Source organism: Dasypus novemcinctus, chromosome 6 (genome assembly GCF_030445035.2).
Source record: "Dasypus novemcinctus isolate mDasNov1 chromosome 6, mDasNov1.1.hap2, whole genome shotgun sequence".
Taxonomy (NCBI): Eukaryota; Metazoa; Chordata; class Mammalia; order Cingulata; family Dasypodidae; genus Dasypus; species Dasypus novemcinctus.
Genome location: NC_080678.1, coordinates 89,583,235 through 89,644,182, shown reverse-complemented (window position 1 = coordinate 89,644,182; position 60,948 = coordinate 89,583,235). Strand labels below are relative to the sequence as shown.

At 46.1% G+C, this 60,948-nt stretch overlaps 2 long non-coding RNA genes across 2 annotated transcripts; one reads left to right on the top strand and one right to left on the bottom strand.

The window, feature by feature from the left end:
• The first annotated feature begins 303 nt into the window (after positions 1-303).
• LOC131278985 (uncharacterized) lies at positions 304-1,123 on the top strand. Its single transcript, XR_009186333.1, has 3 exons — positions 304-469; positions 569-629; positions 955-1,123. It is a non-coding gene; the product is annotated as an uncharacterized lncRNA (long non-coding RNA).
• A 13,607-nt stretch (positions 1,124-14,730) lies between these two features.
• On the bottom strand, positions 14,731-15,442 carry LOC131278984 (uncharacterized). The gene is made up of 3 exons (XR_009186332.1): positions 15,372-15,442; positions 14,958-15,035; positions 14,731-14,858 (listed from the first exon to the last, which is right to left on the bottom strand). It is a non-coding gene; the product is annotated as an uncharacterized lncRNA (long non-coding RNA).
• Positions 15,443-60,948: the final 45,506 nt, after the last annotated feature.

Genomic DNA, 60,948 nt, shown 5'->3' with positions numbered 1-60,948 from the left:
AAGATGGGAGCGATCATTTTCACCATTGGTGCAAATGAGTTTGAGCAAAAACAGGTAAGTGAGAGCAGGTAACACAGGGGCCACCCTTGAGCCTGGTTGGGGGCAGGTGTCAGAGGCTGTTTTTCCTGGGTAGCCCAGGGAAGCCATCCTAACCCCCCCCAATTACTTGGGTCTACCCCATCCACTTTAAAGGATGGAGTTGGTGGGCTCGGTTGCACCCCAGCTGAGAGTGGAGGCTGCCCCCCATGAGTTCTGCTGCAGATGAAGGATCTAGTTCCAGGGAAACACTGCCCAGACCCTGAGTTGTTAGCCAGGCACTGTCCCATTTGTGGAAGCAGCTGCCCCTTCCATGCCCTGGCTGTGTGTCCTAACCACCTCCTCTCCCTCGTAGCTGGAAGGAATTGCAGACTCCAAGGACCATGTGTTTGGGGTCCCTGATCTGAACTCCCTGTCAAGCATCAGTTCCCAGGTGAGTGAGAACTGGCGTGAGAAGCTGCAAGTGAGGAGGGGCTTGTCGAGAATCTCCCCACAGCTCACGCCCTGCCCTTCTGCCCACTGTGGATTCTAGGTAATTGAGAGGAGCTGTATTGAAATTAAATCTCTGGAGCCTACCAATGTCTGCATGGGAGGTAAGGGCTGAGGTGTCACTGTGTAGACAGAGGTATGTGTGTGCATGTGTATGTGCATCCATGTGTGTATGTGGATATGCCTGTGTGTATGGGTGTGAATATATATGGGTGTGAATGTGTGTATGTGTGTGCCTTTTCATGAGTGTATATGTGTGCATGTGGGTGTTGGCATGTGTTTGTGTGTGTGTGTGTATGTACATGTGTTGTTGTGGTGGTTGAGGCTTTATAGACCCCAGAAAAGCATGTTCTTAAAGCTATTCCATTCTTGTGGGTGTGAACCTAATGTATGTAGGGCCTTTCCCTTTTGATGTGGTTACTTCAACAGAAGCAAGATGCTGGAAATAAGGACACCCAGAAGAGAAGGGAGAGATCAGCAGGTGCACCGTGTGCCATGCGACGTACATTGGAGTCCAGGACCATCAGCAGGTGGTCTTCAGGAAGAAGACCTCAGAACTGCAATCTGAAAGCAAATAAATCCCCACTCTAAAAGCCAACCCATTTCTGGTATGTTGCTTTTGGCAACCTAGCAAACTGGAACAGATTTTGGTAATAAGAAAGTGGGTAGCTGCTATTGCAAATACCGAAAATGTTTTAAAAGCTGTTAGATGGGACAACCAGCAAAATGGCAACAGAATAAGGAGCTCCTGGAGTCGGTTTGTGCTACAGGGCAGTTAGTAATCCCCCAGAGCTGTCTAAAGCACCTGTTTGGGGCTTCCAGGAGACCAGACCTGCAACATCAGGAGCTATTCAGTGTCTAGAACTGGAAGTTCCACTTCCAAGAACCAGGAAGAGACATTTGGGCACCAAATTCAACTACTAATTTGAAAATTCAGCAGGTTCAAATATAATCCTAAGAACTGCTAAAGTTTGAGCCAGTCCAAGTTCGAAAGAGGCCAGTAGCCACCATTTTGACTCCACCCCCCAGGATGAGGGTAAGCCAGGTTGACTGAAAATTACAGTGAAGGTAGGGACCAGCTTCTTTCACCAAGATCATCCTGCAGTCCTAGCCTATGCTTCAGCCCCTCCTCTAGCAGAGAGGAAGCTGGCAGGCCCTGCACCAGCCTCTCCGGGTAACTGTGGGTCCATTTGGCTGGCACGGACCAAATAGTCAGAAGTCTACCAGGTCACCTGTCATCAGTTTGGACCTGCATGGCATAGATTGCTGCCCACACCTGCCCAGGTGACTGACACTTCCTCCCAAGCACCCCACTCGACCCCCGCTCCCAGGTCCGATGCCTGGCTTGGTTTTCAGGTTGCAGCTTCAGTGGTCTGGAAGCACCAAAAGGGTCCTGGGCCCGTCCCCAGCTGTTCCTCGTGGGCTCTTTCCAGCACGTGGCCTCCCCTCAGCCTGGGCTGGAGCCACCACGCAGCCCCGGCCCCCAGCATGGCACTGCTTCCACCAGAGAGAATGCCAGGCGAGGCAGCCACTGCGCCCTCCCCGCCTTGACTCCTGGGGGTGTATTTTTGGGTCTGTGAGGGTGAGTGCTGCCGGGAGGGGGCTGATAAAATTGCCTAGGACGGCCTGTGAAAACCTTCTCGTTAAAACTAACAACTCGAAGGACTTCTTAGGGACGCCATGATTTAATTTTCATTTCTTAATGACCCTACCCAGAAGTAGGGGAAACAGCAGGAAAAAGAATGCGATCAAGTGGGATGAACTCCCCAGGCTCCAGCAGCTGCCCTTAATTGACATAGGAAGATGACACTAGATTATGCTCACGCATGAGTTTCCAAAGACCATCATGAAAAAATCTTCTCAAATGCAACATGGAAAGGCAGTGGAGGTGTGCGTGGCCCTCCCACAGTGACTCTGAATGGACGTGCAAGGATGCGGGTGCATCTCACATGCAGACAGGGCTCTGCTGTCCCCATGGGCTCGGCCTGGCTTGCTGGGTGCATCCCTGACCCACAGCACCCAGCACCCAGCCCCAGGGGCCCTGCCTCTGACCGTCCACTCCACAGTGGGGGCATCCCTGCACGTGCAGCTGCGAGGCAGCACTCACGAGGGACCAGTGTTTCCGTGGAACTCCTGGGGGACCCCCGGCAGGCCGCCCATGGGAGGCTGAGTTTGGGAAAGCTCATCCTGCTTCTCCACTGCCCACCTCCTCCTCTGTTCAGCAGCCCCCTGTGCGGGGGGTGGGTGGGCTCAGTGCCACTAGATGCTTGTGTCAGTGCTAGAGGAAGCAGCAAATAGGCCTAAGAGGGTTCCTGGGCTGCTTTGGGAGAAAGGTCAAAAGCTGGGAGGAGCATGGGCTGTGAGCAGAGGGCGGGGCAGTGGGGGTGGCCTCACAGGCCCGCCCAGCCCAGGAGGTGGGGCTGGGACTCCTGGAGGCTGGTGTGCAGGCTCCGCCTCCCTGGGCAAGACCCTCCTCCTGCAGGTGCCTCTTCCCCTCGGAACCCCCCTCCCAGGTCTCACTCTCCTGACAGCCCAGCTGGGGCCACCCAGTCCCTGTGCTCTGGCCTCTGCCCCCACAGCAGACCCTCCATGACCCTGCCCCCACCACCCACGGCCACACGCTCTCCACACCCCCCCAGGGGGTCAGGCTCCCTCTGCTCCCAGGCCCAGGGCCCCTTCAGGCCCCACCCCGCCCCTCTGCTCCACCCCTCCTCAGTTCGGGCAGGGAGCACCTGTGGGAGCACCAGTCCCAGGCCACCCCAGCTCTGCTGCAGGCCACGCGCCCCCAGGGCTGCTGCTTGAGGACTCGGGGCTCCCTGGACATGTCCCTCCTGCACGGCTCCTGCAGCTGCCATGCCTGGGGGGGCCCTTCCTGCTCCAAGCCAGCTCCCCCTGGACACCATGGCCCCACCCAGGGGCCTTCCAAGACTTGCTTCCTCCCACCTCCAAACCCACATGACACCCACTCCCCATCCATGCTCTCACTCCTGCCCAGAGCATCAGCCCTTGCAGCTCCTCCTGGAGCACCATGGGGAGGCCTAGCTTCCCCCAGGACCCCACCTCGGGTGCTGCCTCCTGCTTCCCCTGCTGCCCTGGCTTCCCTCCAATGTGTGGGCAGCATGCTCTGCTCCACCCCCAGGTGCCACCCCCAGGCTGACATGTCCCCAAGGCTCCTTTGGGCTCCCTACTAGGGATGGGACCCCGGCACTGGTGTCCCCAAGTGCCTGGACCGTGTGGCCACCAGGCACTTCGCCAGCCCCACCCCCAGACTTTGTGACCCTGTTCAGGCCACGGTGTGCCCCCAGCTGTGCCCGCCCCATACCTGTGGGACACTGTAGTTGGGCTCCTCTTTTTGACCCACTCTGGCTTCCCCGGACCCTTCGCTCCAGCACCCTGACTTCCCCCATCGTCCTGCCTGGTTCGGACCCTGCTCCCTCCAAATCTAGAAGGGGACGAGCAGGCACAGAGCTGGGCTCACAGCACAGGCAGGGCTGAGACAGGACACACATGAGTCTCCACCAGCCCCCCTGGGTCCCTGGACTCTTCAGAGACTCTGATGAAGGGAGGTGCTGCCATGGGTGCTCGGGACAGAAGGGAGACAGGGGATGGGGTGAGAAGAGAACACTGGGGGAGACAGTGCCAGCTGCCAGGCATCCCCAAGGAACCCGGGTCCTGGGTGAGGGCCAGCCTGATGCTGGGGCTCGCTCCTTGCTGCCCTGTGGGGCCTCCGGGTCCGCCGAGGGCGTCTGGGGGTCTTACTCGTCTGACGTGAGGTCTATGGACACGTAGCCCCGAGAGCCAAAGGTGATAAAGGAGATCCGCATTTTTGGGCTGTGAGGAAGTGCCCACTTGTGAGAGGCCACTCACAGCTGGAAGCCGCATGCCCAGGCAGCCAGGCCAGGCCACAGCCCAGCTGCCCCCTCCCCAACGCATCTCACATCGGGGCCCACTCCCCACCAGGCAGTGCCGACAACTTGAGTGAAGGACTTGGAGGCTTCACGCAAGAGAGGGTGCCAGGATGGCATTCTGCCCACCCCTAGAGGCCAACACCCCAGAAGACATATGTGCACACCTGCACACCCCTGCACACATCTGCAGTGACATCAAGACCTGCACTCGCATCTCTGAGGTATCTCCCTTCTACTGTGATATTCTTGCAGCTCTGTCCCTCCTTCTCCTCCCCCATCTCCCCTCCCCCATCACCCCTCCTCCATCAATTCGCCCCCTCGGGGAGCTGGTCACCACCTCCCTGTCCTGGCCATGGATGGGCTTTACTGAGCTCCCCCCCACCCTTGGCACCACCCCTCGGCCACCACAGGGGGCATCCACTGGCATCTGTTCATGTGTCATCTGCTCTGGCTCAGAGCCCTGGGCTCGGGGCTCCCACCCGAGGGACGTGCAGGCCCCTGGAGGCTCCAAGGGATGTGTGCTCTGGCCAGGGTCGAACTCCCACAGCCCAAGGGGCCCGCAGCTCAGAGAAGCCTTACTTCTTTAATTTATTTGTGATGTTGGCAACAAAGTTGTAAATGCTCTTCCAGCTTTTCCCCACAAAGGTTGACCTGAGGACAAGAGGGCATGGGTCAGGGGGACGAGGTGCCCTGTCGGGCAAGCAGAGTTTCTACCTGTCCCCCAATTCCAGCAGCCTCTCTAACAGGTGCCTCCCTCCTGGACACAGCCTTGGAGAGCAGTAGCCCTCAGGCTCCACGGCACATCTGGTGAGCAGGGCAGGGGGGCACCCCCAGCCCATTTGCCCAGCTCAGAGGAGCTTCCTGGACCGGGACCTTCCAGTGCTGAAGCCAAGTCAGCCCCAGGCAGATGGAGGTGTGCACCCTGGACGGGGCCGAGAGGGCCAGGAATGGGGGCGATGGATTGGCTGCAAAGCCCCAGTGGGTTCTGAAGGTCTTCCTCCCCTGGGTCCACCGCCCCTTGGCAATGGCCATTCCCGTTGTCTGCTCCTCTCTGATTGAGTGGGGGAGGGGGTTTTTTTGCATTACTCCCATCCAAAGCCCCTTGGGGGCCATAGCACAGCTCTAAAGTTCACATGGGCCTAATGAGGACATGCTAGACCCCCGCATTCTTGGGGTTCAGACTCTGCCCGACTTCCTTCTTATGGAAGAATTCCCTACAGAACCCTCATCTCAGAAGAAGGAGGGCAGATTGGACCTTCCTGTCTCCCTTCTTTCTTAACCACCTGAAGATTGGAGCCAGGCCTGGCATGGCAGTCCTCCTCCAGCTGTCACTACCAGGGGGACGAGCAGGGGGAGGCCCCCACTTTCAAACCCTTTCTCCCACTGAGCAAATGGAGAAGCTTCTCCAGGTTGTATTCAGTGCCTGGAAGGAGAGTGAGGAGGTTGAAGGAGGCTGAGACTCAGGGCCCTTACTGGCCAGTTGGGAAGCCGCTCACATCTGCTGACTTACCAGGGTTCAAGGTCTCTGCAAGCCCACAGATCCGTTGACCTGCACAGCATCATGTAGATGGGCATAGGTTCAGGTTATGGAGGATAATGGGAGGTGCACAGGTCACATGATTAAGGGCCTGCACAAGGTATGTCATGGGGGCAAGGCTGGTCCCAGGCCTCCTCATTCCCTGCTGGGCTCTCTCCTTGGATCTGTGACCACTCAAGTCTCTCCTAAGCCATGCATCAGAAAGACCAATACACTGCAAGGCCCTTCTTCTCCATACCCACAAACGTGCACACTTCCGGAGGTTTGGAGCTATGTATCCCACAAAACGTGTTCTTAAACTTAATCCAGTCCTCTGAGTGAGAGAACCTTGCAAATAGGACCTTTCAATGAAGTTGCTTCCAATAAGGCATTGCCCAGGATGGGTCTTAATCCTATGACTGAAGACCTTATAGTAAGGTCACAGACAAAAACACACACAAAAGAAGCAGCCAGAAGCTAGAAATCAACAGAACCCAGAAGAGAATGAAAGACCAGGAGAGGCTGTTATGTACATTGCCACGGGTGAGAGAAGCCCAGAACCTATGATCATAAGCAGCCAGCCCCAAAATGCCAGATTTTGGGAAGTAAGCATCACCTTGATGAGGCCTTGATTTCTCTCAGCCCCCAAACCATAAGCCAATAAATATTCATTGTTTAAGCCAACCCATTGCATGGTATTTGCTCTAGCAATGAGGAAACTATAACCATCACAATGTCCTGTTTATATGTGTTGCCATACACCCAACAGCAGCTTCTCTTCCCCAGCCTCCTTACTGCCTCTTCTAGGCTGCATCTAAAACTGTCAGCAAACAAGGAGGAAACTAAGGTCAGATGTTTCTCATGACATCAGAACTATCATTTTTGGGGAGCTTATGTCCCAGGCACTGTACATGCATGATTTCCAATTCCAGGACAACCCCATGACCCCAGCATTCCTCTCATTTTGCAGATGAGATAACTGTAGCTCAGGCAGGTCAAGTCATCTGCCACACTTTCCATAGCTAACATGGATATGAACCCAATATGTACCTGTTCTGCCCATGGTAGGAGGCACAAACTGCCTCAGTCTTACCCCAGCATCTAAAAACTGCTAGATAGAAAAGCACTAGGTTCTGAAAATCCACCCACAATACAGATTATACAATTGGCAGCTCCTGGGATAAAGTGCAGTTCTGCTCATTTTCCTAGCTAACGCTAACACTCTCAACTTCCCTTTTCTCTACTCCTATCTTTTTGCCCTGAGTGAAAAGGAACTAAGAATTACAATGATAAGATTTATGGGAACTAAGAGTCATCAACGCACACACACCATCTAGGGAAGTTTCCAGTTTGAAGTGATTTGGAAGGAGGGTCTAGACTCCAGAACAAAGAAGAGAGCAAGGGCTTATGGCCAATGAAATAGATCACAGGATACCGAAAGTCTTGAGAAAGACACAGTGTGGAAGAGCAAAAAATGCAAAGGCCTTCTAGCATGAAGAGTTGCAATTGTGTTTTGTGCCCCACTCTTAGATGAGAATGGATAAACAAAAATCATCAGACACTTGAGGAACACCTCCACTCTTACAATTTTTGACCAAAATATCAGCAACTACAGCAACAACCAGAAAAATTCAGAAGAAACAGGGAATGCAGAGAGCATACGGGGAGTGGGATAAGATACAAAGAGAATATCTATGAAAAACTTAAGAAGCTAGCTTTATAAATGGGAAGCTTCTACATAAGCAGAAAACATGGGAAACTAAGAGACCCCCTGAAGTAAAAAGATAAATAAACATTAGTAATAATTAAGAAATTAAATAACACTAGAATACATATCTCAGCTGTAAAGAATATTTGTTTTGCAAGGGCAATGTATGCAGTAAATATGTAACAGAAAATGGTTGAACTCTTTTGAGAGAATGGAAGTATTGGGGGCAAAATTGTGAAGGGGAACAAAGGTATAAGAAAATAAATGTATTTCTCCATACTAAGTCAAGAGGTAATATATAAACTTTAACAAGGAACTGCAGTCAGTACAACCATGTTATTAGAAAAATGTGCAAAAAGGCTCATAAGAAAAAGATGATTTTAAAGCGGTTGCCTCTGGGGAGTGGGATTGGAGGGCAAGAGATGGGAACTTCCTATCCAGTCTAGATGGGGCCATTACTTCAGGGTATAAAAAGGTGGCTGACTGCAAGAAAGCATTCCCTAAAATTCAGAGGTTTCTCCACAGTGTCTTGGTAAGGAGCATGCTCCTGGAAGCCGGACATATGTGAGGGGAGGTAGACCACCAGTGCCATTCCATCCACTAGGTGGAGATTGAGCCTGATGACCTGTGAGGTCCTTAACCATTATATGGGGTGTGAATCCTGAAACCCAAGCAGCAAACAAGACAGGGTGGAGAAAATATCTTCTGGTGGGAAACCCGCAGCTTCCCCACCTGATCATTCCATTACCTGAGTTTACTGAGGGCAGACCACAAAATCATCTGGGGCCAGCTGCCAGCAAAGGCATCGAGTGAGCCACTAGGTCTCAAGCATCTTGGGGAGAGACCCCAACATTTGGCTACGAGGACCATCTGGAACAGTCAGATGCTTCTTGGGCAGTGAGATGACAACTCCCAGCAGGAAGTGGTGGACAGCATGAGTGCCAGAGGAAACGACGGGAGGCTGCAGGTGGGACCAAGCATCCCATCCACCCAATACCCTGGAATGCCCTTTATTCCACACCTGCACATCAGCCACAGGTGCCTCCTTGTGGACTTGTAAGGGGTCCTGAGAAGATGAAAATAGAAGAACCTGGATGGCCCTCTGAAAGGGAGAGCACAGATTAAATGCCGCCTTGCCTGGCTCTGATCATCCTTGTGCATCCACTAAGTAACAATTTCTCCTTTTCTTTATATCAGAGGCATATAAAACTTTTAATCAGAGCCTTTTTTAATTGTTGAAACCATCCACAATAACAAGTGTTTTTTTTTCCTCCCCTCTAATTTCAAAGAAGTTTAATATATTAAGTAAAAATTTTCTTTGAAAAATTAAGATGCAAAAAAGCACAGCCTTGTTGAAGGGGAATTCAGTTTTATGGATCAAAACTTTAAACTGTGTACCATCCAACCCAGCAAATTTACACATCTAGGTATATATTCTAAAGGAATATCCACTTGCAGACTAAAGAATCTTACATCATTTTTATGACACTTTATGGCAAACAGGCCCATCATCAGTACGGGAATAAAAACTAGATTGAGACACATCCAAACGATTGGACTACCAGGCAGCAATGGACAAGCAAAAACCTCTGCACCCAGATGCTACACCCACACCAAGGGCAAGTGTGCTGCGATTGCAAGAGAGCGGGAAATTCTTTACCAACCATGACCAACCACAGACACAAGGCAAAGTTTGGGGGGAAATCCCCTCCCCAAGACATGCGCACGCACACACACACGGGACCTGCCTAAGACTGAGCAGGAAAGTAGGAAACCCCCACCACTTCCAACACAAGCCTAGCGACAAGTGACAGACAACAGCGGTCTGTTGCTGAGAGGCAAGAACATGGAGAAGACAGGCATGCAAGGACTGCTAAAAGCTGAGGATGCAACATGGACAGAGAAAAACCTGTGGCCCTTCAGGCCCCTCTAACATCCCAGACCCCACTCTAAGCACATGGTAACAGCAGCCCAGTGTGAGCAGAATTCATTAAAGCCAGTGGAGCACTGAAGGTAATGGCAGCACCAAAGGAACCAAAACCCAGCTCAACTCAGGACACTATTGCTCAGTCCTCCATACTAACAGCCTGACAGAAGAGGCATGACATTTTGTGAGCATAAATACTGGTTGCCTCAGTCTTATCTGTTCTTCTACAATGATGTCCAGAATGAAATTTAAAAATTACTAGATTTATTAAAAAGCAACCTAAAACAACCCACTGTCAAAAGCAATCAACCTCGTTGCTGCAGAGGCTGTGGCTCAAGCGGTTGAGCTCCTGCTTCCCCCAAGGGAATGTCCTGTGTTTGGTTCCCAGTGCCTTCGAAAAACAAGAAAACAATCTAATGGAAAAATCAGCCCAGGGAAGCCGATGTGGTTCAGTGGTTAAGCACTGGCTTCCTACAATGTCCTGGGTTCAATCCCTGCTGGTCTTGGTACCTCAAGAAAAAAAAAGAAAAAAATAGCAATCAATAGAACCAGACTCAAGAGACCACCCAGGTCTTGGAACTATCAGTGGGGACTTTTAAAATAAAAGTGATTATTTGTTAAATGATCCCATGGAAAAGGTAGACAACATAGATAAGCACATGGGGAATTTCACCAGGTACAGGGAAATTATAAAATAGTCAAATGGAAATGCTAGAAATAGCAAACATGCTGTCAGAGTTAAAGAATAACTTTGACAGGTTCATCAGCTAATTGTACTCAGGAAAGAATCAGTGAACTTGAAAAACCAATCAATAGAAACAATCTAAATCGAAACACAGAGAAAAAAAGTGGGGAAAAAACTAAATAAATCCCAGAACAGAACATTCAAGAGCTACGGGATAATGTCAAACAAACATACTTGGAGTTGCAAAAGGAAAAGAGAACAGAAGGAATATTAGAGTAGATAAGGGCTGAGAATTTTCCAAAATTACAGACAACAAAGCATAGATCCAAGAAATCCAGACACCTCAAAAGATTATGGAACAGCATCTATCAAGTCCTGAAAGAAAGAAAGAACCCTGTAAACCCAGAATTCTGTAACAATGAAAACACTTTCCCAAAATTAAGGTGAAGTTCCTCGAAAGTTCAAACATAGAATTACCATATGGCCCAGCAACTCTGCTCTTAGGTGTATACCCTCCAAGTATTGAAAACAAGTACCATCCATGCCTACATATAAACATTAAAACAGCACTGTTCACAACAGCCAAAAGAGGGAAACAACCCAAAGATCCAGCAATAGGATGAATGGATAGAGCAAAGGTGGTATTATAAAATGGAATATTATTCAGCTATAAATAGGAATGAAGTACTGATACATGCTACAGCATGGATGAACTGCAAAAACACTTAGTTTAGTGAAATAATGGCTGCCAGGAGCTGTGGCATGGCAAGATGGGAAGTGATCACTGAATGGGTGTGGGCTCTCCTTTGGGGGGTAATAAAGGCTAGATAGAAAGGATGATTGTACAACATTCTGAATATACTAAATTCCACTGATTTGTACACTTTAAAATGGTTAATTGTATGTTGCATAAAATTCACCTGCATTTTTTTTAAAAGGACATAACAAAATCTCAGGGAGGAAAAAAAAGTTTCTGCTTTAAAGTAACTGTGTCCAGATACTTAAACCATATGGTGTATAACACTGTAAAAAGGTATAGCTGTGCTATCAACAGATAAGGTACCCTCAGAGGTGGCTTAAGAAATGGTACTTGACTTTAAAATGTCTACAAAGAAAGCCTGACAATAAAATAAACTTTTTTTTAAAAAAGGTGAAATTAATCCCTTTTCATACTACCAAAAGCTGAGGAAATTTATTTCCTGCAGACCTGCATTACAGAAAATTCCTCAAGCAGAGGAATATGATACCAGGTAGAAATTTGGATCTATACAAAGAAATGAAAAGTTCCAGAAATGGTGGGATTTCTAGTGTCATGTATCCAAGTCAGTAGCCTGCTGACCCGAGCAAACAATTTACTTCCCAAGACCCTTCTCCTTGCTGTTTACCAATCCTCAAGGATTGTATTTTGAACTTTTCCCAACCCAAACCATTCCCATCTGTCTTGTACCACTGGAACTCAGTTCCTAAAGCTTTACAAATATCCAGCTTCTGACTTTCCCTTTCTGGAATACTGCTAAGATTCTTTCAAAGGCATGTTGTCTCTTACTGCAGTGAGTTCACATAAACTGAGTTTTTGCTTTATTTTTTAAAAAGGAGCAAGTTAAACAGCATATACAGTATGACCCCATATTTTTGTTAAAAGACTAAATGCATGTAAATGCATAGAAAATGATTTGGGAGGTACCCCCCCCAAACCCCTATAGCCACCACACTGGGAAAGAAGTGCAATGAAAGGTTCTGGAGACAGAGGGTCATTCCTTTTTCACTCTCTATTCTCATATGTTGACTGAACCCTCCACAGCAAGCATATTTCCAAAAAGAACTTAAAACCAAAGTTCAGACCATACTAAAAGCTCTGACTTCAGAGAAATATGATTTGATCCAAAACGGATCATGGGTCAGGAATAAATTTCTTGCTGGCCAATATAACTTGGGCAGAGAAATGCTTTAATGTTGACAAAAGTGATCTTAGGCACAAGAGTCGATATTAGGCCCCCATTCTGCCTACTGGGTCTTAGGTGAAAACTCGTTGCATGGGATGGAAGCCCCAACCTTAAGTGAAAAGGCCCTGGGGATGGGAACAGTGGAAGGCCAGTCCTGCTTTAATGCTCTGGAGCCGAGGACAGGGGCCACTGGAGGAACCCCATCCCCAGTCGGGCGCAGCTGCTGCAGGCAGACCACACTCGGACACCCCCCAGCCTCCCAACAAATTTCCCGATGACCCAACCCAGCCACCCCAGGCCAGGCCCAGAGGCATGGCTGCCATCCCATGGAGGGCTCCCCCCATCCCCAAGGCAAGCAGCCCCTGCCCGAGTGGGCATTCTGGCTCGGCTGTCACGTGCTTGTCCACAAACCCCATGCGGCTGTGGCTGTCACAGGGACTCCATAGTCCATAGGGACTGAGATTTGGATTGGGGGTGGGGATGTCCTCCCATGTCCCTTTTTCCGATCCTCAGAACAGAAAGGGTCTCAAACCCGTCTTTACAGATGGGAAAACTGAGACCCAAAGAACTTGCGTGATTCTGTCAAGGGCACGGCGATTCACAGGCAGAACCCTGTTAGCACTGTAAAAAGAATGAATTCTTGCCTCTAGAAGGGATTTCCATACGCAGAAAAAAACGGGAACATTTCATCAAGAAGGGAAAAATTCGAAATGGTTTCCTTAATACCCAGCCCCTCAGCTGGGTCATAATGACCACAAATGGCACCCAAGCTGCTTCGGGAAGGTTGTTAGGTCAGGCAGGGCAGCATCTGTCGTCCTGTGAGTATCTCAAGAAGGTAGCCTCGGGTAGAAACCCACCACAATTCTTTTTCCTGCTGTTTCCCCTACTTCTGGGTAGGGTCATTAAGAAATGAAAATTAAATCATGGCGTCCCTAAGAAGTCCTTCGAGTTATTAGTTTTAATGAGAAGTTTTTCACAGGCTGTCCTAGGCGATTTTATCAGCCCCCTCCCGGCAGCATTCACTCTCACAGACCCAAAAATACACCCCCAGGAGTCAAGGCAGGGAGGGCACGGTGGCTGCCTCACCCGGCGTTGTCTCTGGTGGAAGTGGTGCTGTGGCAGGGGCCAGGGCTGCACGGTGGCTCCAGCCCAGGCTGAGGGGCGGCCACCTGCTGGAAAGAGCCCACGAGGAACAGCTGGGGATGGGCCCGGGACCCTTTTGGTGCTCCCAGACCACTGAGGCTGCAACCTGAAAACCAAGCCAGGCATTGGACCCGGGAGCGGGGGTCGAGTGGGGTGCTTGGGAGGAAGTGTCAGTCGCCTGGGCAGGTGTGGGCAGCAATCTATGCCATGCAGGTCCAAAATGATGACAGATGACCTGGTAGACTTCTGACTATTTGGTCCGTGCCAGCCAAATGGACCCACAGTTACCCGGAGAGGCTGGTGCAGGGCCTGCCAGCTTCCTCTCTGCTAGAGGTGGGGCTGAAGCACAGGCTAGGACTGCAGGATGATCTTGGTGAAAGAAGCTGGTCCCTACCTTCACTGTAATTTTCAGTCAACCTGGCTTACCCTCATCCTGGGGGATGGAGTCAAAATGGTGGCTACTGGCCTCTTTCGAACTTGGACTGGCTCAAACTTTAGCAGTTCTTAGGATTATATTTGAACCTGCTGAATTTTCTAATTAGTAGTTGAATTTGGTGCCCAAATGTCTCTTCCTGGTTCTTGGAAGTGGAACTTCCAGTTCTAGACACGGAATAGCTCCTGATGTTGCAGGATATTGGTCTGGTCTCCTGGAAGCCCCAAACAGGTGTTTTAGACAGCTCTGGGGGATTACTAACTGCCCTGTAGCACAAACTGACTCCAGGAGCTCCTTATTCTGTTGCCATTTTGCTGGTTGTCCCATCTAACAGCTTTTAAAACATTTTCGGCATTTGCAATAGCAGCTATCCACTTTCTTATTACCAAAATCTGTTCCAGTTTGCTAGGCTGCCAAAAGCAACATACCAGAAATGGGTTGGCTTTTAGAGTCGGGATTTATTTGCTTTCAGATTACAGTTCTGAGGTCTTCTTCCTGAAGACCACCTGCTGATGGTCCTGGACTCGAATGTACGTCGCATGACACACGGTGCACCTGCTGATCTCTCCCTTCTCTTCTGGGTGTCCTTATTTCCAGCATCTTGCTTCTGTTGCTGTCTCTCCCTTCTTTTGAATTTCATTCACTTTAAACAACTCCAGTAATAGGACAGAGAACAACCCTGGGCTATGACTTAATTGAAGTAACCTCATCAAAAGGGAAAGGCCCTACATACATTAGGTTCACACCCATAAGAATGGAATAGCTTTAAGAACATGCTTTTCTGGGGTCTATACAGCCTCAACCACCACAACAACACATGTACATACACACACACACATGCCAACACCCACATGTACACATATACACTCATGAAAAGGCACACACATACACACATTCACACCCATATATATTCAGACACATACACACAGGCATATCCACATACACACATGGATGCACATACACATGCGCACACATACCTTGTCTACACCAGTGACACCTCAGCCCTTACCTCCCATGCAGACATTGGTAGGCTCCAGAAATTTAATTTCAATACAGCTCCTCTCAATTACCTAGATTCCACAGTGGGCAGAAGGGCAGGGCATGAGCTGTGGGGAGATTCTCGACAAGCCCCTCCTCACTTGCAGCATCTCACACCAGTTCTCACTCACCTGGGAACTGATGCTTGACAGGGAGTTCAGATCAGGGACCCCAAACACATGGTCCTTGGAGTCTGCAATTCCTTCCAGCTACGAGGGAGAGGAGGTGGTTGGGACACACAGCCAGGGCATGGAAGGGGCAGCTGCTTCCACAAACGGGACAGTGCCTGGCCAACACATCAGAGTCTGGGCAGTGTTTCCCTGGAACTAGATCCTTCATCTGCAGCAGAACTCATGGGGGGCAGCCTCCACCCTCAGCTGGGGTGCAACTGAGCCCACCAACTCCATCCTTAAAAGTGGACGGGGTAGACCCAAGTAATTGGGGGGGTTAGGATGGCATCCCTGGGCTACCCAGGGAAAGCAGCCTCTGACACTTGCCCCCAACCAGGCTCAAGGGCGGCCCCTGCGTTACCTGCTCTCACTTACCTGTTTTTGCTCAAACTCATTTGCACCAATGGCAAAAATGATCGCTCCCATCTTCCGAGCCTTTTGAGCCTAAGAGAAAGAAGGCGTTGAGTAGAATTCCCCAGAATCAGTGCAGCATAATGGCTGTAACGATGGATTGGACTCACTTCCTCCCCAGCCACCCGGTCTGCCCCTTCAGGTATTTTTTCAGCCATCATAGCATAGACCATGTTGGTGACCTTCTTACCTGGGGGACAAGCAAAGAGGGGCCAGGTGGGTATGGGACCTGGGGTGCACCAGGGAGCCGTGGCGGAAGAACCTCAGGGCTGCCCATGCGGGCAAGGTCTGAGCAGCTCACTGGGAGGCGCATGTGCCGGCCACCCTACTCTGCAGGCTTTCAGCAGAGAAGGGCCTGAGCCCAGGACCCACCTAGCAGACAGGAATCCAAGCCCACCTCAGGGCCCCTCCTGCCTGGCTGCCCCACCCTCCCCCACCAGATGGTACCACCTGTGCCCGGAAGGGAAACCCAGCTCATGCACCTGACAGGTGCAAGACTCCAGAACAGCAGGGAGACCACAGGCTGACCTGCCGTAATGGGTGGGCTGCAGGTTCAGGGTAAGGGATCCCTGAGCCAGGCTGGCCTGGGGGTTCCTGCCAGTGTCCTGGGCCCCAGGGCCCCTGGCCAAGGCCATTGATGGGGGACCATGCACCCAGCTAAGGGCTCTGCAAAACCCAGTGCAGGCCCCTGGGAAGCCTGGAAGGATGTCAGTCCTGGTCTGAGGACAGCACACAACACCATCAGGGAGGGAGGCACAGGGTGAAAGGAAGAAGAGCTGAAAGCCACAGTGCAGCTCAGAGGGCACAGCGGGTAGCAAAGGGCGGCAATCGAGAAGATCCATAAACCAAATCCTACGTCTGTGCGGGAACATTGGCTGCTTCCTTTTCTTTTCCCAAGTGCAGGCCAGAGAGGGAAATGGCCTCACCTGGACACACCTGCAGCCTCTCAAGACCAAAGGTGCAGGCAGGTACCTTAGTTCTCATAAAGGCGAGGTGGGTATTATCTTAGCCTCCTTGTCCAGGGGAGGAATCTGTAACTCGGAGACCGTAAGGAACTTTCTCCAACTCAGAGATAGAACGTGGGGGAGGGATCGGGACCCGAACGTGCTGATGCCCAAGCCCGGCTTTGCCCTCAGCCCCTGAGACCACGGCGGGTAGGAGGGGCTTACCTCCAGTGGCGGCTTTTCGAAGCATCATATTTGCCCGCAAAAAAGGAAGGAAATGTTGGGACAACGGGGTTAGATGAACAAGGAGCTCTCCAAGAACGTGGTCAGGCGGGATGAACGCCCCAGGCTCCAGCAGCTGTACCTTCTCTAGTCCTTCATTGACGTAGGAAAATGTCACGAGAATGGCTCAAGTGAGAGTCTCCAAAGGCCTTGTTGAAGATATTCTCTGAAATGCAACATGGAAAAGGCAGTGGAGGTGGGCGTGGCCCTCCCACCGTCACTCTGTGTGGACGTGCAAGGATGCGGGTGCATCTCACACGCAGACAGGGCTCCGCTGTCCCCATGGGCTCGGCCTGGCTTGCTGGGTGCATCCCTGACCCACAGCACCCAGCACCCAGCCCCAGGGGCCCTGCCTCTGACCATCCACTCCACAGTGAGGGCATCCCTGCATGTGCAGCTGCGAGGCAGCACTCACGAGGGACCAGTGTTTCCATGGAACTCCTGGGGGACCCCCGGCAGGCCGCCCATGGGAGGCTGAGTTTGGGAAAGCTCATCCAGCTTCTCCACTGCCCACTCCCTCCTCTGTTCAGCAGCCACGGGTGGGGTGGGGGTGGGCTCAGTGCCACTAGATGCTTGTGTCAGTGCTAGAGGAAGCAGCAAATAGGCCTGAGAGGGTTCCTGGGCTGCTGCGGGAGAAAGGCCAAAAGCTGGGAGTAGCGTGGGCTGTGAGCAGAGGGCGGGGCAGTGGGTGTGGCCTCACAGGCCCGCCCAGCCCAGGAGGTGGGGCTGGGATCCCTGGAGGCTGGTGTGCAGCTCCGCCTCCCTAGGCAAGACCCTCCTCTTGCAGGTGCCTCTTCCCCTCGGAACCCCCCTCCCAGGTCTCACTCTCCTGACAGCCCAGCTGGGGCCACCCAGTCCCTGTGCTCTGGCTTCTGCCCCCACAGCAGACCCTCCATGACCCTGCACCCACCACCCATGGCCACACACTCTCCACACCCCCCCAGGGGGTCAGGCTCCCTCTGCTCCCAGGCCCAGGGCCCCTTCAGGCCCCACCCCGCCCCTCTGCTCCACCCCTCCTCAGCTCGGGCAGGGAGCACCTGTGGGAGCACCAGTCCCAGGCCGCCCCAGCTCTGCTGCAGGCCATGCGCCCCCAGGGCTGCTGCTTGAGGACTTGGGGCTCCCTGGACTTGTCCCTCCTGCACGGTTCCCGCAGCCTCCCTGCCGGGGGGGGGGCCTTCCTGCTGCAAGCCAGCTCCTCCTGGACACTACGGCCCCACCCAGGGGCCTTCCAAGACTTGCTTCCTCCCACCTCCAAACCCACATGACACCCACTCCCCCTCCATGCTCTCACCCCTGCCCAGAGCATCAGCCCTTGCAGCTCCTCCTGAAGCACCATGGGGAGGCCTGCCTCCCCCCAGCACCCCACCTTGGGTGCTGCCTCCTGCTTCCCCTGCTGCCCTGGCTTCCCTCCAAGGTGCAGGCAGCCTGCTCTGCTCCACCCCCAGGCACCACCCCCAGGCTGACATGTCCCCAAGGCTCCTTTGGGCTCCCCACTCAGCATGGGGCCCCGGCACTGGCATCCCCAAGTGCCTGGACCTTGTGGCCACCAGGCACTTTGCCAGCCCCACCCCCAGGCTTTGTGACCCCGTTCAGGCCATGGCGTGCCTCCAGCTGTGCCCGTCCCATGCCTGTGGGACCCTGCCCTTCGGCTCCTCTTTGTAATGTGGCTAGTTACCATATTCTCCACCAACCTATATCCTCACCATCATCTTCTCCAACCCCCACGTGAATGAGCACTGGACTCAGAAAATAGGGCACATTAGTTCCCTGGGGTTAAGAAGTCCACTGTGGTCCTGATAAGACTTCTACACTCACCTCTGGCCACATGCCAGCTTGAGGACATGCAATGTGTATAGAAGGGTGATTTCTTTGGCAAGCTCAGCATACACTCCATTTTCATAATCCAGTAGCATCGTGTACTGGCAAATGTACAGACTGAGTGTAAGGAAGGGACCGTGTAGAGCATCATCAATCCTAGGGTCTGATCTGGGCCATAGGCAGCTTGAGTTGCTCACCGCCCCCCCTGCCCTCCAAGAATACCTAGAGGTACCTGTGCTTCCTCCCCTCTTTTAAGAAGCCAAATGAGAGCTATTAGGGGCAAAATGGTAAAATAGGAAGTATTAAAGAGTCTTCCCTCCACATAAAGAAAAATGAGCTGGAAAAAGAGAGTGTAATAAACTGGGTGGTAACCCCAAAACCAGACCAGACATTCAGAACAACCATGGGAGTTCAGGATGAAATGAAAGACTGCCAAGAATTCAGTTTTTGTAATGAAGACTAGAAACCATGAGACACTGCAGTGCTGGCAGTGGAGGTGGCACAGCTGTGGAAACATGTCATGGTTTCTAGGAGTAGCTGGCTGTAGTCAGTGTGAGCAGAGGAAACATCAACCTCCAAAAGTCTGGGTGGAGGTCAAGGTCAGTTTGGAAATCCTGAGACACCAGCACACATGCTAAGATCAGTTTGGGCCCACTCAGCAGAAGGGAGTTCTGGTCTCAAACATCATCTGCCTGGAGGTAAATTTCCAAGCATCTTTATATTTGGTAGGTATCTGTGATGGTTAGGCTAATGTGTCAGTTCAGCCAGGTAATTGTGTTTGATCAAGCAAGCACTGGGCTAATTGTAATAAAAGGGCATTTATGGACTTTAGTCACCACTGACTTTACTGCATAGATAGTTGATTACATCTACATCAGTCAGGGAGATTTCTGTCAGCAATGAGTGACACTTTATCCAATCAGTTGAATGCCTTAAAAGGGGAAGTGATTCAGCATTCAGAGAGAATTTCCCAGCTCATCTTTGGACAGCCAGCATCTTCCAGAAACTCATCAAGGACCTTCACTGGACTTTCATCAGAGCCATGCTTCGCAGCCTGCCTGTGGAACCTGGACTTGTGCAACCCCACGGTGATATAAGAGAATCTTATAAAATCGCATACTATTGACATATCTATTATTGATCTTGTTTCTCTAGAGAACCCTGACTAACACAGTTTCATTTCTCTTTTTGTGTGTATTTTCTGGTGGATGGGTCATGAAGGACCTGCAGAGACACAAACCTTGATTTTGGCTCTCCTGACAACAATAGCTTCCAGCTTTCCACTGGCATCTACTTAGAGAATTAAGGGGTGGCAGACATTTTTGGAAGGGGTGGGGGTATGTTTTTTTCCTTATTATTCTACCCCCTCACTTTTTTGTCTTTTACTTGATCTGGCAAACTGAGGAAGGCAATAGCTAGCCTGCAGAGTGACCACAATACTCAAAACTCAAAATGTCCAATTCTCAACCAAAAATTACAAAAATGCAAGGAGAGGGGAAAGTATGACTCATTTGCAGGAAAAATGAATTCAAAAGAATCTTTAACAGAGGAAGCCCAGTCACTTGGATTACTAATCAAAGATCGTAGATCAACTCTCTTAACAGGACAAATGAGCTAAAGGAAAACAGGAAAAGAATATATTAACAAAATTATTATTTCAATTAAGAGACAGAAATTATAAAGAGGAATCAAATAGAAATTCTTGAACTAAAATTACTCTAACATAAGGAAAATTCAATAGCATGAACAGACTGAAACAAGAAGAAAGGATCAGCAAGCTAGAAGATAAGACCATTGAAATTCTACAGGTTGAGAAGCAGAAAGAAAAAAGAATGAAAAAGTGAAGAGAGTATAAGGAAATGGTGGGAAAAAATGAAGTGTACCAATTCATATGTCATAGGAATCCCAGAGGTGGAAGAGAAAAAGGGAAAGAAAGAATACTAAAAGAGATAATTGCCAAAAATGTCACAAATATGAAGAAAGATGGAAATAAACTAATCCAAAAAGCTCAATCAACTTCATGCAAGATAAATTCAAAGAGATCTACATTAAGACACATTTTAGTTGAAATGGCAAAGCCCAGAGATAAAAGAGAATCTTGAAAGCAGCAGGAAAGAAGTGATACATCTTGTAAAAGGGATGCTTAGTAAGATTAGCATGTGGTTGTTAATTCAAATATATGGAAGACAGAAGGCAATGGCATGAAATATTTAAAGAGTTGAAAGGAAAAAAAGACTGTCAATGGAAAATAATATATCTATAAAAGTGCTCCTCAAATATGAGGGAGAAACTGTGACATTTCCAAATAAACACAAACTGAGGGAGTTCATTACAAATAGACATGCCTTATAAAAAATGCTAAGGGAACTCCTTCACATTGAAAGGAAAGAACACTAGACATCAACTCCAAGTTGTTTAAAAATTAAAGACCTGTGGTATAGGTACATAAATGGCTAAACGTAAATGTCAATATTACTGCATGTGTCATTTGTAAAACCATCTTTTATTTATTATATGGCTTAAAGTTCAAATGCATAAAGCCAACCATAATGATACATTATAGAGCACACATGTAAAGAAGTACCTTTCAATAAAAGTAACATAGGGAAGGAGAGAAATAGGAAAATATTATGTGTAAACTATTGAAAGTAAACTATAATAGATCTACTATGTCAAATGTGATCCATATGTTAATCACAAAAATGTCCAAAGTATCTACACAAATGGAAATGAGAAGTGCTTCAAAATGGGTCATGGTAAAAGATCATCTTAGCAAAGGAGGGATAAAAAATATATGAGACATACAAAAAGCAAGTAACAAAATGTTAGAAGTCTTGTCTTTTAAATAAATACCTCAGTGTAAATGAATTAAACACTCAAATAAAAAGGTAGAGATTGGCAGAAAGAATAAAGAAGCATGATCCAACTATATGCACTTATAAGAGACTCATTTTTATTCCAAAGACACGAATAGGTTGAAAGTGAAAAGATGAAAAAGAATGCCCCAAGCAAATTACAACCCAAAGAGAGCTAAGATGAATATCTGATAGTTTTCATATCAGAAAAAAATATATGGTAAGCAAACACTCTTACAAGAAACAAAGATGGCTATTATATATTGATAAAGGAGTCAACTAAAAAAGAAGATATAACAATTATAAAACATATATACACATAACAACAGGGCCCCAGATACATGAAGAAAAGCTAGAAAGAGCTGAAAGGAGAAATAGACAGTTCTATAATAATAGTTTCAACACTCCATTTTCCATAGTAAATAAAACATCGAGACAGAAATAGAAAATTGAAACAGCACCATACACCACCTAGATCTAAGAGACATATATAGGACAATTTACCCAACAACACAGAACACATATATCCTTCAAGTGCACATGGATCATTCCATAAGAAGACCATATGTTAGGGCATAAGACATGTAAATTTTAAAAAATGAAAATCATACAAAGTAACTTCTTGGAACACAGTGGAATGAAGCTAGAAATCAATAATAGAAAGATCACTGGAAAAATTACAAATATGTGGAAATTAAAGTACAAACTCTCCAAAACCAATGAGTTGAAGAAGAAACCACAGAGGATATTAAGAAGAGATATGATGTGGGGGCATTTTTAGGACTTGGAGTTGCCCTGGGTGGAACTGCAGGGACAGATGCTGGACATTGTATGTCCTGCCATGGCCCATGGTTTATACTGGGGGAGAGTGTAAACTACAGTGTAAACCATTATCCATGTGGTGCAGCAGTGCTCCAAAATGTATTCACCAAATGCAATGAATGTGCTACAATGATGAAAGAGGTTGTTGATCTGGGAGGAATGGGGTGAGGGGGGTAGGGAATATATGGGGACCTCATATTCTTTTAATGTAACATTTTTTTAAAAAATAAAGAAGAAAAAAGAGAAAATACTTAGAAAGTTTTTTTTAAAAGCCAACATACCAAAATTCATGGATAGAATGAATGTAGTGTCAAAAGGGAAATTTATAGCTATGAATTCCTATATGAAAAAGAAGAGAAAAATCTCAAATCAATAAATTGACTTCACATCCTTATGAACTGGGTGAGAGCAAAATAAACTCAAAGTTAGCAGAAGGAAGGAAATAATTTCTAGATTAAACCAGAGATTAATGAAATGGAGAATGGAAAACCATTTGAGGCAATCAACACAAAGAAACTTGGGTTTATGATAATTTGACAAAATGGACTGTACTTTAGCTACAGTATCAAAGAAAAATATACAAATAACTAAAATCAAAATAAAATAGTGATGTCATTACTGACTTTATAGAAATAAAAAGGATTATAAAAGAATACTCTAAACAATTTTATACCAACAAATTAGAGGGCCAAGGTCAATTAGAAAAAGTCTTAAAAACACATCAACTACCTAAACTGACTCAAGAAGAAAGAGAAAATCTCTACAAATCTATAACAAATTAAGACACTGAATAAACAGAACCGTCCACCAAAAGTCCAGGAATAGGTGGTTTCAATAGTGAATTCTACCAACATTTCAAGTACAAAATAACACCAATCCTTCTCTGATCCTTCCAAAGCATTCAAAAAGAAGAAACACTTCATAATTCATTGTATGAGGCTAGCATTACTAGGATATGAAAGGCTGATAAGGAAAGAAAATTATAGAGCAAGTTCCCTTGTGAATACTGATGCCAAAAACCTTTACAAAATGCTAGCAAACTGAATCCAAAAGCATGTGACAAAAGATTGTACCCATGACCAAGCAGTATATATCCCAAAATTCAAGTCTGGTTCAACATATAAAAATCAATCCACAAATAGAATGAAGGAAACAAAAATACATGATCATCTCAATGGATGCAGAGAACACACTTGAAAAAAACCCAGCACCTTTTCTTGATAAAAACTTAGAATTCTAGGATTAGAAGGGAACTTTTTCTTTATGATAAAGGTCGATTACTAGAAAATGACCTTGAATAAAAGGGTCAACTCGAACCAGCAGAATATCTCAGACTACATATAATAACAGGAGTTAAAAATGCTTTTTGACTTGAATAAAAGGGAGAAATGGAAAGGCAAATGAGTTTATATGGCTATGAGTCTCCAAAAAGAGCTGGGAGGTTATCAGATGGGTTGCCCTTATGCACACCTCAGCAGAGTCCCAGAGACAGACAAAGTAGATACAACCCCAGGTACTGGTTCTTCTGAGGGCTACAGAGACCCACAGATTCAATGGTCATGGCAGATGGAGTTCAGTGCCATGCAGTTGGCCCTACTTTGGAGTTTGTGTTTCTGTGTGATGCAGCTGGACTCAGATGTGATCTTTGTCCACAAGTCTCTCCTGTTACTTTTACTGGAACTGTAGTTGGTGCTGGGGTTTAATGTATACCCAGGGGACCTGAATCTCTGGACTGACCATGTGATAGCCAGGCCCTGAGCCTCAACAGACTTGCAACTCCTACACTCTGGTTTATTGGACTTACTGTACTCAGCTAATATGGAGGTGAAGAAGGTCAACCACCACACCAGGAGCCAAGAGTGCCTACAACTGAAAGCAGGAGAATTGCATCCAGCATGCATGTGGAATCTAAGCCCCCTCTTGATATAGATGTGGAGTGGAAACAACCATTCTAAGGTCCACAGGATGGAGGAATAGAGTATGGATTAGAGTGGAATTACTGATATTCTATTCATGAACTATTGTAATTAGTAATCGAAGAAAATGTGGCATTGGTGTGGAGAAAGTGGCCATGGTGGCTGCTGGGGGTAGGGAGTGCGAGGAAGAGATGTGATGTGGGGGTGTTTTCAGGACTTGGAGTTGTCCTGGGTGGTGCTGTGGGGATAGTTACCAGACATTGTATGTCCTCCCATGGCCCATTGGGTGGACTGTGAGAGAGTGTGGGCTATGGTGTGGACCATTGACCATGAGGTGCAGCGGTGCTCAGAGATGTATTCACCAAATGCAATGAATGTCTCATGATGATGGAGGAGGTTGTTGTTAAGGGGGGAGGAGTGGGGTAAGGGGGTGGGGGTATATGGGGGCCTCATATTTTTTGAATGTAACATTAAAAAATAAATAAAGACAAAAGAAAAACTCACATCTAACATCTTGCTCAATGATGAAAACTGAAAGCTTTCTCCTTAAGATTAGAAACAAGATAAGGATGCCCATTTTAATCATGCTATTCAATATTCAATATTGTACTAGAAGTTCTAGCCAGAACAATTAAGAAGGAAGAAGAAATAAATTGTATCCAAATTGAACTGCATGCAAAACTGACAAGAATTTTGAGAATTTTTTGAGTACAGTCACTGCCAGCTTTGGCAGAAAGGGGCAGAGATGTGACGAAATGAAGAAAAATGACTGCAAGGGCAGAGCCATGGAAGCAGAAATCTGGGCTAACTCTTCCCCTTTGCACTTCGGTCCTTGCTTCCATCCTTCCTCCTCCCCCAAATTCTGGGTGTCCCCTAATGGGAGAGATGACTAGAGAGCTTCCACATAGCTAACAGATTATTTCTGCCCCCAAGACCACATCAGCAGCCCCCAGAGTCTCCCTGCCATGTGGTCCTGGCATTTCACATTCCAGAGTTTCTATTCTGTCTCCAATTCTTCCTTTTAGATGTGTCTACACATCACCTTCTGTCCATATGCCTCCTCCTCTCATCTATAAAGTAGGGGTAATGCCATTTACCCAGAGTGTTGTCAAACAGAATCAGCCAAGAATTAATTTCCTCCCTACATGTACTCCATTCCAGGTCTCACCTTATCTTCCCCATACAAACTATCAAGAATTCCATGGCCTCTACGTTCATGTGGTTTAGAATATGACCAATTATTATCTTCTCCAATCCTGACCTGTCTGAGCACAGGGCCCAGGAAATAGGGCACATTAGTTCCCTGGGGTTAAGGTCTGTTTTGATCAAGATAAGACTTTTATATCCATCTCTGGCTACATACCAGTGTGGGGCCTGGAAATGGATTACAAGGGCTATTTCTTTGGAGGCTCAGCATATGCTTTATTTTCATGATCCAGTAGCATCATGGATTGCCAAATGTAAAGACTGAGCATGAGAAAGGGGTCCTGTAGAGTATCCTCAATCCTAGGGTCTTATCTGGAGCCCAGGGGACTTGAGTGGCTCACCCCCCACCTCCTCTGCCTTCAAATATAGTAGAGAAACTTGTGCTGCTTCTCCCCATTTAAGAAGCCAAAGGGGAGCTAGTAGGAACAAAATGGTAAAGTAGGAAGCGTTACATATTTTTCCATCCACCTATAAAATGAATGAGCTAGAAAAAGAGAGTGTAAGTAACCTGAAACCAGACTGGACACTCAGAACAACCATGGGAGTTCAGGATGAAATAAAAATGGCTGAGAGTTGAGCTTTTGTAAGTAAAGACTAGCAAAGACTAGCAAGCATCAGTGCTAGAAGTGGACATGGAACATGGCATGGATTCCAGTAGCAGGTGGCTGTGGCTATTGTGGGCAAAGAATACCTCACTCTCCAAAAGTCAGGTTGGAGGTTAAGGTCAGTCTAGGCAATCCTTAGACTCCAGGGCATATGCTAACTTTGGTTTGGGCATGTTCAGCTGAAGGAGTTTCTAGTCTCAAACAGCTTCTACCCGGAGGTAAAGATTCAAGGCATCTTTATATTTGGTTGGTTTTCTTTCTCTTTTTTTGTGTGTTTCTGGTCTGGCGGTTCACGAAGGACCTGCACAGACACAAGCCTTGGTTTTGTCTCTCTTGGCAAGAGTAGCTTCCAGGTCTCACTAGCATCTACTTAGAGACCTACAGAGGCAGTAGACATTTTGGATGGGGTGGGGGTATTTTATTTCTTTGTTATGTTTTTCTTTTTTCCCCCTTCTTTCAGTATCCCCTCTGTTTGTTTTTTTTGTTGTTGTTGTTGTTTTTTGTTTTTTGTTTTTTGTCTTTTTTTTTTTTTTTGGTCTGGTAGACTGAGAAATGGGATAGCTAGCCTGCAGAGTGATCACACTACTCAAAATGTCCAATTCTCAATTAAAAAACTATAAAACATGCAGGGAGACAGGAAAGTATGACCCAGTTGCAGGAAAAAGTAATTCAACAGAAACTTTAACAATGGAAGGCCAGTCACTTGAATTGCTAATCAAAGATCATAGATCAAGTCTCTTAAATAGGACAAATGAACTAAGGAAATCAGGAAAACAATATATTAACAAAATTATTATTTCACTAATGAGGCAAATTATAAAGAGGAATCAAATAGAAACTCTTTAACTAAAAATGAAAATAACTAACATAAAGTAAATCAATAGCACCAATAGCAGATTGGAACAGGCTGATGAAAGGGTCAGCAAGCTAGAAGATAGGACCATTGAAATTATCCAATTTGAGGAATAGAAAGAAAAAAAATTTTTAAGTGAAGAGAGCAAAAAGAAATGGTGGGACACAATCAAGGGTACCAATTCATTTATCATAGGAATTGCAGAGGTAGAAGAGAAAAAGGGGAAGAAAACTAGAAGAAATAAAGGTCAGTAATGTCACAAATATGATGAAACATACAAATAAACTAATCTAAAAAGCTCAATGAACTCCATGCAGGATGAACTCAAAGAGATCTACATCATGAGACATTACAGTGGAAGTGGCAAAGAGCAGGGACATAAACATAATCTTGAAAACAGCAAAAGAGAGTGATTAATCTTGTAAAAGGGATCCTTAGTAAGATAAACACTTGATTCTTAATTCAAATATATGGAAGCTAGAAGGCAATGGCATGACATATTTAAAAAACTAAAAGAAAAATTACTATCAAAGAAAAATAATATGTCTGGCAAAGCATTCTCAATTATGAGGGAGAAACTAGGCATTTCTTGATAAACAAAAACTTAACAAATAGACATGATGTAAAAAATGCTAAAGGGACTCCTTCACATTGAAAGCAAAGAACGCTAGACATCAACGTCAAGGTGTTTAAAGAAATAAAAGACCTGTGGTATCAGTGCATATATGGTTAAGTATAAATGCCAGTATTATTGCATGTGTCGTTTGTAACACCATCTTTTACTTCTGATATAGTTTAATGTACAAATGCATAAAACCAACCATAACCATATGTTATAGAGCACGCATGTATAAAGAAGGAATTTTCAATAAAAATAACATACAGGAGAGGGAAGGAGAGAAGTGGGAAAAGATTGCATGTAGTCTATTGAAGTTAGATTGGTGTCATTACAAATAAATTTTAATAGGTTTATGATGTTAAATGTAATCCACATGTTAATCACACAAGGGTGCAAAATATCTACACCAAAGGAAATGAGAAGTGATTAAAAATGGGTCATGATAAAAGATTATCTTAACCAAAAGGAAGGCAATAATGGAGCAATGGAAGGTTAAAAAATGTCTAAGACATATGAAAAGAGAGTTGCACAATGTTAGAAGTCTTTCCTTTTAAATAATTACCTTAAGTATAAATGGATTAAACACTTCAACAAGAAGGTAGAGATTGGTAGATGGAATAAAGAAGTATGCTCTAACTATAAGCTGTTTTAAGAGACTTATTTTAATACAAAGACACAAACAGGTTGAAAGTCAAAAGATGAAAAAGAATGCCCCAAGCAAATTATAACCCAAAGAGAGCTAAGATGGATATACTCATATCAGATAAAATAGGTGGTAAGTCAAACACTCTTACAAGAGGCAAAATAGCTGTTATATATTGATAAAAAAGGCAAATTCAACAAGGAGATGTAACAATTATAAACATATGTGCACCCAGCAACAGGGCCCCCAAATACATGAGAAAAACCTAGGAAGAGTTGAAAAGAGAAGTAGACTGCTCTATAATAATAGTGAGTTTCAACACACCATTTTCCATACTAGATAGAACACTGAGACAGAAAATCAACATAGAAATAGATTTGAACAGTACCATAAACTACCTAGATCTAATAGACATATATAGAACAATTTACACAATGACATAGAATACATACTTCCCTTAAGTGCACATGGATCACTCTATAGGAAGAACATATGTTAGGGCAGAGGACATGTCACAGTAAATTTTAAAAGTTGCAAAAAAGTAACTTCTTGGAGCACAATGGAATGAAGCTAGAAGTCAATAACAGAAGGATCACTGGAAAAATATATGTGGAAATTAAGCTACAACTCTTCAAAACCAATGGGTTGAAAAAGAAATCACAAAGATAATCAGAAAATACTTAGAAAGAATGAAAGAAAGGACAACAAACCTAAATGTATGGGATGCAGTGAAGGCAGTGCTGAGCAGGAACTTTATAACTATGAATTCCTTTATAAAAAAGAAGAGAAAAATCTCAAACCAATAACTTGATGTTACATCCTGATGAACTGGAAAGAAAGCAAAGTAAATTCAAAGTTAGCAGAAGGAAGAAAATAATTTAAAGATTAATCCAGAGATTAATGAAATGGAGAATGGAAAAACAATTGGGGGAATCAGCACAAATAAAATTAGTTCTTTGAAAATATCACAAAATGGACTGAACTTTATTGTCAAAGAAAAAAGATACAAATAACTAAATTAAAAATAAAATAGTGACATCACTACTGACTTTATAGAAATAAAAAGGATTATAAGAGAATACTCTAAAAATATTATACCAACGAATTAATCTAGATGAATTAGAAAAATTCTTAAAAACATACCAATTGCCTAAACTGACTAAAAAAAGAAATAGAAAATCTTAAAGATATTTTGTTATACACAATAAACAAATGGAACCTCCCATCAAAAAAAAAAGTCCAGGAACAGAAGGCTTCAATAGTGAACTCTACCAACATTTCAAGCAGAAAATAATACCAGTCCTTCTTTAATCCTTCCAATGCTTTAAAGAAGAAGGAATACTTCCTAATTCATTCTATAAGGCCATCATTATCCCAATACGAAAGCCTGAAAAAGTTATCATAAGGAAAGAAAATTTCAGACCAATTTCCCTTTTGAATATTGATGCCAAAAACCTTAACAAAATACCAGCAAAGTGAACCCAACAGCATGTGACAAAGATTGTACCCCATGGCCAAGTGTTATATATCCCAATATTCAAGAATCGTTCAATATATGAAAATCAATCCATATAATACACCCCATAAATAGAATGAAGGAAACAAAAATATATGATCATCTAAATGGATGCAGAAAACACATTTGAAAAATCCCAGCACACTTTCTTGATAAAAACACTTAGAACACTAGGAATAGAAGGGAACTTCATTATGATAAAGTCCAATTGTGAAAAATCCACATCTTACATCTTTCTCCATGATGAAAACTGAAAAGCTTTCCCTTTAAGATCAGGAACAAGATAAGGATGCACATTTTCATCATGTTATTCAATTTTGTACTAGAAGTTCTAGGCAGAGAAATTAAGAAAGAAGAAGAAATAAATTTCATCCAAATTGGAAAGTAGACATAGTTCCATTTGCAGATATCTTTTAAATAGAAAATCAAAAAGAATCCTCAAGAAAACTACTAGAATTAACAAATTCAGCAATGGGTACAAGATAACATATAAAAATCAATTATGTCTTTATGCACTAAAAATGAACAATCTAAACAAGAAAATAGGGAAACAATTCCACTTATGATACCATACAAATGAATAAAATATCCAGGAATAAATTTAATCAAGGATGTGAAAACGTTTATAGTGAAAACTACAAAATACTTTTGAAAGACATTAAAGCAGGCATAAAAACATGGCATAACATAGCCTGTGTTCATGTATTGTAAGAGTTAATATTGCTAAAATGTCAATTCTGCCCAAGGTGATCTATGGTTTCAACACAATGGCTGTCAAATTTCAGCAGTCATTTTTGCAGAAATTGAAAAGCTGATCCTCAAATTCACATGCAACTATATGGGAGCCCAGATAGCAAAACAACTTTGAAAGAGAAGAATAAAGTTGGAAGAGTAACACTTTCAAAATTTAAATATAATACAAAATTACAGTAATCAAAACAGTGTGGTACTGGCATAAGAATAATTAGACCACTGGCATAGAATTGAAAGTATAGAAATATCCCCAAACATAAATAGACAATTGATTTCATTCAAAAGTGTCAATTACATGCAAATGGGAAAGATTAGACTCTAACAAATGATGTTGTTAAAAACCTGGATAACCCCTTGGAAAAGAGTGAAGCTGGACTCCTACCTCATACCATATTCAAAAATTGGCTCAGATTGGATGAAGGGCCTAATTATAATGGCTAAAGACAAAACACAAAACACTTAGAAGAGAACATAAAGGCCAATCTTCATGATATACCATTTGGCTCTGGGGTCATAGACATGATATCAAAGTATGAACAACAAAAGAAACAAGAGATAAGTTCCATTCCATGAAAATTAAAACTTTTGTTCATTCATTAAGGACATTATCAAAAAAACTGAAATGGCATTTAACAAAAAGGGGGAAAATAGTTGCAAATCATACATCTAACAAGGGCTTAACGTCTAAAATATAAAGGAATTTTTACAATGCAACAACAGAAACATAACCCAGTCAAATTCTAGGCAATGCTTGAACTTATCAAAGAAGATACACAAATGAAAAATAAGCACATGAAAAGAACCTCTAGGGAAGCAGACTTGGCCCAGTGGTTAGGGCATCTGTCTACCACATGGGAGGTCCGCGGTTCAAACCCCAGGCCTCCTTGACCCATGTGGAGCTGGCCCATGCACAGTGCTGATGTGTGCCCACGCAGGGGCATCCCCCACATAGGGGAGCCCCACATGCAAGGAGTGTGTCCCATAAGGAGAGCTGCCCAGTGAGAAAGAAAATGCAGCCTGCCCAAGAATGGTGTCACACACAAGGAGAGCTGACACAAGATGATACAACAAAAAGAAACACAAATTCCCATGCCGCTGACAACAACAGAAGTGGACAAAGAAGAAGACACAGCAAATAGACACAGAGAACAGACAACCAGAGTGGGGGGGAAGGGAAGAGAAATAAATAAATAAATAAATCTTAAAAAAAAAAAAAGAACCTCTATATCATTAGCCAGTAGGGAAATGTAAATCAAAACCAAAATGGCTACCACCCCTGACCCACAAGAATAGTTATTATTTACAACATGGAAAATAATAACTATTGGAAAGGATGTGGAGAGACTGGAACACCAAAGCATTGCTGGTGGCAACATAAAATGGTGCAGCCATTGTGGAAAGCAGTATTGCACTTCCTCAAAAAGTTAAATATAGAACTACCATACGATTTGACTATTAAACTCCTTGGTATATACCCAAGAAAGTGAAAGCAGGGTCTCCAGCAGATACCCCTAAACCTGTTCATTACAGCAATATTCAAAATACCCAGAAGTTGGAAAGAACCAAAGTGGCATCAACACATAAATTTAATAACAGAATGTAGTATATACACAATGAAATATTTTTCAGTGATAAAGAGGAATGAAGTTCTGAGACCTGCTGCAACAGGATGAACCTTGAAAACATTAGATCCCTCTGTAGTCCCTGCCCCTCCCACCCGGAATTGGATGGACATACCCCTTTGCTCCTCTCCATTCCAGGATGGTGAAACTGTAAGTCCTCGAGCAGAATTACCATTAGTTGCACTTCCATTACTCTTCAATGAATGCACAGTTCATTGTCAACCCAACAGGAAGAGTTGAAGGTAGAAGGAAGACAATCTCTCCAAGGCTGACCCTGCACCTCCCTTTCCTTCTTTGCAAGGACAACCTCACAGGGGCCAGGAGGCACCTGAGCCACAGCCCAGGGGCCAAGGCCACAAGCAGACACGCCACCTGCTCCTGAAAGTGACTGTGAAGAAGGAAGCAAAGCCACCAGAAGAAGCAAAGCAAAGGATTTTCCAAGCACCAGCGACACTTAAAATACCCAAAGAAAGCCACGAACCTGCTTCTTTGGGACCCTGTAGAGACAGAAGTCTTATAGACTAAAGATCAGCCCACTTGAAGGCCACTTAAAAGGAGGGACAGAAGCTTCAGAAACTTTGTGGTGGCTTATGTTCCCTTCCTTATAAAGAACTAAAAGAAAACAGAGTTTGACAGCCAAGAGACTTCAAATGGAGTCAGGAGGCCACACAGAGGTGACTCTTAGGCAGGTCTCAGGTGTCACAAACCACTGGAGTCTGCAAAGCCTCAGGCACAGGCTCCTGAAAACCTCAGGGACATCCCGACACCAAAAAGCAAAGTGCAATGAAAGAACTCAGTTAACTCCTAACACAAGCCCAAATATCCTCCGGCCACAATCAACTTTTGTGCTCGTCTTTTTCTTTGAAAACCCTTGCTTGGAAGTGCTACAACAAACACTACTTGGGGTGCTCCCTGAATCTTTGCTCCCTGAATTGTCATTCAAGAGCCCAGATGAACATCTTGGTTGCCTTGCAGCTTAGTCTATTTCTCAGTAGAAACCTCCAAAGAAAAAGTATCAGGACACAAAAGCCTGGAGCATCCTTCTGCCTGGGGAAACGAGGTGTTCCCGGAGCAGTCTCTCTTGTGCCTGACCTCTGGACCTCCCGCAGCGCCCACAAGACAGGGCCCAGGCCCTGGACCCAGGGAGGCGGGGAATCAGAACCCCCCTGTGGAGCTTGGACCTGCTCCAAAGACCCTCACCTCTCCCTCCCGGCCCCCCCCCCCCCCCCCCCCCCCCCCCCCCGTGCACCAGGCGCCTCCAGCAACTTACTTGTCCAGGACGAAATAGAGGTCCAAGGAAGGCTGGCAGGCTCCCAAATCCCCTGAATTCTGGAGCCACGCTCCCCTCCCGCTCCGAACATGGTGAGGTCTGCCGCCCCGCTCAACACCATCAACAGCAGCAGCCAGAGGGGCGCAGGCGGGGTTGCCCGGGGGGGCGCGGCTCCCCATCACCCTGGGCTCCCAGGCGGCCACCACAAGGCAGGTCCAGTCCCCGCTTCCCACTTGTTGAGCGGCTGCCGGCCCACGCCTTTGGCCTAGACCCGCCTGAGGTCGCCGCGCACCCGCGCAGCACGCCAAGCGGGGCAGCGGCTGGCTCTGGGCACCAGCCGCACCTGCCTGCTCGCCCCCTTCCGCCGCCCCGGAACCTGGTTATTACGACGGCCAGGAGGCTGACGTGGCCACTTTGTGACCTGCAGCTCTGCGGGGCTGTTCACAATAGCAAGGGGGAGTCACAGGATCTGTGCGGGGTGGGAGGGGCTAAACGAGGCGCCCCTTTCCCCCAGACCCTCACAGGGGGCCACTAGAACCTCAAAATCTCTGCGTTTTTGGTTAATAGCGGTTATCAGAGGGTTCTGGGTGTTTGCGGGTGAGTACCCGGCACTCCCTCGCCCCCCACCCGCTCTCCCCACCCTGGCCTGGGAGCAGAGCCTGGAGGCAGAGGCTGGGCTCAGGCATCTCTGTGGTCCGCAGTTACTCCCAGTCTTGCGGGGGTCGCAAGTGGGACCCAGAGGGTGCTCGCAGGCTGAGGACGCCTCCCTCTCCTCACCCAGCAGGAGGCGGTCCTCCCCTGACCAGCTCCAGGGGGAAACCGAGGCCCTGCAGGAGGGGCCAGCACCGAGGGCCTGCAGCAGGCAGTGGGGGAGGCGGGCCAGCCACCGGCTCCCAGGGTCTCCAGACTCTCCCTTGAGGCTGCCTCCGGAGGGGGTGGGGGAGGGAAAACCGGCTGGGGGAGCGGGAGGGGCCCTGGGAGCCCCTGTCTGTCCTGAGGGGCCCTTTCTCCTGGAGAGAAAGCCCCGCCCGAGCTGGCGAGCCAGCGCCCCTGGGGTCCAGCCACGACTCTCCTGGCTCAGAGGCGGGGCTGTGGGGACCCGCCTCCTCGGCGCCCCCTGGCCAGCGCCAAGTGCTGACAGGGCCGCGGGGGCCACGCCGCGGTCCAAGCCGGCAGGGCGGAGGCCTGGGGTCCTTCTGAGTTCACTGGCCTGGAGCTGACTCTGGGCTGGGGGTGCAGTGACGGGGCACGGGCTCTTCTTTCACATCCGCGCGCTCAGCACTGCGAACTGCGACCACCGACCACCGACCACGGTCCCCTCCGGCTGCGGGCGGCGGGGAAGTGTTCTGTGCGGGGAGGGGAGCCTCGCGCTCAGCCATTATCAGAACGCGGGCGCTGGGACCAACCGTCCCCGCTCATGGAGTCTGATGCCAGCGGCGCTGGGCCTCGTGGAGGCGGTGTTGGGGCCGCCCCGCGGGGCCGGCTGGTCCTTTGGGGTCTTTCTCCTCTACGCGGCTTCCGGGGCGGGGGGACACGGGTTTCGTCCAGGGCTGAAGTGTTTGCTGAGGGAGGGAGCCTGAAGCCAGCGTGCAGGGGCTCGGGGTGCGAGCTCGTGCTGTTGAAGGAAGGGCCTAGGGTCCCAGCTGCTGAGGGGGGGGGGGAGGGAAGGGGCAGGTTGAGGGTGCCTGGAGCCCCTGGGAGAAGGCATCACGCTGGGGGGGAGGGGGTTAAAAATAAGCCCCCGGAGCCGAGGTCGATCAGAGTAGGATGTTGATTTAGGGTGCCAGAGGTTCTGGGGTCCACAAAGTGCAGAGTGTCACCAGGAGCCAGGACCCCAGAGTGGGGGACAGGGACTTCACAGGGCATGAGGAGCCCTGCGCCCTGGGAGGTCAGAGTGCTCAAGGTCACTAGGCTTGGCCTTGAAGCCGCCTGTGGTGGCAGGGTCTGGGCTGAGGAGGGGGCTGTGCGGGAGGCCCCAGGCCTGTGGAATGGGGGTGCTCCGGGGTCAGGTCTGAGGGACAGACCCCCAGCCTTCAGGACACGCAGCTGCAGCCCTTGGGTCATGCTCACAGGTTCTAGGGTCACACGGGACAGCTGCTCCCAGCTCCACACGCCGGGGCTCAGACGCCAAGACCCCAGCAGCCGCCAGCCCCCAAGTGGCAGGGACTGCTCATCTGGGAGCTTCTCCCCTCCAGGGCTGGGACCTGCGTGGGAAAGGCCGGAATGTGGACTCAGCTGGGACTGTGAGGGACACCCGCCCAGGGCCTGCCAGCTGACCTGGCTCCCCCCAGCCCCGAGGTTTGGTGGACTGGATGCCTACGAGGTGCTCAGGCCTCCAGGAGCTCTGCCTCCAGGGAACAAGGCAGAAAGGGTTTGGCCTTTGTGACATCACCTTGCCCGTCAGACGTGTCACTTCCCTGGACCCTGCTGGCCCAAGTCAGGAGCCTGCCGGGGCCAGCCAGGGGGCCACAGGACCCACCTCTCCATGGAGGCCATCCAAGGCACTTCCACCAGGTTTTAAAGCTGCTACCTCCCCAGTGCTTTCAGTGGCCTGGAGAGTCCACTGCGCACAACACGGGGCACAGACAACTCTGCATTGTAAGAACTTCAAAAATGTCAGGCTGAGCATGTAAAAACATGTAGAAATACCTTAACCAAAGTAGTTTTGGTATGTACAAGTACATTATTTTCTAAAAGCCCTTTTTTAATTCTAAAAATGTGTATTCAATATGTGTAACAGAACAGTAAGTGATTTAAAAAATCCCTCCATTGTCATGTCTTTTCCTTCTTTGGAGTGATATTTAAAATAAAGGTATATCTTAGATAAACAGCATTTTAGAATTGGTGAACTCTAACATATTTCCCTATGAGGTATCTCTTTCCTATTACTAGAATTGTCATATGTTAATCCTTCATGTATTAGAATGGTCATATTTTAATATTTTGGCTTAATAAGCAGACATCTTATTCATTGGCTCTCAACTTAGCATTTCCCTAATTTCTAGAGGGAGAGGTTTTCTATTCACATGATTTGGGGCCATTCATGTTCTCTCCTCTGTGAAATTCCTCTTCATATCTGTGTCCAGTCTTTGATTTAGGTGTTTATCTTCTTCACATTGATTCTTTAGTGTTCTTTATGTATTATGGATACTAATCCTTCCACTATTGTTGTAAGTTCCTTCTTCTAGTTTGCAGCTTGTTTTTTTTTCCCATTTTATTTGTTGCCACTTTTAATAAGCAGAAATTCTTTATTTTAACACACCTGAATATGACCATTTTTATAAACTTTAAGATTTCAGCTGTCTCATAGTGTATCTTAAGAAATTCTCCCCCATTAAAGGTGACAAGGACAGTCTCCTACCTTTTAAAGGTTTGGAGACTTGCCTCTCACATGAAGCCTTAGATTCACGTGGGGTGACTTTATAAGTGTGAGCTGTGCTCTCATCTGTTCCACTTTTTCCCATGGAGGTAGCAAGTGGCAGCCCCCATGGTGGAGCTTCTTCCTGTCCTCAGTGAGATGCCACCGCCTCAGGAGTTTCCAGCTCCGAGCTCCCGGCTCCAGGCCCTCTGTTTAGGCTGACAGGCTCAGCCCCAGGAGGTCTGTTATCCATGTGGAAAGTGGTCGGGGGTCTTGCTGGCCCCCTGCCCCTCCCCTCTTAGGGGAGATTTCAAGCCATGTCCCCCTGGAGTCCGTGACTCCCTTTGACCAGTGACACGCTCCTATGTACCAGGTGCTGTAACATGTGGCCAGGAGCTTTCAGGGCCAGCGATGAACCGGTGGCCCCACCGCCTGGTGCCTGAGGGAGGCTGAGGCTGAGAGCCCCCAGGGACCCAGGATGGGTACATGGGGTGAGCGGGGAGGAGCATGTGTGCTTTGAAGCTGATCGGCTTTGGGATGGCTCATTACCAGACGATGTAACCCAGCCAATTCTGACACGTCACGGACTTCTGTAGCCAGCCCTGATATTTCTGTGATTTCATACATTTTTGGAATCAGCTTGTCAAGGCTCCCCACCCTCCAGGCCTCTCAATGGTGGATTATAATGGCATTAATTATAGAAGTTCATCTGGGGGAAGGGAGTCCTTGCAGAGCAGATCCTTCTTTGCGGGCACCTGGCACATTTCGTCATTCTTAGGTCTTCATCAGTGGCTTTCACAGCATCTTTACCAAATTGTAAAATAAATAGAAAAATAGTTTGAAAGAAATTACAAATTACAAATTTTAAAGGAGAGTAGAAGACCAGGTTAGATTTAATAATCTATTATAAGAAATAGATAGTGATGGGTGGAGGAGGCAAGATGGTCGCTGAGTGAACTTGCCTTTGCGGTCTGTCCCGGGAAGAGATGGCTGGGCGCGGCTGCAGGTTCTCCAAGGCAGGGCTTTTTCAGGATTTTTGCAGGGCAGAAGTGCCTGGACATCGATTGGGTGGAAAGGTAACAGAGAGGATTGGTCTAGTAGATATAATTTGGGTTCTATTGCCCGCAGGTGAGGCCTGCGCATGGGCTCCTCCCTATTGGGGGTGGTGGGAACCGCGGTCCTGCCTGGTGGCATCAATTTTAGATGACTCTGAGGTCCTAAGGAGTTCGCGAGTTCTGGGCGAGCTGTTGGCGGGTTGATGTGATGGGTCGCCTTTGCGGATCGATTTGGGAAGATAGAAGGTGTTTTGTTGTGAAGTGGGAGAAACTTTTGATTGTGAATACAAACAATAGCGCTTCCGCCTGAAGCCCCGCCCCCAAAAGCCTGGCAGCCGATCTCCAACCCAAATAGGCTGTAGGCAATAAAAAGATGTAAATGGAAAATTGTTTTAGGCTGCGGCAAGGGAGGGGGACACGTCTGGAAGCCGATTAGGGAATATTCTGCGAAGCTTGGGAATTCCGGTTTTGAAATCTGTTTTCGGCATCACAGGCCGGGCTTCGGATCTGTACTAGTAGAGTGTCTGCGGTGTAGAGGCACCCTCTAGTGGCAGTGGTTTGGAATCACAGGATGGGAGCTGTCCAAAAGCTGAAGTGAGAGATACCCATACTAATGAGCCCAGCTAAGTAAGTGAATTGCAGGGTTCAGTCATAATATAGAGTTTGCGGATCTGACTTCCCCCATAGGGCTGGCACCCAGTTGTGGGGATCCCTGAGGGCTGTGTTACATTGCTGGGCTCCCAGGCTTCCTGTTGACCAGATTGGAGGTTGCCAGGTCTGAATTCCCTGAACTCTGGTGGCCCACACCGCAGAGATTCACACCTCTTGAGTCCTCAATATCTCAGACTTTCCATCCCTGAATCCATCATGCACTGAGGTCCATCTGAGGTCCTTAAATGCCCTAGCCTTCAACGTTGGTGTTTTTTCTTTATCGTTTCATTTTGTTTTGTTTTTATTTTCATTTTGACTTATTCTTTACTTTTTTCAATTTCCTGATTGCTAACACTGCATTATCCTCTAGTCTTCTCTCACAGCGTATCCCCCAAAGTCTTTTTTTACTCAGTTATTTAAGGTTTTTTTTTTGTGGTAGGTGCTGTGTAGTGGGTGTTTTAATTCTGGTACATGTATATCTGGTTTTTTTTTTCCTTTCCCCTACCTGTTCCCCACCCTTTGCCCACCCTCTTTTCCTTTCTTCCTCTCGTCCCTTCCCCCCCCTTTTTTTCTTTTTTTCTGTTGTCTCTCTCCCTCTTGTCCCTCATAGTCTACTTAGTTTATTTTAACTCAATTATACAATAGGTGCGGCAGGAAACACCTCACATTCACTGGGTTTTCTCATCCTCCACTGCCTCATTTCTGTGTGAACTGATTTAGGCTACCTACACTATCCTCTTTCCCCTACATCTTAATATCCGCCACCATATACTGTCTCTCCTGTATTCCACCTCCCACCTCCCTTTCTTCGATCCATGAAGGGTCTAAGTCTTAATTCCTAATACCTTTGTTTTGTTTTCTGTCTGTTATCCACTCTTGAAACTATTACCTTTCTTTTCTCTTTCCCTCTCTCACGAAAACAATAGCTTTTTAGCTTATACCATATTCCTCCCATATTCAATCATCTACCTCATAATAAGTACTCTACCTACTGCTATAACTCTACACAATTTACATGAATCTAACCTCCATCCTCCCAGATCTCATATTCTTGCTTTATTAACATATATCACCAATACTACTTTACACTTTTCCCTTGCTTACACAATTGCCTTTCCCCAACACTAATACTTTCCTTTAAAGTGAACTTAACCAACAACAAGAAATTAGAATAAGAAGAACAAAGTGACAAAGAGAAGATATAACACCTATGCAAAAATAACAGCTAATTAACCTCCAAGAGTAGACAAAGAAGCTAAGGAACTGATTAAATCCATCAAGATAAAGAGATGACCAGACAGCAACAAAAATCTACAAACCAAACCAGTAATCAGGAAAACATGGCTGAATCCATTCAACAAACCAAAAATCATGTAGGGGAGCAAAACTTTGCACAAGCAATGAATGATCTCAGAACATTTATCACCGACAAATTTGATGAAGTAATGAAAGAGGTTAACAACATGAAGACATCACTTGGAGGGGAAATTGCAGACATATGTAAAAACATAACAGATATGATGGGAATGAACACCACAGTTCAAGAAATCAAAAATACACTTGGAGCAAATATCAGCAGACTAGAAGATTCAGAGCAGAGAATTAGTGATGTGGAAGACAGTACATCAGAAATCAAACAGATAGTAGAAGGGGTCAATAAGAAGATGGAAAAAATCCAGTTAGGACTTAGGAATGTGAAAGACAATGCAAAATGCTCAAACATACGTATTATAGGCATTCCAGAAGGTGAAGAGAAGGGAAAGGGGTCAGAAGGAGTGTTGCAGGAAATAATGGCTGAAAACTTCCCAAATCTACTGAAAGAGACAGATGTGCATATCCAAGAAGCACAGCGCACTCCACTAGTCATAAACCCCAACAGGCCCACCCCAAGACATATACTTGTCAAATTATCCAATGCTCAACACAAAGAGAAAATCCTAAAAGCAGCAAGAGAAAAGAAAACCATCACATACAAGGGAAGCTCAATTAGATTAAGTGCTGATTTCTCATCTGAAACCATGGAGGCAAGAAGGCAGTGGTATGATATAGTCAAGGTACTAAAGGAAAAAAATTTCCAACCAAGAATACTCTATCCAGCTAAACTAGCATTCAAACATGATGGAGAGTTCAAAATATTCGCAGACAAACAGAAACTGAAAGAGTATACCAACAAGAAACCTCCCCTTCAAGAAATTCTAAAGGGAGTTCTGCAGGAAGAAAGGAAAAAACAGGAAAGGCAGAGTTGGAGGAGAGTATAAGAGCAACAACAACAACAAAAAAGACAAAAAAATACAAACAAAATATGACAAACACAAATCCAATCAAAGTATGGCTAACACAAATAATTCCTTGATAGTAATAACACTGAATGTCAATGGATTAAACTCACCTATCAAAAGATTCAGACTGGGACATTGGATAAGGAAATATGACCCATCCATATGCTGTCTACAAGAGACACATCTTAGACCCAGAGACGCATGGAGATTGAAAGTGAAAGGCTGGAAAACAATCATACAAGCTAACAATAACCAAAAAAAGGCAGGAGTAGCTATATTAATATCAGACAAAATAGACTTTAAATGTGAAACAATTGTGAGAGACAAAGAAGGATACTACATTTTAGTGAAAGGGAAAATCTGTCAAGAAGATCGAACAATCATAAATATCTATGCCCCTAACAAGGGTGCCTCTAAATACGTCAGGCAAACGCTGGAAAAACTAAGTGAAAGAATAGATACATCTACAATTATAGTGGGGGATTTTAATACACCACTATCAACTCTGGACAGAACATCTCAAAAGAGAATCACCAAAGAAACAAAACATCTGAACAGTATATTAGAGGAGCTGGATCTAATAGACATATATAGATCGCTACACCCAAACACAGCAGGATATACATTTTTCTCAAGCACACATGGATCATTCTCCAAGATAGATCATATGTTAGGTCACAAAGAAAGGCTGAATGAATTCATAAAGATTGAAATCATACAAAACAATATCTCTGACCACAGTGGAGTCAAGCTGGAAATTTGCAAGGGACAGAAGCCAGATTTCACACCACGATTTGGAAATTAAACAGCACACTCTTAGAAAAAGAGTGGGTCAAAGAGGAAATCTCAAAAGAAATCAATGACTACCTTGAATCAAATGATAATGATAACACAACATACCAAAATTTATGGGATGCAGCAAAAGCAGTACTGAGAGGAAAATTTATAGCCATAAATTCATATATCAAAAAAGAAGAAAGACCAAAAATTGAAGAGCTAACTGCCCATTTGAAGGAATTAGAAAAACAACAACAAAGTAACCCAACAGGAAGAAGAAGGAAGGAAATAACAAAGATAAGAGCAGAACTAAATGAAATAGAAAATAAGAAAGCACTTGAAAAGATAAACAAGACCAAGAGCTGGTTTTTTGAGAAGATGAACAAAATTGACAAACCTTTAGCGAAACTAACAAAGAAAAAAAGAGAGAAGATGCAAATACACAAAATAAGAAATGAGAAAGGCAATATCACCACTGACCCCACAGAAATAAAGACTATCATAAGAGGATACTTTGAACAACTATATTCCAACAAAAACAATCTAGAGGAAATGGACAAATTCCTGGAAACACATAAGCAGCCCATATTGACAAAAGAAGAAATTGATGATCTTAACAAACCAATCACAAGCAGAGAGATAGAATCAGTTATTAAAAATCTCCCAACTAAGAAGAGCCCAGGGCCAGATGGCTTCACAGGTGAATTCTACAAAACATTCCAAAAGAACTGACACCAATACTGCTGAAACTATTCCAAAAAATCGAAACAGAAAGAACATTACCCAACTCCTTCTATGATGCCAACATTACCCTAGTACCAAAGCCAAACAAAGACATCACAAGAAAGGAAAATTACAGACCAATTTCTCTAATGAACCTAGATGCAAAAATACTTAACAAAATACTTGCTAATCGTATTCAACAACACATTAAATGAATTATACACCACGACCAAGTGGGATTCATCCCAGGTATGCAAGGATGGTTCAACATAAGAAAATCAATCAACTTAATACACCATATAAACAGATTGAAGGAAAAAAATCACATGATTATATCTATTGATGCAGAAAAAGCATGTGACAAAATACAGCACCCTTTCTTGATAAAAACACTCCAAAAGATTGGAGGACAAGTACATTTTTTGAACATGATAAAGAGTATATATGAAAAACCTAAAGCCAATATTGTTTACAATGGAGAAATCCTAGACTCCTTCCCTCTAAACTCAGGAACAAGACAAAGATGCCCACTGTCTCCGCTCCTATTTAACATTGTCTTAGAAGTACTTGCTCAAGCACTGAGGCAAGAACCAGAAATAAAAGGCATTCAAATTGGAAAGGAAGAAGTCAAAATTTCATTATTTGCAGATGACATGATCCTATACATAGAAAACCCTGAGAGATCTACAACAAAGATTCTAGAACTCATAAATGAGTTTAGTAAAGTTGCAGGTTATAAGATCAATGCGCAAAAATCAGTAGCATTTCTGTACACCAATAATGAGCAAGATCAGGAGGAAATCAAGAAACAAATACCATTCACAATAGTAAATTAAAAAATCAAATACTTAGGAATAAATTTAACTAAAGAGATAAAGAACTTATACACCGAGAACTATACAAGATTGTTCAAGGAAATCAAAGAAGACCTAAATAAATGGAAGACTATTCCTTGTTCATGGATAGGAAGACTGAACATTATTAAGATGTCTATCCTACCAAAACTGATCTACACATTCAATGCAATCCCAATAAAAATCAACACAGCCTTCTTTAAGGAACTAGAAAAACTAACTATGAAATTTATTTGGAAAGGAAAGAGACCCCGAATAGCCAAAGAAATACTGAAAAAGAAAAATGAAATTGGAGGAATCACACTACCTGACTTCAAAACATACTACAAAGCTACGGTGGTGAAAACAGCATGGTATTGGCATAAGGAGAGACACATAGACCAATGGAATCGAACTGAAAGCTCTGATATAGAACCTCACATATACAGCCACATCATATTTGATAAAGCCACCAAATCCTCTCAACTGGGAGAGAGTGGCCTATTCAACAAATGGTTTCTGGAGAACTGGATAGCCATAGGTAGAAGAATGAAAGAGGATTACCATCTCACACCTTATACAAAGATGAACTCAAGATGGATCAAAGACCTAAATATAAGAGCCAAGACCATAAAAACCTTAGAAAGCAGTGTAGGGAAACATCTACAGGACCTTGTAATAGGAAATGGATTTATGAATATCTCACCAAAAGCATGAGCAGCAAAAGAACTAATAGATAAATGGGACTTCCTCAAAATTAAAGCCTTCTGCACCTCAAAGGAGTTTGTCAAGAAAGTAAAAAGGGAGCCCACACAGTGGGAGAAAATATTTGGCAACCATATATCTGATAAGAAACTTATAACTTGCATATATAAAGAAATCCTATATCTTGAAAATAAAAAGATAAACAACCCATTTAAAAAATGGGAAAAAGACTTAAACAGACACTTCTCCAAAGAAGAAATACAAATGGCAAAAAAGCACATGAAAAAATGTTCCAAATCTCTAGCTATCAGGGAAATGCAAATCAAAACCACAATGAGATACCATCTCACACCCATAAGATTGGCAGCTATGAAAAAAACAGATGAATACAAGTGCTGGAGAGGATGTGAAGAAAGGGAAACACTCATCCACTGCTGGTGGGAATGCAGAAGGATCCAACCATTCTGGAGGACAGTATGGTGGTTTCTCAAAAAACTAGCCATAGATTTGCCATATGACCCAGCAATTCCACTGCTGGGTATATACCCAGCAGAACTGAAAACAAGGACACAAACCAATATATGTACACCAATGTTCATAGCAGCATTGTTCACTATCGCCAAAAGTTGGAATCAACCCAAATGCCCATCAACAGATGAGTGGATCAATAAAATGTGGTATATACACACAATGGAATACTACTCGGCTGTAAGAACAAACACACTACAAACACATGTGATAACATGGATGAATCTTGAGAAACTTATGTTGAGTGAAGCAACCCAGGCATTGAAGGACAAATACTACATGACCTCAATGATATGAAATAACCAAGCTGCCCAAGATAGCAAGAGACTGAACGATAGGCTTACAGGAAATCGGAGGGTGGAGGAAGGATGTGAGCCAATGTCTGCAGGAGTGGAATTTAAGACAAGATGGTGGTAAGTATGAACACAAAGAAGAGATAAAAGGGGGGCAAGGGGTTGCCTTTGGTTGGGGCTTTGCAGGTTTGAAGGTGGCTGGGGATGGGCGGATGGGTAACATTGCCCAAAAGTGGGGGAAGGGAGGGGTAGCATACGAACATAGGAGAGTGTCAGGTGTTGGTGGAGAGTAAAATGCCGAGAAAATCATATCAAAATATAATAAAGTGGGTTACCTGTTTAGAACTCTCGGAGGGGAGGGTCTAATGCAGGACGGGCTCCTGGGGAATGTCTAAATGCTCATTCTGCCAGAGTGGGTGACACCATGGGGTAGAAACCCAAGTAGTGAGAGTGGGGGTGGACCCACATCCTGGGGAGGACTAATGCCATTAAATAGAGGGAACTGTATCCCTCGAGAGAAAGGGTGGCTCCCAGGGCATTGGGGCAGTTGAGCAAGTTAGGCCCTGAACACTATTCCATCTATCTCTGGAAGTGGCTCCTCAGGAAACAGAGGTTGGCTGTCACTGTGGGCACCAAGGTGGAAGGGAAAATGGACGTTAAATGTGTGGAACCAAGGTAAATGGGGGGTAAGAGAGGAGTTTCGTGAGAGTACACAAGGATGGATATAAAACATGTAATATTACACCATAACATATAGGAGATGACAGACAGATAATGTAAACCATAATGTAAAACATAGGATAACTAAGAATGTAAAAAACTGTGTATCCTAAAGTATGCAGCACAATGTAAGCACAGATGTCACCTTGTTAGAAAGCTATTGTCTCAGACTCTGTACATCACGTTAAGTTAATATGATGTGAATAGGGTGTAAGGGTATCACTGTAGAAGGGAAAAGGTTTTGTGGTGGATGTATGGGAGTGCTGTATATTATATATATGCATTGCTGTGGTCTAGGGCTCCTGTGAAGAGAAGCTCAATAATTAGGGGAAAAAAAAAAAGAAAAGGAAAAGATAGGATGTAGAATTTTTTCCAAGTCAACATGTATTCTTTCTTTTTTTTTTTTTTTTGACTTTGACGGCGTTTAATAACATTCACTACCTTGATTGAGATTATGGTTTCATGGGTGCATATGTAAGTCAATACTTATAAAATTATATAATTTAAATATATATTTTAAATGCATAGTATATTGTAAGCCAATGTAGACATCAATGAAGTGCTTAAAAAAAAAATAAACAAAAACTAGCTGCAGAGAAACTGAGCTTGAAGGAGCCAAAATTTGTTTTCAGACCTCCGAGCTCAGGCGCCTATTCTGAATTTGGCAGTTCCACACGGATTTCTGTACTAAGGGCCCCTTTCAAACAATATGCTCCAAACTCTATACCAGCTGCCCATAATATAGACAGCAATTTAAAATTATGCTTACTTAGCTTTAAGAATTCTTAAACTGCTAAACACATTCCACTTCACAATGCATGAAAGTACAATAAATGTTAGTTAAATGTTGGTAAATGGGAAATAAAGCAGAAAGAATTATCTGAATATGAGGATATGACAGAAAATAATCTTTCAAAAAGCCATTTAGAAATCTTTAAATGTAAACCTGTGGGAAGAAACCACATTTCTCATGTTCTTTTTGGTTTGCTTTAGAAAACCATTTGCATGTGATAGATTTCTTTAATCTATTAACCAAAAGTGCAATCTAAGAGTTCCAAAGACATTCAAATCAGTATTACTGGCAGAGCTTAAACAAAGAATGCTTTAGGTTCTCTTATGGCTATTCTACTTTAGATTTAACTTTAGATGATGAGACTGAGTTGGGACATATAATAAAAAGCCTACTTAAAAAGATTGTCTAACAAGATATATTTAATAATTCTGCTAACACTTATTCATCCTCAAGAGTTTGTGGGGGTGAGTGCACTGTTGTTTTAATTTTCTTACCACTACCAGCCTCAGTGGCAACAAAAAAAAATCTGGTTTCTAGTGAAAGCTGAGCAATTGAAAACAGTAAAAACATTGAAGCATTCTGAGAAAACACACATACCCAAATGTTTATGATTAGAACAGCCTGACATAAAAACCTAAAACATTTTTGCTCTAAGATTATATTTTGTAATTTACAATTAGAATACATATATTTAAACATGGGAATGGGAAAGGGATAATTAAAAGCAAATGGGAAAAACAAAGCTAGAAAAATACAAATACAAATACACAGGTAAAATATTTTGTCTAGTTAACAGTAAAACAAATGATTCTAAAAGTAATGTAAAAATAAAAATGAAGTGGCTGTTCTTTAAATATGCTTATGAAGCCATTAATAATGAAAATGTTGTTTTCCATAGCTTTCTTTATCAAAATTCAATAATCAATATCTTTAATGAAGAAAGTATATTCTGTTTTATTTTTTTATTTTTTTTTATTGATTTTGTGATAATATTACATTAAAAATATATATGTGAGGTCCCATTCAACCCCACCCCCCCACCCCACCTCTCCCCCCCCCCCCCCAGCAACACTCGTTCCCATCATCATGACACATCCATTGGATTTGGTAAGTACATCTTTGGGCACTTCTGCACCTCATAGTCAATGGTCCACATGATGGCCCATACTCTCCTCCATTCCATCCAGTGGGCCCTGTGAAGATTTACAATGTCCAGTGATTGCCTCTGAAGCACCATCCAGGGCAGCTCCATGTCCCAAAGACGCCTCCACCTCTCATCTCTTCCTGCCTTTCCCCATACCCATCAGCCACCACGTCCACTTTCCCAATCCAATGCCACCTCTTCTATGTGGACATTGGATTGGTTGTGTCCATTGCACCTCTATGTCAAGAGGAGGCTCAGATTCCACATGGATGTTGGATGCAATCCTCCCACTTTCAGTTGTAATCACTCTAGGCTCCATGGTGTGGTGGTTGTCCTTCTTCAACTCCATCTTAGCTGAGTGTGATAAGTCCAATAAATCACATTGTAGGTGCTGGAGTCTGTTGAGGCTCAGGACCTGGCTATCACATTGTCAGTCCAGAGATTCAAATCCCCTAAACATATCTTAAACCCCAACATTAACTGCACCTCCATCACCTCAGCATGAAAGTCTTATGAAGGAAGATCCCATCTGAGTCCAGATTCATCACACATAAACATCAGTTCCAAAAAGGGGCCATCTGACCTGGTAGTTAACCCCATCGGCCATGACCATATCTCCCATGGGTCTCTTTAGCCCTCAAAGGAACCGATATCTGGGGGTTGTATCTGCTTTATCTGTCTTTCTGACTCTGCTCAGTTGTGCATGAGGGCAATCCTTCTGCCAGCCTCCAGACTCTTTTTTAGAAACTCGTAGCCATATAAACTCATTTCTCTTTTCCATTTCCCCCTTACTTTAGGTCAAACAGCATTTTAAAGTCATGTTATTTTATGTAGACAGGGATATTCTGCTGATCCACATTGAACCTTCCATATAAGGTCATTTTCCAGTTGCATCATCAGTTGGTAGTTGATAGTGGTCCCTCGGTGCCAGGGAGGCTCATCCCCGGGTGTCATGTCCCATGCTGGGGGGAAGGCATTGCATTTACATGCTGAGTTTGGCTTCGAGACTGGCCACATTTGAGTAACATGAAGGCTGACAGGAGGAAATTCCCAGGCACAATGTTGCTCTAGGCCTTGTTCTTATTTTAGGCTTATCAGCTCACAAGCATAGTCATTAGCATCAGGGGCTCACTGTTGAAACCTCACTCCCTCCCGGTCCCCGCCGCTGTACCTGCGAGACTGTCGCTGCTCCGCTAGGGACCACGACAGAGCACCATTGGCCAGGAACCCAGTACCCCCCCTGCTGTGGTTTTTAATTGTTGCCACTATGAGTATATCCAAACATTACCATGCACCCTGGACATATGTTCTGTACAGCTCCCTGTCAGCCAAATATCACCTGTCATTGGTATAACATGTATTCTTTATCTAACCTTTAAACCCATCGCTATATGCCATTTCCTAGTAAGGGACCCTGACATTATATCGGGCTTCAAATTTCAGGGAGTTCTGGATCACAGAGTGGTTCAACAATGGCAATGTAGGGATACTGGTATAGGATACCTTTGACTGGTGATATATGGCTGACAGGGAGCTGTACAGAACATATGTCCAGGGTGCATGGTAATGTTTGGATATACTCATAGTGACAATTAAAAACCACAGTAGGGGGGGTACTGGGTTCCTGGCCAGTGGTGCTCTGTCATGGTCCCTAGGGGAGCAGCGACAGTCTCCCAGGTACAGCGGCGGGGACCAGGAGGGAGTGAGGGTTCAACAGTGAGCCCCTGACGCTAATGACTATGCTTGTGAGCTGATAAGCCTAAAAGAACAAGGCCTAGAGCAGCATTGTGCCTGGGAATTTCCTCCTGTCAGCCTTCATGTTACTCAAATGTGGCCAGTCTCGAAGCCAAACTCAGCATGTAAATGCAATGCCTTCCCCCCAGCGTGGGACATGACACCCGGGGATGAGCCTCCCTGGCACCGAGGGACCACTATCAACTACCAACTGATGATGCAACTGGAAAATTACCTTATATGGAAGGTTCAACGCGGATTAGCAGAATATCCCTGTCTACATAAAATAACATGACTTTAAAATGCTGTTTGACCTAATGTAAGGGGGAAATGGAAAGGAGAAATGAGTTTATATGGCTACGAGTCTCTAAAAAAGAGTCTGGAGGCTGGCAGAAGGATTGCCCTTATGCACAACTGAGCAGAGTCTGAGAGACAGATAAAGCAGATACAACCCCAGGCATTGGTTCCTTTGAGGGCTAAAGAGACCCATGGGAGTTATGGTCATGGCAGATGGGGTTAACTACCAGGTCAGATGGCCCCTCTTTGGAAATGGTGTTTATGTGTGATGAATCTGGACTCAGATGGGATCTCTCTTCATAAGACTTTCATGCTAATGTGCTGGAGGTGCAGTTAGTGTTGGGGTTTAAGATATATTTAGGGGATTTGAATCTCTGGACTGACAATGTGATAGCCAGGTCCTGAGCCTCAACAGATTCCAGCACCTACAATCTGATTCATTGGACTCACCACACTCAGCTAAGATGGAGTTGAAGAAGGACCACCACCACACCATGGAGCCTAGAGTGATTACAACTGAAAGTGGGAGGATTGCATCCAGCACCCATGTGGAATCTGAGCCTCCTCTTGACATAGAGGTGCAATGGACACAACCAATCCAATGTCCACATAGAAAAGGTGGCATTGGATTGGGAAAAGTGGACATGGTGGCTGATGGGTATGGGGAAAGGCAGGAAGAGATGAGAGGTGGAGGCGTCTTTGGGACATGGAGCTGCCCTGGATGGTGCTTCAGGGGCAAACACCGGACATTGTAAATCCTCACAGGGCCCACTGGATGGAATGGGGGAGAGTATGGGCCATGATGTGGACCATTGACCATGAGGTGCAGAGGTGCCCAAAGATGTACTTACGAAATGCAATGGATGTGTCATGATGATGGGAATGAGTGTTGCTGGGGGGGGGGGAGAGGTGAGGTGGGGGTGGTGGGGTTGAATGGGACCTCATATATATATATTTTTTTAGTGTAATATTATTACAAAGTCAATTAAAAAAATAAAAAATAAAAAAAAGAAATAGATAGTATAGAAACAAACATTTACAAATGTAAATAATAATTTTAATATAATAGAAATTATTTATAACCTAATTCTAATTTTTATATCAGAGCTCTAACTTTAGGACATAATAATTTCTAAGAATGAACTAAATTATTGGTTTAGTTATTTAATTTCCATTTAGGCCGTAGGTCTTTCTGGATAATCAAATTCCTATTTAGGAATTCTTCATATCTTGGAATGAACTAAAGCAGATAACAGTATACTATCTCATAATTTTATGATGCAAGAAAACTAAGTCTTTTTCAAAGTAGTTATGTTAAATCATTATTGATCCGGATGGATTATTTTAATTAATGTGTATGCATAAGAAAGTGTTCAAGAAAAATCAAGTATCCAAAACAAATGTTCTCTTCTCCAGTCCTTCCCAATTAAAAGCAAGCGTTGGCAGCCGGGCAGCGCCAGGGCCCCTCCAACCCCGCCCCCAAAACTTTGCCAAATTGCAACCCCGCCGGGAGGCGCGGGGCGCGCGCGGGGCTGAAGCTGACGCCAGGGCGCCCGCTCCCTGCCCAGCCGGCCCAAGGGCTCCGCGAAAAGTCGCTGCCCTGCCCGCCTGACGACCGGGCGAACCCTGCGGCGGGCGGCGGCCAACCGGAGAAAGTGCGCGGGAGCCAGGCGGGCGCGCGGACCGGCGCAGGGACGCGGGTGCCGTGCCGCCGGCGGGGATTTTACACACCCAACTTGAACGCGCACGTCCCCGCCGCCTCCCTCAGCGCGGCTGCAAGTGTCCATTCTCCTGCCACTAGCATGGTGACATCCGCTCAGTCGCGCCAGCTGCTGAGTGACTAAGGGCAGCCATCCCTTGGCTACACCCACGGAAGTGAGGCCTGTTGGATGGAGAAGGAGCCCATGCATCTCCATCACGATGTCTTGGGCCAGCGAAAAGAAGGATGGGCCCCAAATCTCAGTTTTCCACACTTAATGGAATCAAGGGAGCTGGGACCGGCCAGGTGCCCCAAAGCAAATCTGCTGAGCTGCTGGCCATTATCGAAGAGTTGGGAAAAAAGATCAGAACATCGACGCAGGGAGCAAGAGTGCCAGGGAGAGATTAAAACCAGGCATCCTTCACGCCAGAGGACTGGTTCCCGAGCGGCTGCCGAAACAGGAATGCCGGAGCCTAGCAGCCTTGTTAGCCTTGAAGCTTTCCAGCTTTTACAAGACGAGAAATTACAGTGCATCTTCCTATTCAAAGGAAACTCTTGTGTTCAAAATGTTAAGTTGGTTTTTATTTCTCCCCATTCCCTCTCATGGTTCATTAGGCTCTGAACCTACAGACTTTACAATTGAGAAAAGATTTTGCAGTTGATTAGGATTTGTCTTTTAAGTAGTTAGGAAGTCCCTGTGTTTTTTTTTTTTTTCTCCAAGAATTGATTTAAAAATAATAAATGGAAAGTTTACCTATCTTACATCAAACTGTAGTTTGCTTTCAAGATACTAGTGTCTCACTTTAATTCTCTCTTTTTGAATACAATTGTTACGTAAATTGTTCTTTTCATAAGCTCATACAGGTTGAAGGATTCTGTTTTTAGCAAATGCTAACAGTGCGCTTTACTTAGTGGCCCCTCCTAATTTGGCATACAGTGTAGCTTCTGTTTAATATAACTTTTTTGCTTAAGCATTTGCATGACTGTTAGTGCTTTGAAGTCAATATAAAAAGTACACAAACTATAAATACAGAAGAGCAATCAATCATACCTAACAAGGACCCCTGAAAATTTTCGTACTGAGACTATGTGTAGATTTCAGTTTTATGTTTCCTGTAAGTTGATCAAAATGCCTGGGAAAAAAAATGATGAACTGTTTTCATCTTTGTATGTACTCATTACTTGATGTAATAAAGCTTAATTCATTAACAACAAAAAAAGCAAGTCTTTATTTTGTATGAAGAAACTTACTGATCCCAGAAACAATTTGTTAGTTACCTTGAGTAATTATTGTTCATATACTTTAATATTGTTATTTTACATTTATCTGGTCTACTCCAGCTCTTTTTTTGGTCACTATTTGCATGGAATGCCTTTTTCCAACCTTTCACTTTAACCTAGTTACGTCATTACATGTGAGTTTGGTCTCTTGTAGACAACATATAGACAGCTCATATATATTTTTATCCATTTTTTCAGTCTTTGGCTTTTGATTGGGGAGTTCAATCCCCTAACATTCAGTGTTATTCCTGGAAAGGCATTACTTACTTCATCCATTTTGCCCTTCAGCTCTCTACTGTCACACCATTCTATTGTCTTTTTATCCTTTAGTTTACCTTTCCTAATAATCTTCATTTCTAAACTCTTCTCCAAAGCTCTCACCCTTGTTTTTTCCTTTGACTGCAGCATCCCCTTTAGTGTCTTGCAAAGCTGGTCTTTTGGTTACATATTCTATCTGTTTTTGTTTGTCTGTGAATACTTTGAACTCATCCTGATTTTTGAAGCACAGCTTTGCCAGACACAGATTACTTGGCTGGCAGTTTTTGTCTTTCAGTACCTTAAATACATCATACTACTTTCTTCTCTCCCCCATAGTTTCTGATGAGAGGTCTGTACTTAATTTTATCGAGTTTTCCTTGGATGTGATGCTTTGCTGTTCTCTTGCTGCTTTCAGAATCTTCCCTTTGTATCTGATATTTGTCATTTGAGTAGTAGGTGTCTCAGGGTAACTCTATTTGGATTTATTCTGTTTGGGGTGAGTTTTTCTTTTTGGGTAATGATATTTATGTCCTTCATAAGGGTTGGGAAGATTTCAGTCATTATTTCCTCAAATTATTCTTTTCTGTCCCTTTTCCCTTTTCTTCTTCTGGGACACCAATAATGCCAATGTTTGTGTGCTTCACGTTGTCATTCACTTCCTTGAGACTCTATTCAATTTTTTCCATTCTCTTCTCTTTCTGTTCTCTTGTCTTTTCTAGTTCAGATGTTTGGCCTTCAAAGTCACTAATTCTGTCTTCAGGCAATTCAAATCTGCTCCTTCCTGCCTTAATGTATTTTCAATCTCATCCATTGTGTCTTTCAGTCTCAGAAGTCTGTTGCTTTTCTTTGCAGGCTTTCAACTTGTTCTTTATGCTCTCCCAGTGTCCTCTTAATATCCATTACTACTTCAGCAATATTTTGTATAAGTTCTTTGAAGTGATTCAGGAGAGTTATGTGATTATCACTGATTATGAGTTGCCTTAAATCCTGTATCTCTTCAGGATATTTGGTTTGTTCTTTTGGCTGGGCCATCTCTTCCTGTTTCTTAGCACAGCTTGTAATTTTTTGCTGATGTCTAGGCATTTGAATATGTTGGTGAATTTACTCTGAAGGCCAATTTCTCTCTTTGGCCTATTTTTTTCACAGCTTTTGATATTTGGTTCAACTTATTCTCAGTCTTTAAAATTGCCTAGCTTAGGTTTTCAAAATTGGGCCTGGGACATCATTAGTGGGGTGCAGATTTTCTCCCAGGGAGCTGGATACAGTTTTTTTTTTTTTAATCCTGTAACATAATTGCTTTATTTTTTTATTTTTTATTGTTTTCATTTCTCTCCCCTCCCCACCCCTGTTGTCTGTTATCTGTGTCCATTCGCTGTGTGTTCTTCTGTGACTGTTTCTCTCCTTATCAGCGGCACCGGGAATCTGTGTTTCTTTTTGTTGCATCATCTTGTTGTGTCAGCTCTCCGTGTGTGTGGTGCCATTCCTGGGCAGGCGCACTTTCTTTTGCGCTGGGCAGCTCTCCTTACAGGGTGCACTCCTTGCACGTGGGGCTCCCCTAGCAGGGACACCCCTGCGTGGCAGGGCACTCCTTGCGCGCATCAGCGCTGCACATGGGCCAGCTCGATACGGGTCAAGGAGGCCCGGGGTTTGAACCGTGGACCTCCCATGTGGTAGACGGATGCCCTAACCACAGGGCCAAGTCTGCTTCCCTGGATACAGTTTTTGTTCAACAGTTTTTGTTCATGCAGTTTCCACAGAGTTGCTTCAGTCTCCATTTTCTGGTGTTCCCGTGTGGAATCTCCAGATCTGAGATTCAAAGCCGGCTCTGCTGGCCCAATTCACAGTAGAAAAGCACCCCACCTCCCCTCCCTTTTCCCTTTAAACAGCTGACAGGAAGGGCGATGTCTGTTCCCGTCTGTCACTGCAGTGAGCCGCATGTTTTACGCCAGCTTATTATCTGGGGGGTGCAGGAGGGGAGCCCTGCCTGGCTGCCACAGGGGCTTGGTAACTCAAAGTTTGTCCTTCCCGCGCCCTCCTCTCTGTCCCTCCCCCTCCTGGGAGTGGTGTGGCACTGTCCGGGGCTGCTGACCCCACAGCAGCTCTCTCACAGCGCTTCTGCCTCCTTCTCCGTTTTTGTGAGGGCATTCGGCTCTGCCCCTTAGTCCATTGCCCTCTTCCCCAATCCTCATGAAGCGCTGTAGGCTCGGCTTTAAAGAGAATGCTTCTAACACAGCACCCTTAAGAAAGCTGGTACCCGAAGGTTTTTGGTGGTGATTCTTTATCAAATTAAGGAGCTGTCTGGTTGCTACAAATCATGAATGTGTCGAATTTTATCTGAACATTTTTTTCATGTTATTTTTTCCTCTAGTGTGTACGATAGGGCCCATTACATTAGTGCATTTTCAACTCTATAATCCACTGTAAGATTTAGAAATAAAGCCAACTTTGTTGTAATGATTTTGTAAGCCACTGCTGGATTCTGCTCCCACCTCCCTTTAGCCCCCACTCGGCCGCTCAAGCCTTGGCACACCCGTCAGCGCCCAGGAGCGCCCAGGAGCCCTTCCCTGCAGCCGCCCGCTTCCGCCCCGCGAGGCTCGCACCCTCCGCATGCAGTTAAGGTCTCTGGAACCCCGTATACTCCCGGGGTCCCTGGGCGCAGCGCCGCCAATTCTGCGGGGTCTGGAGAGAGGCGGAGGGACAGCTCCCCAGAGCGGGGGCGCCCCGGCCGGGCTGGGCCGAGGACCCGCCTCGCCCAGCCGCTACGTGGCCAGGGCGGTGGGGGGTCCCGAGCTCCTCCAGACAGGACCCTTGCGCTCTCCCGGCTGGAGGCACCGCCTGGGTGGCGCTGGCGGCACCAGGACGCGTTCCGGGTCTCACCGCCCCGCCGTCGTCCCCGGACGGGGCCCGGGTCGGCGAGCCCCGGCGGGCTTCTCTGGCGTCCGTGCCTGGGAGTTGCGGTCTGCGCTGCGCCCCTCGCCGCCCCCCTAAAGGAAAGCGGGGCGGCCACCGCACCACACGCCCCGCGAGCCGCCTTGGCCCATCCGGGAGTGGGGACCCTGGGTCTGGGGCGCCCGGAGACCCCGCCCCGGAGGCGGAGCAGCCCAGGAAGGCGGGGCCGGGCCGTCCCTGGCTCCAGCGCCGAGCTCGCGGCGGCGGGCGGCGGGCGGCGGGGGGCGGGGGCGCGAGGGGCGGAGTCAAGACCGCGGACGTGCCCGCCCACCCGCACCGCCGGCCCCGCGCCGGGAGCGCGCCCGGAGAGCCCCGGGAGGAGCGCCCTCCGGCCGCCCGGAGCGAGGGGTGCGGGGGCCGTGGGCCCGCTCTGTCCTGCCCTGGGCGCACTCCCGTCTTCCCGTCTCCGCCTGCCTCCCTCTCCTCTCGTCCCCCTCACTTTTTCTTGTCTGTCTTGTTCTTTTCCCCTGCCTTCTCCATCTCCTCTCTCTCCTCCTCTTCCTCTACACCCTCTCCCCCTCTCCTTTTTCACGCACAGGACTCCAGTCTTTGTTGCCCATCCATCCATCCATCATCCATCCATGATCCAGTTGTCCATACCCCGTCCCCCACCATCCTCCACCCCCCATCTATCCCATATCACCCCCATCATGCTCAGCCAGGACTTGTGCTGGGCACTAGGTAAAAAGCATGCGTCAGTCCCAGACTCTCCAAGATTTTGTATTCATAGATCTGCATGGGTAAACTGTTCAGTGCCTTTCCTGAGGCAAAAAAACAAAAATGATCAAATTATAAATCTGAATTTTCAGGGTAAGCTGAAAGAAAATACTTGGTTTTAGAGACAAGGCGTTGATTGAAAACTGTTCCTGACATCTTGCCTTTATAATCGTACAGACAGCATACCTGGAAGGAAGCTCAGCCTTGCAGGGGCACTCAGGGGGCACTGGGTGCCCATGCCCTGCTTTGTGGCAGTGCAGTGCCTGGCTGGGGCAGGGAGGGGTAGAGGGAGAGGAGAGGTTCAGAGACAGGTTCTGGGGAGACAATAGAGAGGCTGGGGCTTCACAGTGGAAACATCTGGGTGAGAGTTGAAGTAAGTGAACTGTTCACTTCTAATACCTCTACTCACAATGCTGTTGTTGGACAGAAATCAACTCACAGAATTACTGATGAGATACTGACCATTTTATAGTATTAATTGTGGCTTTGGACATTAATGTTTTTGTTTACATTATGGAGGGTCAGGGTGAAAACATTTCATCTTACTATCAAAGAATGTCTTAGACACACTAAGTAAAGAAATCTAGGAAAGGAAGTCAGATTCATTTTGGAGGAATAAAGGAGATCTAGTATATATCAAGGCAAATTTTTACTGAGTGTTAAAAATTTAGTCTTCTCAGAGAGATGTGATTTCCTTATTTAATGATATTTCTATGACATATAAATCTATATATTCAAACATACAGATACACACACAGTTAATATATAGATAGATATGCAAAGTTATAAAAAGAAAACTTTGTTTTAAGGATATTAAGTAGCAGCTAAAGCTTGAAGCTTTGGCTTCATATAAACATTTTAACCTACTTTAGGTTATTATAATCTTTAATGATAATTCAGCTATTTGATTCTTCAGTTGATTTGGAAGAGGAATTTGGCAGTAGAGAAATCACACAGAGGAAGTGAACAAAATTAAATATGATGGAGGAGGAAAGATTTTTTTCACTTTAGATCAAAGATGACTAGACAAATTCATGGGTACATGTGGGCAGCTTTCATTTGGGGGACCCTATTTGCTCTTGAAGAGTTAGTGCCTTTTCAATCATTAACCATTGACCTCCAATTTATCATTATTGTGGGGGGGAGGGGGCAAAAGGGATGCTTTTCAAAGGATCCAGAACCATCACGTCTGCTTTGCTCAGCAGAATCCTTCTCCAGAAGCCCAGAGGTGGCCACTTCTCTTAACAAACAGGTGATCAGACCAATTTTCAGATACACACCTAATTCTTGAGTTGCAATGCTCTTAGGCTTACATTCCCTGGCTGTGGTTGTGTCTCTCTTTAGAGCACAGAGTCCTCCTTTCTAGTAGAGGAAGACACTGTTGGCAAGTGGGAGGGCCTGGCTGAGCAGCCTGATGTTTGAAACATGGATTTCCCTCCGAAAGCCCCCCACCCCCCACCCCGGAACTGAGACTCCTGGCTGGGGAGCTGCTATACTCTAGTTGGTTAGTCATAAAGCCAGGCTGCTCTTGGACTCTCGCTCCCTGCCCTGCACACGTGTGTAATCCTACCAGTAAGCCCTGAAGTGAAGATAACCACCCCCCCTTTTACTTAGGAGGAAACGGAGGCCCCGAGGGCCTTGCCCAGGACCACACAGCTAGTGAGGGAGTGAGTGGTGGGGCTGAGCCTCCAGCCAAGCCATGCCTGGAGCCCTGGGTGCAGAGGCTAACGCAGCCCCACTGTGGACTGCCTGTGCAGCTGCAGCCTGGGCCTGTGATGTGTCTGCACTGTGGAGCCAGCTAGCAGCCCCGGGTGACTGACAGAGAGTGGTGGGACACTCCCAGTTCTAGGGCCCTGGCCATCCTCAGCCATGGCTGGCTGTCTAAATGCCCCCGCAGGGCCTTTTGGAAGCCCCGGTCCTGCTCCTCTGATTTCATTGGTCCTGCCCCTGCAGATTCTCAGCATCCAAGTGGGCGATGGGATTGCATGTCCCCTTAGAAGATAGTTTGTGAGCATTTGGGTGCAGGCGGCTGACTTGTGTTGGGACTCAAACCACCGTCCCTGCAAGCCTGGGGCCTGACTGTGTCCTGAAGGCTGCCCTTGGTTTGGCATGAACCCAGCAAAGCATCCCCTCTGGCGGGGGGTGCAGGCAGAGCTGGCTGAGGAGCCCGTGGTGGCTGGGCAGGAAGCCGTCCTCGCCCCCAGCCCCGGGCACCCAGCTGGCCCCCACAGAAGCCTGGCCGGCTCTCCAGGTTGTCATTTTTTCAGTGTGCCAGGGCTAGGAGGATGCCTAGAACCATGTGTAGTCATACCCTTCCTACCAAAAGCCACCCATAGGCCTTTGAGTTCAACTGATGGGATCATCCTCTGCAATCTTCCAAAAAGGGTTGACATCCAGGGTCACCAAAGCAGCAGGAGGCCAGGAGGCATTTTCTACGCGTATTTGTTTTCCCTGAAGAGGAAGGCAGACACAGGAAGGGGTCAGCCAGCCGGGTAGATGGTGTCAACAAGGAAGAGTCATTTCTGAGCTGTGGCTTAGAACACCTGGGGTTGGCAGGTGACTGGGCATGGAGAGTATCTTCAGATCTCTGGGGAATATGAGCTCATCTCATTGTTTACCAAGAGTTCTCTTTTGTTTTGTTTTGTTCCTCTGTGAATGGAGGGGGAAGGAGAAAGATGCCCAGGCCATTTGGTCTTTCATCAAATGCTATCAGTGCCAACTTCTGGCTGGCCCCTAGGGGAAGGAAGGTGGCATATGGGTGGCTAACCCTTTGCAGGAACTGTGAGAATAAGATTGATGCTACCCAGCATTTACTGAGCCAGGCTGATGAGCACTTTTGATACAGCCACTTATTTAATCTTTACAATAGTATCCCATGATGTGGGCCCTCAGGGGTGCTTTCATAGCAGTGAAGAAGTGCAGGCCCAGAGGAGATGCGCATCCAGTGCCCAGCCAGACAGAGCAGATCAGGATTTGAACCCAGACCTTCGGACCCCAGAGCCCATGCTCTTAGCACTCAATCACTATGAGGAATGAAAGCACGATGGCTCCCTGGGCAGCCTGGATTATGGCATGGATAGGGGGGGATATGGGAGAATGTGGGCAGTGGTCCCCAGGAAGAAACAATGAGCTTTCTGCAGCCAGTGCCCAGGTGGTGGGGATAAACCAGGAAACATGGGCTGCCTGCCCAGTGGGGAGGTGGGCGCTGGGGCTCTCAGAGGCAGACTTGGCTGTGCTGGTCATAGGAGGGGGATGGGAGCCTTAGGGGAAAGTGTCTGGGTGGGCTCAGGCACCCTGCAGACTGGGGGGGGGGGGGCTCATCCACAGTTTCCAAGACCCGGCTTCATGATCCAAGGGCTTGAAAACAGAGTCTTGGGATTGAAGCAGGTTTCCTCCAGCAGGGAGAGCCTGAGTGGCAGTGAAAGGTGCCTGTGTGGCTGAGCTGGGACCGAAAAGAACCAACGATGACAAGACCAACGTGTGCTCCAGGCACATGCAGAGAGGAGCACTGAGGACCAGCAAATCGTGCCAGGGGGTGAGAGCCCAGAGTGAACTGAGCCCAGGGAGGAGTGTGAGGACAACAAAGTGGTCTTTGGCATTGTACCTGGAGCCAGAAGAACGAGGAATGCATGGACTCCTTGTCCCCAGGGCAGCTGGCATCGGTGCAGCAAGAAAGAGGAGGGGACAACCAGCTGCCCTTTGCCTCTGGAAGTCTGGACAGGTGACATTTCTCCCATGGGAATGCACAGCAGGCCTTCGTGGGGAGGGAGCAGGGAGGCTGCCTGGAGCTGCTGTGGTCCTGGGTTGCTCTCCCGACCCAGGGAAGTCCAGCTGGGCACCGAGGGGCCCGTGAGATGAGAGCTCCTGTCTGCAGTGGCTTGAGAGGAGTCAGAGGGCATGGCGGCTCGGAAAGAAGCCTGAAGGCGATGAGACTCCAAAGCCTGGGGTTGGCCGGGGCCCTGGACATCAAGGCATTTTAATGGACGAGGGGAGAGGAGCATGAGGGCTGGCAGGGGTCCCCGGGAGCCAGCCCCCTCAGACCAGCATCACGTCTGTTTGACAAGCAGAGAGCCTGCCGTTGTCACAGTCAGAGTGGGGCAGGGCTAGGGTCATTTTGTAGGACATCTTAGCACGTGTCCAGGTGACCTTCTCTCAAGCAGTGCCAATGACTATGATGGCGGTGACTCCAGGTGGGTTCCCTGGTGGTTTGCTGAAATGCCAGCCTGTTCGGTATCTTCTTCTCTTCCTTTCTTTCCTTCCTCCTCCTCAGAATTTTTAGCCCCATTATTAAGTTTTGGTTGACTGCACTGATGGAGTGTTACTTAGGTTATGGGATGTTGTGTGGCTGGATGGGATATCTAATTCAACAGCTGGTGGACCCCAGAACCGTACTGGTTTCGGAGGGTGCACAGCTGGGCTCAAGTTAGCAAGATGGTATTTGGCAGGTTGGAGATCAGCACTTGGGTCTTTCCCTGGCTTCCGTGTTGTGGTTGTGAAAATTAAATGAAGTGTGCTCAGTGGCTGGCATGTAAGAGCGTTTCGGTAACAGTGACTTCTATTTTTATATCATGAAGCATCCTGTTAGCAACTATTCTCTCCTCTTGGAAGATTTTCTGTCTGAGAAGAAGGTGGTCTCATCTCTGGTCCCGGGTGCCTGTGGACAGTTCTGACATTGGGGCTCCCACCCAGCAGCAGTTGGCAAAGGGCTCCTGAGACCCTGGGAAGGGAGCCTGGGGGGCCATCTACAGAGGGTGGCACCCAGAAGGGCAGCAGGGACAGGCTCCTGCCCAGCCTGGGGACAGGCATTATATGATTCGGAGCTGTCATTTGGAGGACAGTCAGAGAAAGAGAACAGGGGAGAGCAAACGAGCTCACGGAAGCTCAGGGATGGGGCTTCTGAGACTAGTTATTCTTTGAGAAATGGGTGAACTGGCTTCACACCAGCTAGCACAATATGACTCCCTGGTGATGTGGAAGATAGAGGGATAACTTAGCCCACAGTATGCAGACGGGACATTGCAGC